This window comes from Mercenaria mercenaria, chromosome 2 (assembly GCF_021730395.1).
Source record: "Mercenaria mercenaria strain notata chromosome 2, MADL_Memer_1, whole genome shotgun sequence".
Lineage (NCBI taxonomy): Eukaryota > Metazoa > Mollusca > Bivalvia > Venerida > Veneridae > Mercenaria > Mercenaria mercenaria.
In genome coordinates, this window is record NC_069362.1 from 36,740,534 (window position 1) to 36,812,622 (window position 72,089).

Here is a 72,089-nt window from a genome sequence, read left to right on the forward strand (position 1 = left end):
ATGGATTTTCAAATAACTTGGCATGAATGTGTACCACAGTAAGACGACGTGTCGCGCGCAAGACCCAGGTCCGTAGCTCAAAGGTCAAGGTCACACTTAGACATTAAAGGATAGTGCATTGATGGGCGTGTCCGGTCCATATCTTTGTCATCGATGGATGGATTTTCAAATAACTTGGCATGAATGTGAACCACAGTAAGACGACGTGTCGCGCGCAAGACCCAGGTCCGTAGCTCAAAGGTCAAGGTCACACTTAGACATTAAAGGATAGTGCATTGATGGGTGTGTCCGGTCCATATCTTTGTCATCGATGGATGGATTTTCAAATAACTTGGCATGAATGTGTACCACAGTAAGACGACGTGTCGCGCGCAAGACCCAGGTCCGTAGCTCAAAGGTCAAGGTCACACTTAGACGTTAAAGGTCATTTTTCATGATAGTGCATTGATGGGCGTGTCCGGTCCATATCTTTGTCATTCATGCATGGATTTTAAAATAACTACGCATGAATGTGTGACACAGTTAGACGAGGTGTCGCGCGCAAGACCCAGCTCCGTAGGTCAAAGGTCCTAAACTCTAACATTGGCCATAACTATTCATTCAAAGTGCCATCGGGGGCATGTGTCATCCTATGGAGACAGCTCTTGTTAAAAAATTACTTAAATTGTGTAGAAAGTTTAAAACATCTCAGTTTAAGTTAGTGGTCCTGTGATCAAATTACATACTTGTACTGAATTACAGTATTGTATAGTCTTTGATTATCTTAACTTAAAAGTAGTGGACCTGTAATAACAATGATAATTTCCATATGATTACATTTTCTCCATTGTGATTTCAACATTTTCTGGTTGTTTCAGAAATTATTCCTTGTGCGAGCAAAGAATGTCTAAATAATAGACAAGAATACATAAGCACAATTGTCATTACGCGTCTGCTGCTTTTGTATCACCTTATCTTGTTACCCCAAATTCATGTTTTCCTAATAAGTTTAAACGGTGACAGCTTTTGTAAGTAGAATGACATTCGCCATATTGTTGTGTCATATGCTATACAAATAGTTCTAACTACTGTTTACCTGTGCATGTAGGAGGAAGACGACAATACAGGTGCACCTCAAGATCAGCATTTTGATGGTTCCCTGGCCGGCAGTGTACAGACCAACCTGAAGACAGGAGCCACAGTGTCGTCTGCTGTCTCATCTACAGACCTACTCAACAAGATGAGAGTCCGAAATGAGGTTTTCTCCAAGTCTGCTGGAGGGGATGGTGGTGATGACAATGATGATGAAAATGTTGATGTGTTTGTGTCAGACCCTAGTTCTCTTGATCTCTTAAAACGTATTAGAGAATTTATTATGTTTGAATGTAAGAAATTTGGACAAGCATCAACAAAGGAATTGTTGGACGAGTTTGGTTCCAAACTTCCATCGGAACACTCTGCAAAGTTCCGTGCATTATTACGCAGCATCTGTGATCAGGAAAAAGTTGATGGAACCACTGTGTGGAAGTTACGAACAGACTTTAGATGAGAATAGGATCCAAAATAGTCATAATGTTTTAAGCACTTGCATTTGAATGTGGCTGGATAATTTGAGCAACATCAGTTAGTAGTGTGATATGACTCATTTTTGATGATTAATTGTACCTACCTAAACTTACTGAACGTTCTAGTCTAGATGATAATTTGTTATACTTTTATCTTGTTGCAGAACATTTTGTTTACTTATTTTAAAAAGCTTCAGTCCAGTTTTTTGCTTAGTTAAAGGGTAATTGTTAATTGACGTTATGTAAAGACTGAAGCATTTGATTTGATTTTTTTTACATTTCAGGAAGTTTGTATGACGATGTTTTATTATGCTTGTAATAATTACATGTATACTTTGGGTTTTTAACCTGTCTTCATATTCTTTTGTAATTTTCTAAGGTTGAAAACTGCAGGTGTTACTTCAGTTGTTGTGTTCTAAACCAGTCATACTTGCATTTTCTTTCATTCAAATCTTTCATTTAATCCTGTTTTTGTTGTTCCTTGTTTTGTTATAGGACTAATTAAAAAGAAATGGAAGTATATAAAGTTGGAATAGATAGTGAATAGAAACAAGCTTTCTAATAGATAAAATCTTTTCTATAAAATTGGCAATACTACTTTTATACATATTTTATACTGTTGAGTTGTTATGTATATCGTTTACTACAGTATTGTGTCTGTGTAGAACACATCAGCTGACAAAAAGGTTGATTGACACCATGTATTTATTTTATTGTTGTTAGAGTGTCAGATACAGTCTGTTCTGGGGATGATAAGCTCCAATTAAAATACTGACATCCAAAAAATAAAATCTACCCTGCTTTGTGCTCATTTGATTTACAGAGAGTGCTGCAAGTGGGAGTCCACAAAACAGATATTGAACAGAGTTCTGATCTGAACAAATAACTAATTATTCCATATAAGAGAGTGTGTTTAGAACGAAAATGGAGTCAGGTATTTATGTCAGCTTAACAGACTGTATCTGATCTATCCATTGTTGTACATCCTCATCCCACCATCATTTTAGCCTTTTTTTTCCTCCATCTAGCCTAAGCCTCCGACATCAAGCCCCATGATACTGTTCAAATAGAAGTAGTTTCAACCTTTTATATTTACATTCGCCCTATTCTTTTCCATTGAAAATCATGACGTTTATTTCGTATGAACAGCAAAAGAAAAGGCGCAAAATTAACGTCACCGCTGCTTAGTGATAACCGACCGGTTTTGATGACATCCTTGTGTAGTCGGGGAGACTGTTCCTTAGATGACGTTGCCGTTATTCCGTGTATTTTAACAGAATAGCCGGGAAGCAGATTTTAATGTTAAATGCCACAAAATATGTGCAATTTATCTTCTTTACAAATGGAAAGGAAATATAATGTAAATATAAGAAATAAAACTATTTTTTTCGGTGTTCATTGATTTGCAGATCCTATTTTGTCATTCATCATTTCATTTCTTAAATGTATTAATTAGTGCTATTATTGTGAATTTTATCATTCTCTGTATTGTAATTACATCACATGTGATATGCATCTGCATTTTATTAGAACATTTATGAAATGCTTAGCTATGAATGTCTTTTCTTTCAAAATGGTTAGTAATTTTATTTTTATGCACCAACATTTGAAAAATTTGTTAACTTCTATGGCAGAGAATCGAGAGTTCTTTTTAATGGGATTACTCGATATATGTACTATATTCATACTGTGATAATCACATTGCAAACATTTCATGATTGGACGTAAACTCCAAGAAAATTGAGTAATTGTACCAATCACTGTATTAAAAGTAAATTATGGAACTTGAAGGGAAATTCCTGATATATTTGAAAATAAAAGACATTTTCTTTTCTTTACAATTCAAAGCAGTTTTGAAATTCAGATCATTGTCAATGCAAATAATTGTCGTTATTCACGTTATTAGAATGGGACATTCATATATCAACTTCATGATATGTCTAAAAATTGCTATACTGGTGAACTATGATATGAGCCGTGCCATGAGAAAACCAACATAGTGGCTTTGCGACCAGCATGGATCCAGACCAGCCTGCGCATCCGTGCAGTCTGGTCAGGATCCATGCTGGTCGCAAAGCCACTATGTTGGTTTTCTCATGGCACGGCTCATATTTCAAATTCTAAGCCACAAACAAGTCTTGGGTATTTATATGCTCTTGTATCATAGATTGACACATTCTCAATTCCCATTGCATGCTCAAGCATTTTGACTATGGACTGTGAATAAAAAGTTTTTGAGTGCAGTATTGTACAAGAACAACCTTATAACGACAGTAAACAGAAGTGTGTTCATTGAAAGATTGTATGTACAAATTACTTTATTTCTCAGGAGATATTTTGTATCAAATTAAAAATATAAAATGGCAGTTCTCATTTTTATTTGTCTTAATAATATGTAGTGCCAGTATATGTAGTACCCATTTCAAGAGATGGACAGATTGAGCAAGGAGATTTGGTCCTGCCTTCCTTCCATCGTGCAGCTACCGGCACTATTTGAAGGTATAGGGCCAACTGAATGTTGAGCGTTTGTTTTTTCAGCTCATCAGTCACAAAGTGACAAGGTGAGCTTTTGTGATCGCGTGGCGTCCGTGCGTGCGTCCGCCTGTAAACTTTTGCTTGTGACCACTCTAGAGGTCATATTTTTCAAGGGATCTTTATGAAAGTTGGTCAGAATGTCCATCTCGATGATATCTAGGTCAAGTTCGAAACTGGGTTACTTGCGGTCAAAAACTAGGTTAGTAGGTATAAAAAAAGAAAAAACCTTGTGATCTCCCTAGAGGCCATATTTTTCAATGGATCTTCATGAAAATTGGTCAGAATGTTCAACTTGATGATATCTAGGTCAAGTGCGGTCTAAAACTAGGTCAGTAGGTCTAAAAATAGAAAATCCTTGTGACCTCCCTAGAGGCCATATTTTTCAATGGATCTTCATGAAAATTGGTCAGAATGTTCACCTTGATGGTTTCTAGATCAAATTTGAAACTGGGTCATGTGCATCCAAAACTAGGTCAGTAGGTCTAAAAATAGAAAAACCTTGTGACCTCTCTAAAGCCCATATTTTTCAATGGATCTTCATGAAAATTGGTCAGAATGTTCAACTTGATGATATCTAGGTCAAGTTTGAAAGTGGGTCAAGTGCGGTCAAAAACTAGGTCAGTAGGTCTAAAAATAGAAAAACCTTGTGACCTCTCTAGAGGCCATACTTTTCACGAGATCTTCATGAAAATTGGTGAGAATGTTCACCTTGATGATATCTAGGTCAATTTTGAAACTGGGTCACGTGCTTTCAAAAACTAGGTCATTATGTCAAATAATAGAAAAACCTTGTGACCTCTCTAGAGGCTATAATTTTCATGAGATCTTCATGAAAATTGGTGAGAATGTTCACCTTAAAGATATCTAGGTCAAATTTGAAACTTGGTCATGTGCCTTCAAAAACTAGGTCATTAGGTCAAATAATAGAAAAACCTTGCGACCTCTCTAGAGGCCATATTTTTCAATGGATCTTCATGAAAATTGGTCAGTATTTTTACCTTGATGATATCTAGGTCAAGTTCAAAACTGGGTCACATGAGCTCAAAAACTAGGTCACTATGTCAAATAATAGAAAAAACGGCATCATCCTCAGTTCAAAACTGGGTCATGTGGGGACAGGTGAGCGATTCAGGACCATGATGGTCCTCTTGTTTAATTCAAGAAGACTAGTCAGTCGTGTTTACTTTTACCTACCATGTGTATTTAATAGCGCTATTATAGCTTAGTTGTTCACATCTTTCACCAGTCAATCTGTACGAAAGTGACCTGGGTGGGCATTACATCTCGCATCGAGTATACACAAGCATTGGATGTACACTAGTAAACCTGTGTTAAACCTAACCCTAACCTTTAGTTAGTATATGGTACACACAATGTGCGTACATGCAAAAGGTGCGATTTGATGTTGGCAAAGTGACCTGCTACCTGAAGACCAGATATACCTGTTACTGGGGTTGTTTCTCTACAAATTAAATTCAACACCTTTCTGGATCTACCATAGGGCCTTCTAATGTGGAATTATGGGTACTCCTCTTCAATTACCGATTACTTGCTAAGAAATGCAGTCCATTTCCATAAAATCCTTTACGCTGGTCGTTTTGTCACTGATTCAACACATGAACTTGAATGAAATGGGACCTGGAACTGAGTTAGTATGAGTTCTGCAGCTATATAACTGAAATATTGCCCTGGGAAGTTTTACTGGAATAGATAAGCAACAACTAAATCAGTTTTATTCTTTTATTCATTAATAACAGAACAAGAGGGCCATGAAGGCCCTGTATCGCTCACCTGACCTATTGACCTAAAGATAGTTTCATTAAGATATGGTCATAAATATGGCCTCTAAAGTGTTAACCAACTTTTTCTTTGATTTGACCCAGTGACCTAGTTTTTGACCCCACATGACCCACATTCGAACTTGACCTAAAGATCATCAAGATTAACATTCCGACTAGGTTTCATGAAGATACAGTCATAAATGTGGCCTCTAGAGTGTTAACAAGCTTTAACTTTGATCTGACCTACTGACCTAGTTTTTGACCCCACCTGACCCAGATTTGATCTTGACCTATAGATCATCAAGATTAACTTTCTGACCAAGTTTCGTTAAGATAATTTGTTTGTTTTGGGTGTAACACCATTTTTCAACAGTATTTCAGTCATATAATGGCGGGCAGTTAACCTAACCTAGATGACGGACATAGGGCGATCACAAAAGTTCACCTTGAGCACTTTGTGCTCAAGTGAGCTAAAAATAAGTAACTAAAGGATGTACTTAAAGAGATCTTGCAATATATAAACTAGTTTATATGATACTCTATGATCATGTAAAATGAACATAGGTGTACAGTTGCGTTTAAAATGACCTTTCCTAGCAAAAGGGTTGTGCACATCTTGACTGTAAATTGTCCTAACATGTACATCAATAATATTACAGACTTTATGATTGTCGTTAACAGATGGATATTTTGATTCTGTACATTTGGAGGAATGCTTCTTCAACATTCATATATCAAAGGATGAAAGTAAAAAAAGTCTTACTGCATATTTATTAAAGACCCACCACAACTTGGTGATCTGCTTTTCTTCATGATGAACTTATTGAAAAATTTTCTGATAATACAGATATATTTCAGCTGTACCACAAAATACAAAATATAAGGCCCTTACTGAGTTACCATATTTTCATAGCTTTATCTGGTATCTTTTTATTCAACCAATTTCATTATAAAGCAAATATAGCTAAATAACTATCTTACACTGCAGAAACCAAGTGTTGGCTTAACTTAACTGAATACATAAAGTACTGTGCATTAAACACATCATCTTAGCTTTGTATATGTCACTGTCAATTTGAAACTGTAAAAACAAAATTGATACTTGTATTTGTCAGTGCTAATTAGCACCAAGGAAACACAAAAGAACACATTTAATATGTGGTTCGTCTTAAGGTATTGGACCCGTAATAGAGTACCTCCTTTTTGAAGAGTATTCAATTCCTACTAAAAACCTACTTTGACTGCAATTTTCAGGGGTGCGTAAGTTCAAGCCCCACTGGGACCAAATTTTTATCTTCTAATTTTCCTTTTTTTCTAGCAGTTTTTACTTTTTACAAGACTTATTATTGATGTTCTGTACAAAAGTGGAAACTTTTTAGCTCACCAGAGCCAAAGGCTAAGGGTGAGCTATTCTGATCACTCACCGTCTGGCGTCAATCGTCCGTTGTTACTTGGGCAATCTGTCTGAAACTTGCTGGGCCCCATAACCTCATAGTGGTGAACATGTATATGAAGTTTGTTTGAAAAAAATCTAAAACGAGGAATGAATTTTAAAAAAAAAATTATTTTTTTTTTGGGGGGGGGGTGTAGGGAGGGGTGTGATCAAGGTAAGGGGGTGAACAGTGTGGGTACACAACTTCACATGTTAACAATAAATGTTCATGGAAAAGAATGAAAGAAATTTAATGAAATTCTACCAAAATGGTAAGTCTGTTATGTACAAATATGTGGATTTTTATACAATTAAAGGGCAATAACTCTTAATTTACAAATAAATCCGAATGAAATTGTGTGTACACAACCACATTATGGTGATCTAAATTCTGTTTAAGTTTCATAGTTCTAGGTCAAATATAACAAAAGTTATGATGCAGAAATTGCCATATTTATAGTACCCTATACAGTTAACACTAGAAACTTCTAAGGGCCATAACTCTGGTGTTACTTGGGCAATCTGACTGAAACCTGACGGGCCGCAAGAACTCATAGTGGTGAACATGTATATGAAGTTTTAAATAAATATTCCCAACCATTTCCTACATATGGCTCCGGACGGACGGAAAGACGGACGGACAACGCCAAAAGTATATCCCTCCGACTTTTGTCGGGGGATAATAACAATGAAAAAATAGTTGCGGTTCTAGTTAGCTATTTTTGTGAACAAGAAAAGCAAATAATTGTGAAATTGTGAGTCATTCAGTATTGTGACTGCTGATGCAGCTACTCTGTTTGATAAGGTGCATGAGATGTTTGAGCAGCATGGTTTGCCCTGGGACAATCTCATATCAGTTTTGTTAAATTCTTGCAATACCATGACAGAGAAAAAGTCAGGCCTGGAAACAAGAATGAGGGAGAAGGCAAATCATCTCTTGGACATCGATGGTGCTAAGGACATCCACACAGATTTCCAGTGGTCAGATGACTTGCGAAAAGTTCTGGAAAAAATATGTGAGATAATCGGTGTGAAGTATACGATGCCACAATGCTTCTTAGGTCACTGTTAGGTTTCTGTCTGCACACACCTTGGCTGTAGACACGCAGAGACTGTTAGACGCTTATACAATATTTTACTTCTCGTTCATAAAAGACAAGAAGGAAGCTGAACAATACAAGTACATGTATATCTATCAAGAGGTAATCAGAAGAAAAGAAATATCTGACAAAAGTCTTGAGGAGCTTCAAAAACAGAAGGCCAGTCTGACAGTTAAGAAAATGACCAAAGACGGAATTGAGAGAAAAGGGAGGATCATTCACAAACTGTTCTATGAGAGGAAGACAACCAGAATTCTTCTTAGTGTATATGCTTCAGTATTGGAAGTGCTTAAAGAATATACACTTCTATTTCAAGCCAAGGAGCCCATGGTACACATATTACATGATGAACAAACAAGACTTGTAAGAGTTCCTTGGGTACTTTATTAAGCCAGAACTGCTTCCAGAAGCGGCAAAGAAGATTTCAAGTCTGGCAATCGACAACGGAAAGCTGTGGCTGCCTGTAACAGATATGTTTGTTGAATCTTCGGCAAGAAAAATCTTACTTAAGTCCAACAATAAAGATCCAGTTATCAAAGATGTAACAGAAAGACTTCAGAAAGCCTTTGTCAATAGCGGGAAGATGCTACAACAGAAAATGCCAATAAATAACAAGCTTCTGAAGACACTCTCTGCAATAGACCCATGTGCCAGAGTACATAGCTTAACCCTAAGCTATCTGTTGAAACTTCCAGCACTCATAACAAATGTGCTGTCAGAAGAAGAAGAAACAGAATATGAGAAGGAAGTCCATCGTTTCAACAGTGATCAAACAATTCCACAATTTGATGCTGAAAAGGAAAGAATTGACCACTGGTGGGCATCAGTAGAAAGGTATCCGAGGTTAAGGAAATTAGTACTTGCTGCCTTAACCTGTTTTCACAGCCCCTTGGTGGAAGGATGCTTTAATATCATGGGAGATGTGATGGATGCAAAGTCTAGAAGGCTAGGGGTGAATTCACTCAATTCACTGCAGATTGTAAAGTCACACTTATCCTCTAAAGGAAGTCTAAACTACTTTAATAGAAAAGATCAGTTATATGATCCTATAGTTCCAGGACTAGTCAGTCACATGATAAAGGCGAGTAAAGAAAACAAGATGGCCCTAGGTCGCTCACCTGAGAAACACACCATAATACACCATAACAGTGTAAACATAGACCTAGTGATTGCATGGAATAAATATTCTGACCAAGTATCATTAAATTTGGAGCAAACACAAGTATTTCTTTTATTTGACCTTGTGACCTAGTTTTTGACCCCAGATGACCCATATTCAAACTTGACCTAGATTTCATCAAGGAAATCATTCTGACCAAATTTCATAAAGATCAATTGAAAAATACAGCCTCTATTGCATACACAAGGTTTTTCTTTGATTTGACCTTGTGACCTAGTTTTTGACCACAGATGACCAATAACCAAACTGTACCTAGATTTTATCAAGGCAATAATTCTGCCCAAATTTCATAAAGATCAATTGAAATATACAGCCTCTATTGCATACACAAGGTTTTTCTTTGATTTGACCTAGTGACCTAATTTTTGACCCAAGATGACCCATATTCAAACTTGACCTAGATTTTATCAAGGCAATCATTCTGACTAAATTTCATGAAGATCAACTGAAAAATATAACCTCTATCGCATACACAAGGTTTTTCTTTGATTTTTACCTAATGACCTACTCTTGACCCCAGATGACCAATATTCGAAGCTGACCTAGATTTCATCAAGGCAATCATTCTGACCAAAATTCATGAAGATTAATTGAAAAATACAGCTTCCATCACATACACAATGTTTTTCTTTAATATGACCTAGTGACCTAGTTTTTGACCCTAGATGACCCATTTTCAAACTCGGCCTAGATTTCATCAAGGTTATCATTCTGTCCAAAATTCATGAAGATTACTTGAAAACTACAGCCTCTATCGCATACACAAAGTTTTTCTTTGATTTGACCTAGTGACCAAGTTTTTGACCCCAGATGACCCATTTTCGAACTCCGCCTAGATTTCATCAAGGTAATCATTCTGACCAAATTTCATGAAGATCTGTTGAAAAATACAGCCTCTATCGCATACACAAGCGAAATGCTGACGGACAGACAGACGACGGACATTGAGTGATCAGAAAAACTCACCTGAGCATTGCTCAGGTGAGCTAAAAAGAGAGTGCAAGTACTGAAAAGGTGTGAAATAGAGGAAAGACAACAAAGCCTAGAAATAAGAAAACAGAAAGTTGCCACAAAGAGGGCAGCAACAGAGATGGCTTCTAGAGCAGTAAAGAGAGCTAAAATGGATCATTTCCAAAGGTGTAAAAAAACAAAAACAGTAGAATATCTATAAACATCACTTCAAAATGTTGTATGTTTACATACTAGAAGTACTTCCATTTTGAAATTGCCATGAAATCAATTATTGAAAGCTCTGACAGTATTATGAATTTTTATAATACATGAAAAGTGTTTTGGTGTTAATGAAATGAAAAGGATGTGATCATCACTTTGAAACTTGTAAAAATATGAGGCTCTGAGTATCACTAGAATATTTTTGCTTTGTTCAGTTATTATTTGTTTTATTACACATGTATATCACATTTAAAGTGTTTATTGAAAATGCATACTCATGACAACCTTTTATACCGGTGTGCTCAGCTGTTTTCTGAAGGGAAGACTCGTAAGTTGTTTGTCATTGAAAGAACTGATAGGAACTTTCCGTGGTTTTGGATGATTTGTTTCAAGATATTTTTTAAGGTTTTAGTAAACAACAAAATTATTTTATGTAAATATTGTTGTATTCTATGATCACCTATCATAAGAATTCGGAAGGGGTTAGCTCCATACTGCATATAAGCAGGCAGTTGTTATGCATATTATTGTCTAATTTGGCATTTTTTATCACCAGTAAAGCCATCTAGCATAATCTAATTGACAAAAATATGACAGGAAAATGAAGCAAAGAGAGCTGATCTAGCCCCTTCCAGATTACCTAAAATCCATTTTCGTCACTGGGGCTTTGCCCCCCTGGTCCCCCCCAGAGGGGTGCTGCCCCTTCACCCTGTTGGGTGCCTGCGGCCCCCAGACCCCCGGATATTTCCTGAATGGTCAAAAAGGAGAATTCTCATGCCTGTATAAGTCTATATAAACCATGTGACCCCCCACCCCCCCACGCGGGGACATACTTGATCCTAGGGGGATAATTTGAACAATCTTGGTAGAGGACCACTAGATGATGCTACATACCAAATATCAAAGCCCTAGGTCATGTGGTTTTGTACAAGAAGATTTTCAAAGTTTTCCCTATATAAGTCTATATAAACCATGTGACCCCCGGGCGGGGCCATATTTGACCCTAAGGGGATAACGCTATGGAGGTTTACTAGGACATGCTGTCGAACACCTAAGATGTCCAGTTCAGTACCAGTGCTAGCTACCCTGCTGCCATTTACACATCGGACATTTAGAAAACAGTAAACAATCCTATTCTACCTAGTATACAACCTGAAATAACTTACATTTAAATTCTAAGACGCCAACAACGGAATAGGTTTTCTACTTTCGTTTTGAAACAAAATGGCCGATCATCACTGTTATTTTGCAAGTGTCTAGACAATTTGGCTTGTTTGAATTTAAATGTAAGTTATTTAAGCTGTTTACTTGGCAGAACAAGATTGTTTACTATTTTTATAATGTATGATGTGTAAATTGCAGCAAGATAGCCTCTACTGTTACTTAACTGGGCATTCTGGTTGTTCCACAGCGTGTCCTAGTAAACCGCCATAGCGTTCAGGTAACACAAGCACCTTTTACATATAAGAGTATAATACAGGAGAAATTTTTTTCATTTTTTTTTTTGGTTTCAGGATTAAAACAGTGGTTTTTAACTTTTTTTTGAGGGATGGGATGGGGGACATATATGGGCACCAAGACTGGTCCGGCACCTGTGTAGACGACACAATCACGCCAGACTATCCACCTACTCTAATTTTTCAATAGTATTTCAGTCATGTAACGGCGGGCAGTTAACCTAACCAGTGTTCCTGGATTCTGTACCAGTACAAACCTGTTCTCCGCAAGTAACTGCCAACTTCCCCACATGAATCAGAGGTGGAGGACAAATGATTTCAGACACAATGTCGTTTATCAAATAGTCACGGAGAACATACGCCCCGCCTGAGTAGCTCACCTTGAACAAAGTTCACATGAGCTAATACATATAAGATACTAGTCTTTACCTTTACATTTAATGGTAACAATGGTAGCCCTAACAGTACCCAAAAAGATCAAAATGCACAACAGACAAAACTGCAAGTCAGTAAACAGCAAAATGTTACGAAATAAAATCTTCTCAGAAAGCTTAAGCATATAATTCTGTTCAAATGCTACACCAGAAACTCAAATCTGTGCTAGTGAGCACACAATTGATGTTTGTTCTTTCTAGTGATAATGTTAAGAGATATTTCGGACAAACAAAACTTCTTGATTTATGATCACAAACTAATAACAGGGTGTACCCCCCACTGGCACATTTGTCACAAATAAGGGGCAATAATTCAAATGTTTGCAGTCTTAATGGGGTACAGCCTCAACAAACATTTTATGAAAAGGATTCATTATTCTAGGCCCTATACTTTTTGAGCTATGAGCATCACAAGCAAAAAATCCATTATTTTGGCTATTTCAAGGGCCATAACTCTGTAATAAGAGCTAAGATTCTCAAGAAGAATGCCAAGTGTGCAAGGTCACATGACGATAAAGACTCCAGCAAGGTTTCCTGAATTTACATCAAATACTTTTTGAGCTAGGTATATAATTAGGTGAAAAAGTGCATTTTTTTACTATTTCAGGGGCCATAACTCCAAAAATAGGGGCGGACCCGAATGAAAAATAGGAGGTGCACTAATTCATATCATGATTAAGACTCATGCAAGGTTTCATGAATCTATATCAAATACTTTTTGAGCTAGGCATGTCAGAAGATGAAAATGTGCATTTTTGACTACTTCAGGGGCCATAACTCTGAAAATTGGGGGCAGACCCAAATGAAAAATAGGAGGTGCGCAAGTTCATATCATGATTAAGACTCATGCAAGGTTTCATGAATCTATATCAAATACTTTTTTAGCTAGGCGTGTCACAAGGTGAAAATGTGTATTTTTGACTATTTCAGGGGCCGTAACTCTGAAAATAGGGGGTGGAGCCAGATGAAAAATAGGAGGTGCGCAAGTTCATATCATGATTAAGACTCATGCAAGGTTTCATGAATCTAAATCAAATACTTTTTGAGCTAGGAATGTCACAAGGTGAAAATGTGCATTTTTGACTATTTCAGGGGCCATAACTCTGAAAACAGAGGGCGGAGCCAGATGAAAAATAGGAGGTGCGCAAGTTCAAATCATGATTAAGACTCATGCAATGTTTCATGAATCTATATCAAACACTTTTGAGCTAGGCATGTCGTCAAAATGTGCATTTTTAATTATTTCAGGGGCCATAACTCTGAAAATAGGGGGTGGAGCCAGACGAAAAATAGGAGGTGCGCAAGTTCATATCATGATAAAGACTCATGCAAGGTTTCATCAATTTATATCAAATACTTTTCGAGCTAGGCGCGTCCCGAACTTTGGACGGACGGACAGATGGACAAGACCAAATCTATATGCCCCCACCACTCATAGCTTCAGTGATTGTTTACATATAAGTACATAAACATCTGATTATATTAGAAAATACCTCAAGAAATACATGAAAACTTATCTATTTCACAAACGGTTATGTATATTAAAGATAAAACATGACCACAATCAATCACTTGAACTTGACTGGCTCAAGTGATTAAAAATATAACAGAGATTCATCATATAACAAACAGAACATGCAAAAAATTCTTAGCAAAATACAACATAAAACTACAACAGTTATGTAACATCTTATAAATAAACCAGTATCACACTGATATCTTTCTATTGCTGAAATGTTGCAGAGTGTTATAAAGACTGTCTTATTTTCCTGACCACATTTTCACTTAGAAATATGCAACATTTGAGTAGAATAATAAGTATTCTATATTTGTGGAAGATTTTCCAGAGATAATTGTTCTATATTTTGTTGCTTATTTCCACAATGCAGCAAGTCCATTTTTGGTAAATTAGGAATGTCTCGAAGACCTCTGTATGATGGTGTATTTTTTGCCCTCTACAACTAATATAAACAGGTTAAATTTTAGTTAAACAAGGCTTAAAGTAGTGCAAAGTCAATGACACTCAAATCTTTAAACTTTGTTTCCAAAAACTATCAAAAAGCTAGTTACGGCATTGCGGAAATAAGCCAATGACTTGTGTGTTTAACAGCTATAAATCCTAGTCTTGTATGAATTCAAGCCTTTTACAGTTAGTGAAAGAGGAGGCAGAAATTACCAAATTCAGGTCTATAATGGACAATGTCTACTCATTTTAATTATGTACCTGTAATTGTTTTAAACTAAATGAAAGACTTTACAATATAATCTAAGCAATTAGACAATAAACTTCATCTCCTGAAATAAAAGCCTTCAAGACGAAATCTTGAAACACTGCACTCCACCATCTACTTTCTTTCTTCCAATCACCCAAACTGTCTCACATGCTTAAGAACAGATTTTATCATCAGCTAGGAAAGTATGACTACAACAAAATCATTTAAAGCACAAAATTTCATGACTTCGCACAACATGTAGCTTTTTTTTTGCGGTGATAAAAATTTGTGGATTTGTACTTTTGAATAGAAAACAAATGAGCCGCGCCATGGGAAAACCAACATAGTGGGTATGCGACCAGCAAGGATCCAGACCAGCCTGCGCATCCGCGCAGTCTGGTCAGGATCCATGCTGTTCGCTAACAGTTTCTCTAATTCCAATAGGCTTTGAAAGCGAACAGCATGGAGCCTGACCAGACTGCGCGGATGCGCAGGCTGGTCTGGATCCTTGCTGGTCGCATACCCACTATGTTGGTTTTCCCATGGCACGGCTCAAATAAGAATTTGTTCGTACACTGGGACTGGAAGTGTATCTGTACACTGGATTAAACTGGTTGACACAACCATGAATTCCTAATGTATAAATAATTTCACAATATATTCTTAATTCTGTTATTTATAACAAACTTGTTAAGTGAATTTTCACTTCATGACTCTCCCTAGCATGGTATTTATATATGTTTTACTGCAGACACTTGATTATTAAATGCATTAATGAGCATGCAACATACTATCTTCCTACCATACATCTATTACACTTTCTTCTCTTTAATGCTTCAGTCACCTTCTGAAGCCTGTATCCAACACAGTATTAACCCTTCCCATGCTAAATTTCTATAATGAACTTGTCCATCTTCCAATTTGGCCAGTACCATTAACTGTTAAAAGGGGTGCATACCAAAAATATACTGACTGAATAGCAAACAGTGCAAATCATGATCAGACTGCATGGATGTGCAGGCTGATCATGATCTACACTGGTCGCAAAGGCAGATCAATCATGTCCAACATGGTATTAATCCCTGGAAGCACTATGGTAAGTTCCAATGTATCACAATATTGCACATGTATGTTATAACTCATCGATGTGTTTATGTATTCTTTCCTCTAGATCCTTGTGGTATTTGTCAACCTGAAAGTCAAATAACATATTATATTTTACCAGATTTATATAATGCCCTTTTCATGATAAACACATTCAAAAGTGCTTTACATGCAAGGGCAGCCACTCATGGCACCAAAGTCATCCTCTACTAGAACAGACATGGAGTGATCTGACAAGAGGGACAGAGCATGAAAGCCCTGAAACAGGTAGAATGGTCTAGAAAAATCTTTTAAACAAGGCATGTCCAGCTAATATAGCCTATTTCTTTGTGAATAAGCAGTCTGGTTTATTAACCAGCCGGGTGTGTGAAAACGACACACGCAAAGCCATCTTTCCAGCTCTGGCCTCTTAAGTAAGGTGGTAGACACTCAAGCACCTCAAAAATTGGACCGACAATCAAGCGTGTTACCACCTGACCACAGAACCACCTATAAATTTTAACTATTGAATCTTAGACAGTCTTAACTGACAATTATCTTTTTTTGCTTATTTCTTTGGTTTTGAGTAACACCAACACAATTTAGGTAAAAAGGTCTCCTCCCACAACTAATAGTGTCGTGGACTGCGGGCTTTAACACGCGACGTCATGGCGCAACGTACCGTTGTGCCATGACGTTACTTCCGGCCACAACGTTGTTATGATTAACTTGAGTATACAGCAATAAAAGGATCTAACCTGAAACACAACGCTTAGTTCATCTCTTTCATATACGATCATATCACACACACATTTTGGTGCCGTGACCAAACAGAAATAGCAGAGATGATTCTACAGAAACTCCTAACACAGAGAAACGCTCAGAGGAACGTAGTGCAGCAATACTTAGAGAAAATCGAGGCGATCAAAGACGAAGTAAACTTCTCACCTATAAAGTACAATGCCGTTCTGGAGTCATTGGAGGTGAAGTTTCAACAGCTCAAGGTACTTGATGAGAAAATTTCAAATCAGACAGACATCGAGGAACTCAACGATGAGACGTTACAGACGGAGATGTATTCCTTGGATCTATACATGCAGTTACAGCTATTGAAAGACTTTGGTAAGCAGAGAGAAGAACAAACAACGATAACACAATCAACATCGACAGAGCAAGGACAGAACACAAATGCGGTAATGACAGACAGCCAAACTGTAAGTGAACTTTCTAGAGTTTCCCATCCGTCCCAGTTTCATAAACTTCCTAATCTGGCCCTTCCCACATTTGATGGTAGTATTCTACGCTGGCAGACCTTTTGGGACTCGTTTGATTCCACAGTCCATAGTAACCCCAACCTAACTGATGTACAACGTTTCAGCTATCTTAAGAACCAATTAGAAGGCGAGGCTGAACGTACTATAGAAGGATTTGCCTTGACCAACGATAATTATAGCAGAGCGGTCAGTCTGTTAAAGGAAAGGTTTGGTCAGGTACATAAGATCACCCATGCTACAATGCAGGCGTTACTTAGTTTACCAGCACCCGGTAATGCATTGCCTAGCCTACGAAACTTCCATGATAAACTAGAGGCATATATAAGAAGTTTAGAGTCACTTGGTGAATGTCAGGAATCATATGGAAATTTACTAGTCCCCATTGTTATAGATAAACTCCCCTCCGAGATAAGACGCAATATGACACGTAACCATGGTAACAATCGCTGGCAGTTATGTGAGCTTAGAGAGGCTATACGTACAGAGCTAGACATAATAGAAGCTGGTGATAATATATCTACAGGACAGCACGGGCTATATAGCTATAGTACAACAGCATCATTCTTGACCGAAACCCACGTTAAAACCCACAAACCAGGTAACAGACTAAATATTCGCCAAACCCCGGTCCGTACTCAAACAACCAAGAAGTGTGCATTTTGTGAAGGTGATCACGCCCATAATGACTGTACTCAATACACTGATTATACTGCTAGAATACAGATCGTTAAACAGAAACAACTATGTTTTAATTGTCTGAAGTCGCACCGTATTGTAAATTGTCGCGCTACAGGTAGATGTCGCAAATGCAACAAACGCCATCATACTAGTATATGTAACAATGGTGTAATCAGAAATCAACCACAGACCCGGTCTGAAATATCTTCTACATTAAGACCAGAAGCTGCTGTATTTCATTCTACGTCTAGAAATGTCAACGCAGGTGTTTTGCTAAAAACTGCGACAGCAACAGTAAGTTCCGGAAGTATAGACGCGGCTGCAAACATACTGCTAGACGAGGGTGCGCAAAGATCCTTTATAACAGAAGATCTAGCCAATCAGTTGAAATTAACACGTCAGCGTCCTGAAACAATTTCCCTTTCCACATTTGGTAACCATGACAACAGACTAATGCATCTTGATACAGCAACCGTGCATATTGTAACAGACGAGCGTGAATTGATACCAATCCATGTACTAATTGTCCCCAGCATAGCTACGCCCATGAGTAACAGAACCATACATCAAGTGTCTAAATACAGTTACCTGAGAGACCTAAAACTAGCCCATCACATAACCGGAGAAACGATATTCAATATATCTATACTGATTGGAGCAGATTACTACTGGACGATAGTAGAAGACCAGATTATAAGAGGAGAAGGACCGACAGCTGTGAAATCCAAGCTGGGATACTTGTTATCGGGACCAGTAGCAGACGATAGACATCGTAACGTGAACCAATCAGAACACGTGATGAATGTTAGTATAACCTCCCGTGCAGCAGACGAAATGTCATTAGAGCGATTCTGGAAATTAGAGAGTATGGGAATTCTACCAGAGGATGAAGACACGAAAGATACTAGCGTGTTACAACAGTACAAGGATACGTGCATTGATATCGAAGATGGACAGTATATAGCCAAACTACCGTGGAAGCAGGAACACCCTACCCTACCGACGAACTACAACGTCACTCTACGACGTACTGAGAACACCATACGTAGACTATCCAAAGAAGCCAAAATGCTGCAGTTCTACAGTAAAATAATCTCAGATCAAGAGAACCGCGGATTTATTGAAAAAGTTAGTGACGTCACAGAGACTCAAACCAGGGTTCATTACATACCGCATCATCCCGTACGTAAAGAATCAAGTACCACCCCAGTTCGGATAGTGTATGATTGCAGTTGCAAACAGACTAAAGACCATGCCAGCTTAAACGACTGTCTTGAATCCACACCGCCAGATCTTAACGATATCACATCCATTTTGCTCAGGTTTAGACTACACAGATATGCAGTGACAGCTGATATAGAGAAAGCCTTTTTACAAATAGGACTCCACAAAGATGACCGTGATGTAACTCGTTTCTTCTGGCTCAGCAATCCAAACGACCCAAACAGCCCTCTTGTGACCTATAGGTTCAAATCCGTTCTTTTCGGTGCCACGTGCTCGCCTTTCATACTGAGTGCCGTTATTAGTAAACACCTTGACAACAACACGAATGTGAAAGCTGCATCAACTATTGAACGTGATTTGTACGTTGACAATGTACTATCCAGTTTTAGAGATGAGGATGAGTTATTAAAGTTTTACCACGAATCCAGAAACCTTCTATCTAGTACCAAAATGAATCTACGATCATGGGCTTCCAACAGTCTAGAAATACAGAAGTTAGCAGCAGACGACAAAGTTGCTGAAGAAGACGAATCCAGCAAAGTGCTAGGAATGCTATGGAATACAAAATCAGACACGCTTACATTCGCACAGAGAGATATTCCAGTCTTAGACAGTGTAACAACACGAGATATATTGAAGTTTTCCTCTCGCATATACGACCCTCTTGGCTTACTTAGCCCGGTGACCGTTCGCGCAAAATTACTTATGCAAGATATTTGGAAACAGAAAGTAGACTGGGATGAACCATTATCAGATGAGTATCTACAGAAATGGAATACGCTAACAACAGATTTATGCTATTGTCACGAGACCCATCTCAGCAGACGATATTTACCATCCAGCGACACTATCCAACAGTCTTTTGAATTGCACGTGTTTGTGGATGCAAGCATTCAAGCATACGGAGCAGCAGTTTACATTAGCAACAACATACAATCAAGAATCGTGATATCGAAGAACAGAATTGCACCAGTGAAGCCATTGACCCTCCCGAAGCTTGAACTCATGGCTGCAGTTGTAGGCGCACGCATAGCTAAACATGCACAGGATTCATTACAAATAGAAAAAGTAACGTTTTGGTCCGACAGTCAGATTGTTTTGAGTTGGTTATCGAGCGATAAACCATTACAGCGATTTGTTAGAAATCGAGTCGATGAAATAAAGAGTTTGAGTGGCGACTTTCCTTGGCGATACTGCCGTACGAAAAATAATCCAGCCGACTTATTGACTAGAGGAATCACAGCACGAGACCTAAGTATGAGTACCCTGTGGGAATCCGGACCTACCTGGCTTACAGACAAACTTCAGTGGCCAACCTGGAACGATAGAAATTCTACATCTTTACAAAAGAACACACAAGAGCTGATATCGTACGACTTACATACCACTTCAGTACAGTATACTTCAGATAACATCATTTATACTACGGGAATTAGTCAGATAGTAGACATTAACCGATACAGCAAGCTGAATAGATTATTGAACGTGACAGCGTACGTGCTTAGATTCGCTTCAAATTGCCGTTCGCCATGTACAGACCGGAAACTAGGTAGTTTGACATCACACGAAGTGAACACGGCTAGGAATATTTGGATAAAAGATATTCAACAATCTACATTTACACAAGAAATAGTCTCTATGGAAACCGGATCAGCTCGTGCAACGCTAGTGAGACAACTTAGACTATACATTGATGAAAACGGTTTCATACGATGTCGTGGCAGAATTCACAATGCACCGGTAGATAAACAAACTAAGTTTCCGTACCTGTTACCAGACAAGCACAACTATACCAGACTACTCATTCAAGATACACACGAGAGATTACTACATTCCGGCGTATCATCTGTCGTTACCCTGTTACGCCAGCTATACTGGATACCTTCTATACGACGTAGCGTCCAGTCTGTATTGAAGAAATGTGTAGCTTGTAAGAAAGTCAACGGACGACCTTACATGTCCCCAGACGCCCCGCCCTTACATAAGATACGAGTTGAAGATGCAAAGCCATTCCGTGTAACTGGTATAGATTTTTCAGGACCGCTACACGTACGTGACCGTGACAGTAGAGAAATGAAGGCATACGTTTGTTTGTTTACTTGTGCTTCAACCAGAGCAGTACATCTTGAATTAGTTCCAGATATGACAACAGATACATTCATACATGCACTAAGGCGGTTTTGCTGCAGACGATCTGTTCCGGAAGTCATTATGTCCGATAACGCAACGACGTTCCACGCATCATCACGTTACGTACATGAACTATTTCAAGATGAGCGAGTACAGCATAACCTTACCACACGCGGCATAGAATGGAAATTCATTCCAAAGAGAGCTCCCTGGCACGGCGGATGGTGGGAGCGGTTGATCGGACTGACCAAGGAAACACTGAAGAAAGTACTTGGACGTTCATTTGTCACATACCAGACATTAAGTACAGTAGTTACTGAGATAGAAGCGATTCTTAACGACCGACCGCTAACATATGTCACATCCGATAGTTCAGACCCAGAGCCGTTAACACCGTCACACCTGATGTTTGGCAGACGATTTACCTCCCTTCCGTTTTCACACAACGATACAGACAATCTCGATCTGACCAGTGGTAACCTTAGCAACTACCAGTCTATTATTAAACAAGCTCGTATTCAACAGACGCTGGTCGAACACTTCTATCAACGTTGGCGCCGGGAGTACCTGACGGGCCTCAGGGAAAATCATCGGGCGACAGGGAATAACTCGCAGACGATTTCAGTTGGAGATGTTGTCCAAATACATGACGAGACACCGAGAACGCGCTGGAGACTAGCCGTGGTACAACAACTAATCCCTGGTAAAGACGGACTATTTCGCTCAGCTGTGGTCAAGACGTCCACAGGAGTAACTAACAGACCACTCGTGAAGCTGTTCCCATTAGAAGTGAGACAAGAAAACACATAAACTGACTTTCTATATATTTAGTGAAATACATCGTGTACAAACAGAGACACTTTCATAATTAAGTGATACATAATTAGTGATTGAGATTTAAAAGTGAAGAGTAATGTTTACTGATCAACATAGACTTAACTATTCTATGTGTGTAACTATTTCTATTTTTCAGAGACGTTATAAAATTATCAAAGAGAAACATTTCGACATTTCAGTTTACATGATTTTGAGATATTTTGTTCATATGTATGTATACAATTACTATAGTTTTACAGGTATCTTTTGTGGGCCCGGAGAATGTCGTGGACTGCGGGCTTTAACACGCGACGTCATGGCGCAACGTACCGTTGTGCCATGACGTTACTTCCGGCCACAACGTTGTTATGATTAACTTGAGTATACAGCAATAAAAGGATCTAACCTGAAACACAACGCTTAGTTCATCTCTTTCATATACGATCATATCACACACACAAATAGCAAAAGGAAGTCTGGTCTGAGACATAATTTCAGGTAAAATGGACCACCAACCTCATGGGGTTGAGCCAATCGAAGTGCCAGGCAAGTACAAGTCAGCAACCTTAACCGCTTGGCCCTTCAACATTAACTTAAACCTAATGACTACATTGCATCATTTTATTTATTTATTTGTGTTTTACGGTGCACCAACAGTGTAGTTTATATTGCGCCAAACAGGACTACAAATTTTGGTTCCATGTCTCATTTACATTGAAATAAAAACAGGTATGGAATCCAAATTTGCATACCAGCTGGAATCAGAGTTACCGCAAAACCAAGTGTTAAGACCCAATTAGTCGCCTCTTACAATCATGCAAGGGTAAGGCAGTGGTTCCAATTTTTTTCATACACAGATCGTCCCAGAACCACATGGGGCACAGGTCACTAACATTTTAATGTTAAAGAGATCTCCATAAAATTCTCTATATTACAATTACTTAAAATATGTACTGAAGAAAGACAAAGAAATACCAAAATAGAAGCCAATGCCCGCCCATTGACCCATAACTGTGTCCTAGTTGTTTGAAATAGAGTCCGTCTCATTGAGTTAAATATTCATACCAAATATAAATAAGACTCCTCAATGCAAGTCAAAGTTATGGGTCGGACAAGATCTGACATGACCTTTGACCTCCAACTGTGACCTTGATCTTTGAGATAGGAACCTGGGTTTTGCACATGCCACTCTGTCTCACCGAGGTTAACATTCATGTCAAATATAAACAAGATTGTTCCATGCATGTCAAAGTTATGGCTCAGACAAACAAATTTGGACAGACGCACAAATTGACGGACGGACGCACATACACAGAACAGCCATTTGGACAAGTACGTCTTTGCTTCCACAAAATGAATAACAATTTACTCACTTTTCTTTATTTAGTTTCTACTCATTTATTTTGGTTCATGATGCAAGCTTATTTCAACTACCCCGGAGACCACTTCCTGGAAAAGCCAGTACTGGTCACAAGATGTGGTCGTGACCCCAGTGGAGCTTGAACCTACATGTATGACCCCCCGGGTTGAACAGCTGACACTTCTTTATTTATAGGGTGTTATCTAGTAACACTGTCTCATTTCATTTCTGCCTGGCCAGCTTACCTTTTTATTAATTTGGTTTGCTTTTTGTCGTAACTCTTCATGTTCTTTTTCATCTACTTGTACCCCAGAATTTTGCTTTTGCTCAGATTTCTCCAGCTGACTTTGAATATACTCTGCTTTCCTTATTCGATTTTCAAAATGTGTTAATTCTTTCTGAAAGTGCAAAGAGGATACTGTCATCTGCTATTTCTTAAAATATGTAAACCTGAGCCATGGTAAAGTAACAACAAACAATAGAATAAAATGATGAAATTTCTAAGTCTGGAGCACTGTTTACTGGGTTTAATGTCACACCAAAACAATCATAGGTCATATGGCAACTTTCCAGCTTTTGGTGGTGGAGGCAGACCAAACATGGCCCTCTGGGTATCATTTCAGCTTAGTTAGGCATCTTGGTAGAACTGACCTTCTATAAGCTAGCTGGATGACTTCCACACATGAAAGAATTCTACACCTTTACAAGATTTCGAACCCACAGCAAAGAAAACAAATGACTGTAAGCCAGCCACTCTAACCATTTGGCCCTGAAGGCCCCCAGAAACGACTTATTCGACCAAATGGTAACTGGAAAAAATTCAGTTTAAAATGTTGATCAAGCATGTGTTCTTGTTCCTGCATGGAAAAAAACCCCCACACAACCGACAGATTTGTCAAGGCAGTCAAAAATTGTCAAAACATTAAAGATAGCTTGAGCTAAATTCTGAACAACACTGCATATGAGTTTGTTTCAAACTGCAATCATTAAACCTGTGGCAGGTGTATTCATGTTGGAGATCTTTTAAGTCCCATATTCTTGCTGGAAAACCTAAAGAACTAGATACTTTCCAGAGTACTTGTAACGACCAGATACTTGAAGCAGTACATTTGAATACTATATTCTTTCAGGAGATCTGGCAATAATCTGATTACTGCTAAGTCTTGTGAGTACCAGATCCTTTCTTGACATCTTGTAATAATCAGATTCCTAGTAGAAGGTTAATATTTCTGGGTATCTGTTAAGTTTAAGATTCTCGGTTTAACTAGTGTACAAGATTTTACATATGGTGCTTCTTTTTGCACCACAAGTCAAACAAACAAATTTCTACTAACCCTGACAGACTCCAGTTCAGCTTCATTCATACCAGCTTTCAGTGCCAAGGCCCATAGTTTGTATACTCTAGGATCTTCAAACACTCCTGCAGAGTTATCTCTATCAGTGACTTGATTCTCAAGTCTCTTGAGACCTTCACGGAACTGTTTATGTTTATCCTTCATGTCTTTCTTTTTCTGTGCCAGCTCACTCCACAGTTTCTCTTGCTCATCAAGATTTTCTAAGGAATTATCTACCTGATCTGAAATAGTCACCTTGCATTTTTAGTCACAATGAACCATACTCGGGTTCTTATTTGGTTTATTTAATTACAAGAATAATTTTGTAGTAGAAAAGATTATTTTGAAAGGTCAAATATCAACACAGTTTTTTATATCTTAAGACTATTACCAGTGCCTTTGGCTTAGAAACTTAAAAGGATGTTTTGTTCACTGTTAAAATGACTAATCCCATCAATGAAAAGGTAGGAAAAAAGGTATAAACTTATTCATATGTAACTTTCATGATATTTAGATGCATACCTTCTAAAACTTCATAATCCAGCTTCAGGGAGTTATATTCATCCAGTTTCAGCTGATGATGTCCCAGCTCTTCTTTCAGAAGCTGAATCTCAGTATCTACAACAGAAATAAGTCGGCCTTCTTGACATTTCTTATATTTACCCATCATCATTGTGACAATCATGCATCATGGTGACTCTTATAGTTGAATTCTGCCTAAAGATTATCTTTAGGTCATTAATAAGGTGCAAAAGCACTATTCCTTATAGAATTTTTACCATCAGACCATCGTCTTGTTGCGTTTAATGCCTTTTTAGCATTTAAGTTTCTAAAATGGACTAGTAATAATAATAATAACTCAATTTAGGCAGCACCATTTACTGGAAATTTACTAACCCAACAGCCAACAGTGCAGACCAAGATGTGCAGGTTCATTTTGGTCTGCACTGGTCGCAAAGGCAGAATCACTTGCTGCCAGCAGGCTAAAGGTTTAAAATATATTTCAGTTGTATACTGGGGATAATATGAAGTTCTGTCAGTGAACCTAACCCAGAGTTCCATGTTTTAAAAGTATTTGCCTTGTCTTTACAAGTAAGTGAAAATGTCAACACTTGAATCAGATGGTTTAATAACTTTTAACCAAAGCTGCAACTTCATAGAGACCACACACCTCCCTCTGAATTCAAACCTATGACTTTCTGATAGTCACTCTAAGCACCCAAATTCTCAACTAGAACATTTCTGTAGGACATAGGGTGTGCCCTCACTGGTACATTAATTTTGTCAAAAATAAGGGGCAATAATTCAAATGTTTGCAGTCTTAAGGGGGTATAGCCTCAACAAACATTTCATACAAAGGTTTCATTATTCTAGACCATTTACTTTTTGAGCTATGAGAACCACAAACAAAAAATTCACTATTTTGGCTATTTCAAGACCATAACTCTGTAATAAGCACTAAGATTCTCAAGAAGAATGCCAATGGTGCAAGGTCACATCATGATCAGGATTTATGCAGAAGTTTCATGAAAATTGTTTCTTTGGCACTTTTTGTTTTAAAGGCTTTTAACACTGTCAGTTTGTTTTCATCTAAACTCATAAACAAACCAAATATATATACAGTTTGATTCAATATATTTTATGGCAGAGCCAGTAATTATCATAATAATATACCTGTAAATCCTTCCTTTCTTGCATTTTTCAGAATTTTCACGAGTCTATCGTCTTTTATCTGGTAGTGTTTATCCCTTGAACGTTTTTCGTTCATTCCTTCACTGTACCTCTCATTGGGAAAATACTCACTTAGGCCATACTTCTTGATGATTTCTACAATGATTTTTAAATAAATCTAACAAAAAGTAAATTAATCTAGAGTACATAGTACATCTTTCTAATTTCCCTAAGTCAATCAATCATTGAGTATGATTGTGGATAAGAAATGATTTAAGTCATTAGAACACTATTATTCAGTTTTTTCCCTATTTAAGTCTATGGTAAAACTTGGGACTTCCGGGGCGGGGCCTCTTTTAACCCCAGGGTTACAATTTGAACAATCTTGGTAGAGGATAACAAGGCAATACTACTTACCAAATATCAAAGGCCCAGGTCTTGTGGTTTCAGACAGGAAGATTTTTTTAGTTTTTTCCTAAATAAATCTATGCAAAACTTGTGACCCCCGGTGTGGGGCCTCTTTTCACCGCAGGGGCATAATTTGAACAAGCTTCATAGAGGACCATTAGATGGTATCACATGCCAAAGATAAAGGCTCTAAGCCTTCTGGTTTTGGACAAAAAGATTTTTAAAGTTTTTCCTTTCGGTTGCCCTGTCAACTAGAGTTCTGCATGGAATTCAATTCTTTGAATGATTTTGAAAGGGAACCACCCAAGGATCATTTCTGTGAAGTTTGGTGTAATTCTGCCCAGTAGTTTTCAAGAAGATTTTTTTTTAGAAAATGTTGGACGATGCACGAAGCACCATGGACATTGAGCGGTCACAAAAGCTCACCATGAGCCTTTGGCTCAGGTGAGCTAAAAAACATTACTCGCAAAGGAAGTTATAGTACATCTATTTAGCTCAGCTGCAACTTCTTGATTTGTTAAGTTTACACATTTAAAGTTACATATCTATGTTGTACACTTTATGCACCAACTCAAATATATGTTTTTAAAGGTAACAAATGTTCCAGGTTTCCCTTATGCAACATACATATTTATGTTTTTCGAACAGAAGAGAATTCCAAACTGTCTTCCAGTACAGAACTAGACATCATTTGTTCTCATTTTTGTCATTCTTTAAGATCAGTACTCTTATCAGTTAACAACATTAATGACTTCAGCTTTGACTAATTACCTACCTACTAATCCCTGTCTAACATCCGCCTCAAACAGACCAAATTTGTCTTTCCCATCAAACTTTTGTTTCTTTAGTTCTTTTTCTCGTTTATCCTGGATAACAAGGTCAGCATACAGATCTGTCAATCTCTTCCCCTTCAAAACCTGCAATCATAAAAAAAACAAGAGCTGTCACAGGAGACAGCGTGCTCGACTATTTCGATGCTGGATAGTGAAACTGGGCACATCTGAGGCAACTAGAGCTGTCACTGGAGTGTTTAATGACTCCAATTGTGGATGAAGATATTGCACAATAGCCAGAGTCTATGTCAAAAATATCAACTTAAAGTAATAAGAGAGGTAAAGATAAAATGTATCAAAACACTATATAAGTATATCCTAAGCAAAAAGGGGCATAATTCATTAAATACTGGTGCCAGAGTTATGCAGCTTGTGTCATATAGTGTGGGTGATGATGCTGAACAACTATTTTAAGTTTGAATCAAATCCATTCAGTAATAACAGTGATAGAGTGAAAGTGCATCAAAACTTTAACCTAAAATTCTAAGTAAAAAGGGAAATAATTCATGAAAAATTGGTCCCAGAGTTATGCACCTTGTCTCATATGATAAGGGCAATGATGTTGAACAACTATTTTAAGTTTGAATCAGATCCATTCAGTAATAACAGAGATGGAGCGAAAGTGCATAAAACTTTAACCTGAAATTCTAAGTAAAAAGGGGAAAAATTCATGAAAAATTGCGCCAGAGTTATGCAGCTTGTGTCATATGATGTGGGTGATGATGCTGAACAACTATTTTAAGTTTGAATCAAATCCATTCAGTAATAACAGAGGTAGAGTGAAAGTGCACCAAAACTTTAACCTAAAATTCTAAGTAAAATGGGGGAATAATTCATGAAAAAATGGTGCCAGAGTTATGCACCTTGTGTCATATGATGTGGGTGATGATGCTGAACAACTATTTTAAGTTTGAATCAAATCCATTCAGTAACAACAGAGATAGAGTGAAAGTGCATCAAAACTTTAACCTGAAAATCTAAGTGAAAAGGGGGGATAATTCATGAAATATTGGTGCAAGAGTTATGGCCCTTATGTCAGATGATGTGGATGATGATGAGGAATAAGTATTTCAAGTTTGAATGAAATCCATCAAGTAATTACAGAGATAAGTTGAAAAAAGAGAAAGTGCACCAAAACTTTAACCTAAAATTCTAAGTAAAAAGGGAAATAATTCATGAAAAATTGGTCCCAGAGTTATGCACCTTGTCTCATATGATAAGGGCAATGATGTTGAACAACTATTTTAAGTTTGAATCAGATCCATTCAGTAATAACAGAGATGGAGCGAAAGTGCATAAAACTTTAACCTGAAATTCTAAGTAAAAAGGGGAAAAATTCATGAAAAATTGCGCCAGAGTTATGCAGCTTGTGTCATATGATGTGGGTGATGATGCTGAACAACTATTTTAAGTTTGAATCAAATCCATTCAGTAATAACAGAGGTAGAGTGAAAGTGCACCAAAACTTTAACCTAAAATTCTAAGTAAAATGGGGGAATAATTCATGAAAAAATGGTGCCAGAGTTATGCACCTTGTGTCATATGATGTGGGTGATGATGCTGAACAACTATTTTAAGTTTGAATCAAATCCATTCAGTAACAACAGAGATAGAGTGAAAGTGCATCAAAACTTTAACCTGAAAATCTAAGTGAAAAGGGGGGATAATTCATGAAATATTGGTGCAAGAGTTATGGCCCTTATGTCAGATGATGTGGATGATGATGAGGAATAAGTATTTCAAGTTTGAATGAAATCCATCAAGTAATTACAGAGATAAGTTGAAAAAAGAGAAAGTGCACCAAAACTTTAACCAAGGTGGGGACGCGGAAAGACGCTGACGCCGACGCCGACGCTGGGGCGAGTAGGATAGCTCTCCTTATACTTTGTATAGTCGAGCTAACAAGGAGCTGCATTCAATAAACACTTGATGTCCCTGGTCGCATCCTTGTCGATACAAAGCAACCGGAGTTCAAAACGAGGTCAAGGTCAAACTGAGGCCAGGTGATGTTTAAAGATGAGGAATAGCCACATGTTACATCTGTATTAGTATCAATTCATTCTTGTAAGCGGTATTGATGCTAGACGAAACAGTCCCATTTGGTTATCCAAGAGATGGCCCATATAAAGCAACCCAAGTCCAAAATGAGGTCAAGGTCAAACTGAGGTCAGGTGATGTCTGAAGATGAGGAATGGTGACAGGTTACATCTGTATAAGTGTCAATTCATTCTTGTAAGAGGTACTGATGCTGGACGAAACAGTCCCATTTGGTTAACCAAGAGATGGCCCATATAAAGCAACCTAAGTTCAAATTGAGGTCAAGGTCAAGGTCAAACTGTAGTCAGGTGATGTCTTAAGATGAGAAATGGTTACAGGTTACATCTGCATTAGTATCAAGTCATTCTAGTAAGGGGTACTGATGCTAGACGAAAAGGTCCCAGCTGTCTCTGTAGGGTCCACTGTATCCCTCTTGGTCTATCCTGCTGTAAAGTTGCTGTGGTTCTGGTTTCTGTAGCAGGGTTGGTTTTTACGTGGCAGGGGTGCTGGCCCTGGGCACAACCCTCCTCCTTTTTACACCTATTTACCCAGTCTTAAAAAAAGGAATTTACCCAGTCTTAAAAAACACAATGCAGCTAATTTCGTGGCCAATTAACTTTCAATTTCAATTTTTGGAAATGAGAATTTTTTCATCAACGATGGGGGAAAATGGACACTTTTTGGCATTGGGACCAGTACCGTTTATCCGTAACGCTCATATAAGGAAAACACAAGGGCCATGAAAGGCCCTGTATCGCTCAACTGACCTACTGACCTAAAGATCACCAAGATAAACATTCTGACCAAGTTTCATTAAGGTATGGTCATAAATGTGGCCTCTAAAGTGTTAAATAGCTTTTCCTTTGATTTGACCTGGTGACCCTGTTACTGACCCCAGATGACCCAATATCAAACTTGTCCCAGGGGTTCCACTAGACCTGAAAACCCAAGAGTCCCAGGACCCTTGGGTCTAAGTTTTGAAGGGTCCTTTTCCAAAATACAAGAGTCCTGTCCCAACACGTCGATACAATTGACTATATTTTCTTATATAGTAATACTATGTAATAAATAGCTAATAAAACAATAAAACCAAGAACATGTTACAGCATAATAACAGTGTCTGTTTCAGGTCATATAATCTCATATTGTAAATTAATATTTATCAAAATTCATATTAATTTGATGAGGGTTTTCTTCAATATCTTTATTTTTTAGCAGAAAAGTGCTAAAACACTCTGTAAAAATGTATCCAAAACGTACTATTCGGATACTGGTACACTTTCGGAATGTCATCTGAAATGTTGTTTTTGCGCAGTTAACTTGGTCCACTAAGGTAAACCAGAGATAGTTCTTCAAATAATGATGCTACTTTTCATTAAAAATTGCATTGAAAGTCAGTTTTTTTTAGTGAATTTTGGAAAAATTGCGTATGTCAGCGGGTGTAATTAGATCGTGAACAGACATTCTAAATTTTTTTTGCTTTCCAAATTCATTAAAATTTGTGGATTTTCTTGTTGAAATTAAGGTACGATCACTAAACAATGGTCTAATTTAAAGTTTGCATGAAGAAATCTTGCAGGCTCGGTAATCAGATAATTTAATAATTAGCGCCTTTTTGACAGTACACAATCAATAGGCTTTATCAATTAACACTTCACTGATTCTCATTACCTATGTGCACTCGCTGTGACGTAACTTGCTGATAAAGAAAAATCAGCCAGGCATGTCCACAGGATAAAGGGCGGGATTTAGCAGAAGATCAAAGGCAGGAGGGCATGACCGCGAGTGTTTATTTTGAATACACGTGTTTATCGTGGACATAGTTTTACTGTAGGAAATGAATGACAAGAGGAAGGATTATCAAAGCAAAATGCCTCCGGGTCCCGAGTGACGCACAGGCAATTATCATGCCAGGTCCTTTGAGCATCTTTTGAAAATCTCCCGGGTTCGGACCCGAGGTCCCGGGTCAAATGGAACCCGTGTCCACGACTTTATTGAGGGTTCCTTCGATTTGACCCAGTGACCTTGTTTTTGATCAGATATGATCCAGGTTATAACTTGACCTAAAGATCAACAAGATTAACATTTTGACTAAGTTTCGTGAAGATACAGTCATAAATGTTGCCTCTAGAGTGTTAACAAGCTTTCCTCTGATTTGACCTAGTGACCTAATTTCTGACCCCACCTAACCCAGATTTGAACTTGACTTATAGATCATCAAGATTAACATTATGACCAAGTTTCATTAAGTTATGGTCAAAAATGTGGCTTCTACAGTGTAAACTAACTTTTCCTTTGGTTTGACCTGGTGACCTAGTTTTTGATCCTACATGACCCAGATTCAAACTGGACCTTGAGATCATCAAGATTAACATTCTGACCATGTTTCATGAAGATAAAGACATAAATCTGGCCTCTACAGTGTTAACAAGCTTTTCAAGCTTCTCTAGAGTGTTAACAAGCTTTTCTTTTGATCTGACCTGGTGACCTGATTTTTGACCCCAGATGACCCAATATCGAACTTGTCCAAGATTTTATTAAATGTAACATTCTGAGCAAGTTTCATTAAGATTGGGCCAAAAATGTGGCCTCTACAGTGTTAACAAGCTTTTCAAGCTTCTCTAGAGTGTTAACAAGCTTTTCTTTTGATTTGACCTGGTGAACTAGTTTTTGACCCCTGATCACCCAATATCAAACTTGTCCAAGATTTTATTGAGTGTAACATTCTGACCAAGTTTCATTTAGTTTGGGCTAAAATTGTGACCTCTAGAGCGTTAACAGCCAAATTGCTGAAGACGGACGGACGACGATGGACACAGGGCAATCACTAAAGCTCACCTTTGAGCACTTTGTGCTCAGGTGAGCTAAAAACCTGGAGAATAAATTATCTTTTATTTTTATTGCATTAAGAGTAAATTGAAACTTTAAAAACATGTTCAACTTGTAACAAAACATATTTAATGATCGAAACATATGCTCAGTGTATTTTAAAAGAATAGAAATATTTACTGACATCTGGTAGGGGCAGAGAGTAGTCACAATAATTTGATGTTCAGATTGTTTTATATTTGTGACTTGGCAATGTAAACGTCAAAACTTTGGACGAAAATAGTGGAAGATAAATCACATTATACAGTCGTGTGAAGTTATTGGTTTTGATATCGCTTGCACATATTGGCGTACCGTACACGGTAAACATTAATTCGTAATTTTGGATATCCATTCAATGACAAATTGAACACCCTTTCGATACATTAAGTTTTATCTGAATTTATGGCCAATTTGTGAAATTATCGGCATTTAAACCTGTATCATGTAACAGGTCAAGGAAAGTACAATTTTTATAGATAATCTATATAAATACAGACAGTCTATAAAAATATAGATTACTTCCATCTATAAATATACAGAAATGCAGGGATTTTTTTACTGTTTAGAAATTGGGCCAACGCAGCATATCAGATCAAGCCCAAACTTCTTACGACAGTAGCCATGAGTAGAATGACAACATATATGCATGTAATACCACTCGACTTATCGCAACTTATTATTTGCACATGAAAATCATTGTTTTGTAAATGTATCTGTAAATTTATAAATGGAAATAATCTTTTTATAGACTGTTTGTATTTATATAGATTATCTATAAAAATTGTACTTTCCTTGACCTGATGTGAAGTGTCAGCAGCAATGAAATTTTCATCGGAAGTTGCTTCAACTATTTTAGTCTTTCCAAGTGTTTGACATGAGTGGGGATATTGCCCAGAAGAAAAAATTATCTTAATATTTTATAGGATCACTTCAAATTAGTTCGACTAGCGCAGAGAGGCAAGGGGTGGGTTGACCTCAAGGTGTACAATTTGCAAAACAGCTGATAATGGTCTAGTAAATGCTAAATAACTAAGTACAGTCTGTTCTTGCGCGTCACATAATTACTATGTACTATCTACAGTATCAAGGGCGTAGGAGCTGGGGCTCGTAAATTTTTGAAAAGGCTAGAAAATATAATTGAAAATAAATACAGCGGTCTTCCACTTATCATGAAGTGCATCGGCGACTGATATGTACACAGAATCTTGTCATATCACTGACACCTTGCTAGATCACCTTGGTGACGAGGTATTGCACAAAATCGATAATCTGCAACGACCAAGGTTTCTGTATTTTCACGCCCCGCAGACTCGGATTATAGGCAATACATTAATTTAATTAATGAAAGTTAATCGTTTTTAATTGCTTACTGCCAAAACTGCAATAAATGTTGTGTCTCAAATTCTGCCGACAAAGGAAAGTATCTCGAGTAAAACACAAACGCAAATCGGGATCTTTAGATGTCTTTACATAAAATATATGAAATTAAAAATATTTTTGACACTTAAACATATTGTTTAAAAAAAAGGGACCAATCATAATGATTAAATTCAACGCATAAAATGTAGAAAAATCCTCATAGATTTTACAGATCTAGTAAAATTAATAAGTATTACAGCTTCTACGTAAAAATATAAAAGGCCAATCAGCCTCGCAATTTTGCATTTCCAAATCGACCATTTGGTCAAAAGAACCCTCAGTGGTTCAAAGAAAACAGTGAACTGCGTTTTACCTTTATAATGCCATTTAATGACTAAAATGCTATAAGGATTGGATTACCCCTTTAGGTCTTGTGCTCGATCCCCTACTTAGACATTACTGGTTTTACCCTGGCAATACATTGTCCGTATCTAACATCGTACCGCCATTACAGTGTTTAAACATAGTAAACTGTGAATAGGGGTGAAAACTCGAAAAAAAAACGAATTGTTCAACATATACTGAGCAGTCCAAGAAGTCGCCAGATTGCATCATTTACTCTAGCTATATCCCCACACAACCTATTTTCAAACACAACCTATTTTCAACCGCCTAGGACTTTGTATGATAAAAATCATTACAAGCCAAATTTATCAGTTGTGACTATTTCACTGTTTACAGCAGAGACAGAACATGTTAGGAACCTATTCGCCTTCAGTTTTGGTACTTAGAAAATTATATAAATTCCATTTATGTAGCAGTACTATGTTTTCATGAGGTTTTTCTTATTACTAAAAAACCTGCATCTTTCCTTGTCTACTACCTATTCTTGCTTAAGCCAATGTCAGTATTTATATATCTTTTGCATTAAATGTTTATTGCTTAACACATGCTTTCTGCCAGAATTGTGAAGCATATTATTATTAAATTATTTTGACAATGCAATCATGATGCCTGTCCTTGCAACATTTTTTCCATTTTCTAAGCAATTTGAAATATTTAAAGTGTCAAAAGCTTAGCGATTATATAATACATTGTCATATGTGACAGCTATCAACACCCTGGTTCTCTTGAGTAACTGAGCACATGATATAGTTCTTTAGATAATGCACTAACTTTGGGCTGCCATTTACTTTACCCTACCCCCTGTAATTTAGGTGCCAATTTAGGCAAGTGTACCTACAGTATATTGATCTGCCATGTTGGTTTTAGTGTTTGTTGCCAGACTTGAATTTTGGGTGTATTATGTTTGCCATGTTGTAATGAAACTACAGTAAAAGTTTAGTGCTGTTTCATTTTGCTGGAAGGAAAATACCACATGTGGTCGAATTTAGGTTGTAAATTTTCAGCACGACTTCCTACTGATGGCTTTAAAAATCATCCTGCCAGGGATTCGATCAGTAAGAAACTTGAAACTTAAATGGTATGTTTTATAGCACTTATGCTGATAGAAAGTGTTAGACAATAAACCAAAGATTTGGACTTGCATTTGTACAAAACTGCACAGAAAACTTGTTAAGCGGTTGAAAACTGGTTGTGCCGGGAAATGCAAAATTTTACCGGGGCCACCTCGGACCAAGTTCATACGAGGGGGACACCCCCTCCGACACCCACCCACTCCGCCGCCCCAATGCTCAAATCGTCCCTACGCCCCTGAGTATTATCAAACTCGGGGTCAAGTCGAAGAGGACCGTTTACCTTCCTAGACGAAAAAGGTAACAGACGAACATATGCAACCTTTTGTACCAAAGCGGTGTAAAATTACCTGCCGAGCTTTATTCCAAACAACATTGACTTTGCCTATTTTAAATGGACTCTCATCAGTTGTATCAACTAATAAATATACGCAACAATGCAATAGTATGTATGTAAATACTAAACAATGTTTTCCCATCTTTCCAATTTCATTTATCACGTGACAATAAACGCACGGTGTTGCTGTGTTTCATTTGAAATCTGCCTAGAAGAGTAGAACATTGATACAGAAATAGACTTGTAGTTGTTCATGTAGTAGACTCTTCCACGCGTTAAATACTACATATTATTATTATTTATTTTAGGATATAGTACACAATACATATAAGACAAACAACTAATTAAATTAAGTATCACAGACAAACGTTACAATTATTAAGAATCTCCATTAAAACAAGATATTATAAAAATTAAAACATGTCAGACAGTTTGCATATAAAACTTAATATCAAAGCATATTTTTACTTATGATCAAGAGGGAGACGACTATTGAAGGTTATGAAAAATAAAAAATGGATACAACTTAAAAAAAAAAACAAACAAAAAAAACCAAAAAAAAAAACTGAGGTCCTTTGACAAGATTTTGGTTTAAAACGGGAGTAAAAGTAAGCTCAATATGCATATGTCACAGGGCTAAATATATTAGCAATCCCGGCGTAGGTTCTACTCTCTTTATTATTCCGTTACATAAAAAGCCTAAAACATATAATAACATGAAATTAACAATCATGGTAAAATAAAGATAAAATAATACAAAATTGCACAAACATTAATTCACGCGTCGGGTCAAGAAATACAAAATACAATATTAATGAACAAGAGATCTAAATATTTCTTACCACAGCGTCTGGTGAATTAACTGAGGATTATCAGATAAATTCAAAATAATTTGAATTCTACTTTAATGTTTTCCCATCTTACTCGTAAGAGAAGAAAGACTGCACTGAGGGCCGAAGGATTTTGGCGGTGAAAAGTGCAAAGAGGATAAAAAGAACAGACCAATGTATATCTTTCTCTCATTCTATCTCTCATTCAATCATGTAAGACAAACAAGACGATTGGACAAACATGACAAGTGTTCACAAAACTGCACGGACAAACACATGGATGAATTGCCTCGGAAACTTCCGTTAATATCCGTGATATTACGTACATTACCGAGAAGCCCCGATTCAATTAAATAGCAGACGATACAACATAATAAAAACCTGACGGACACTATCGGAAATTTGGCGCATGCGCGAGGGTTAAGTATCATTTTCCCGCTCTGGAAAAGACTTAATGCACGGCGCAAGTTACTATTAAAGATGAAACAGTCTATAAAAATTACGACCCGTGACACATACTTATTAAAATGACTAGACAATAAAATAATATTACATTATTAATACTGATCAACAAAGATAATATCACATTCAGTAATACAGAAATGGATCTTCAAACTCTATCTTGTGCATTTATTGTAAGTAAGATTTAATAGATATTTTAAAATGTTGAATACTTTTCAAGGATTTAATACTTTCAGGAAGTGACTTCCATTCTTTAATTCTATTTAAGTAAAAAGTTTATTTAATTAAAGAGTTACAATGAGCTAAAACAAAGTTATAACCACTAGAACGAAGATTAGCCTCATTACAAGAAGTTAAATTTTCTCTAAGATAAACAGGACTATTCCTGTAGTAAATCTTATGCATATGGTTCAACCTCAATTGTCTAACTCTGTCTCCAACGTTCAAATAGTTAACATCGTGAAACGCTTTAAAAGTAATGGGAGATCTAGAGCTAAACCCCTTAAGGAACCTAATAACTTTGTTTTGTGTTATCTGTAGCTTTCTTCTCAGGTTCTTATAAAGAATTTCAAACCAAGATGAGGAAGAATAGTCAAAATGGCATTGTATAAGAGCAGAGCATAATAATTTCTTAGTGTTAAAATCTAAGCAATTACTGTACCTTTATAAAAATTTTAGTTTACCATTAACTTTTGATATTATATTATTAACCATTGTATCCCCAGACAGGAAATTATCAATGTGGAGACCTAGACTCTTCCACGCGTTAGATACTACATATTAACGACTGTTACAACCCAAGAACTATGACGCACCAGGTATAAAATTAGTGAAAGATAGCAATCGCTGATTGGCTGAGTGTATATATCGATGTAAACGTCACGCAGAGCTCCCTTTTATTTTAGATCTCTTTTTTTGTCGGCTGCTAGATGGAATTTACAAAAAAAAACATTAGATATTTCTTTAAAAAATTAAAAAATAAATAAAAATAAAGAAAGTAACACACAATTCAGTATCCTTAAACCCAAAAAGTTGAATGTGTTAGAAAAAATAAATGATGGAGATACATAAGTAATTTGACCACTGGATATGGAAAGTCATTAATTTATGAAGTTTTGCGGCAGAAGATTTCAATTAGTTATACCTAATTACATTTCTATTACCAATACTAGATACCTGCGTACAAAGAGAATGATTTATAGTAAGTTACCAGTAGATCTAGATTTCTATACCTATTCTACAACATGGACAATATAGCTGACTGGAAGCGCTTATTGCAATGTGTATTGTTTAAACCTTCATAGTTGTAGGTTTAACTTTTTGTGTTATGTGATTGAACAATCCTTTCAGAATTAATAAGACAATGTACTATATGCATTCAATACCAAGGTTTAACCTGAGCTACACATTTCTCTTTGGGAAAGCCTGGCTATTTTTAGATTAGCATTCGCGCGGTGGATTATGGTATTCGTACAGAAATCTGTACGTTTTTAATCGGCTTGTAACTGACTCTGTATTCGATAAGACAGATCAGTGTAACAGACTATGTGGAGACCTAGATACTTAGCCAACTTTGTGCCCTTATCACATGACTTTAACACAAAATAGAGAATTCTTCATGTTTACGTAACATTGTCTTCGGCCCAAAAAGCATACACTCAGTCTTCCCCAGATGCAAAGATAGCTTGTTATCAACCAGCCAATCAGAACATTTTTCTAAGACAGTACCAAGTTTATGTGAGATGAAGTCAGGATCTTTATGAGTAAAAAGGATTGTACTGACGTCAGCATAAAGTTTAAGTTTACAATCATTATCAATGCTGGTGACCATGTCATTCACATAGCAAAGAAATAGCAGAGGTCCTAAAATACTTCATTGGGGCACGCCACAGGTGACAGTATTAGGTCTAGAATGAGTTTTACCTATATTGACAATTTGACTTCTTAAGGACAAATATGACCTAAAACATGGAACAGATTTCACGCCCATAAGCCCAAGTTTACCGCAAAGCATCTCGTGAACTACTGTGTCGAATGCCTTCTGAAGATCAAGCATGACCATGCCCGTAAACAAACCTTTAGAGGTATTTGTTTTGATAAAATCTAAAAGATATATTAAACATGTATCTGTGGAGTGTGATGTTCATATAATAAATTGTTCTTAGCTAAAAAAGATTCTAGTTGAACATAGGCAGCCTTCTTTAGGATCTTCAATACTACACTTAAAATACTGACTGGTCTATAGTTACTTCTAAAGTACTATTCTTCTTGTGTAATGGTTTAACCCTAGCAAATTTCATCTCATCAGGGACCGTACTGTCAGAAACGGACCAGTTAACAATAAAAGTAATGGGAATTTTTAGAAAATTAGCCCCATCTTTTAAAAAATCTAGCAGGGATACCATCTAATCCTGTGCTTTTATTGGCATTAAGTTTATATAACTCCTTCAATACAAATTCTTCCGTAACATGATGTAAATGTAATTCTTTATTTTCAGAATTTCTATTCTTATAAAACTGTTTCAAGTTTTGTGACTGCAAGTCATACAATAATTTTCCGGCTGGTAGTTTATCTACAAGTTTTGATGCAATATTTGTAAAACAAGAGCTGTCACTAATGGTGACAAATGCCCCCGCAGCACCTTGACCTTTGACCCGGTGATCCCAAAGTCAGTAGAGATGGTGTACTCAATAAGTACTATCAGCATTTGAAATTTGAAGGTCCTGGGTATAGTGGTTCGCATGTAAAGTGCCTTCATGCAAAAAGTTAACGTTGGCCCCTGTGACTTTGACCTTTAACCTGATGACCACAAAGTCAGTAGGGTTGGTGTACTCATAAAGTACTATCAGCACGTAAAGTTTGAAGGTCCTGGGTGCAGTGGTTCGCGAGTAAAGTGCCTTCATGCAAAAAGTTAATGTTGGCCCCTGTTACCTTGACCTTTGATCTGGTGACCCCAACGTCAGTAAGAATAGTGTACTCAATAAGTACTATCAGCTTGTGAAATTTGAAAGTCCTGGATGCAGTGGTTCGCGAGTATAGTGCCTTCATGCAAAAAGTCAACGTTGGCCCCTGTGACCTTGACCTTTGACCTGGTGACCCCAAAGTCAGTAGAGATGGTGTACTTAATAAGTACTATTAGCACGTGAAGTTGAAGGTCCTGGGTGAAGTGGATCGCGAGTAAAGTGCCTTCATGCAAAAAGTAAACGTTGGCCCCTGTGACCTTGACCTTTAACCTGGTAACCCCAAAGTCAGTAGGGATGGTGAACTCAATAAGTACTATCAGCATGTGAAGTTTGAAGGTCCTGGGTGCAGTGGTTCGCGAGTAAAGTGCCTTTATGCAAAAAGTTAACGTTGTGACGAACGAACGAATGAACTAACTAACTAACTCTAACGGACGGACAGTTGAAAACTAATATGCCTCCCTTCGGGGGCATAAAAATCATTAAAATAACTAGCAACTGTGAAAAAGTCATGGCAATTTTTACTGTCAATAGATAAAACAGTGTTAGAACTATACCTTTTTTTCCATTCTTATAACCTAAAGACTTAAGGTTTTGCCATAATTTTTTAGAGTTATGCTTGTTTTCCTCAACCTTACTGGAGAAGTACTCCGACTTAGCAATATTAACCTCTCTCTGCACTTTGTCACGGAGCTTACAGTAAAGTCTCTGTCCTCTTGTTTGCCAAATTTACGAAACTGAAACAAAGCATGATTTCTATCTTTCATATGATCTAATATCTCGGAGGTTATTCAAGGTTCAGTTTGATTTTTTAATCTGATCTCTTTTATAGGTGCCACTGTATCTATAACACTCATAAAATATTTTTAAAACACAACCAGGCAGAATTAATATCTTTTGCATAGAAACATGTACTCCAATCAGCATTTGTCAATTTACTAATAAAAATTTCTTTAGAGTAATTTTTCAAAGACCTCACTTTAACATTGTGATGGCTATTACATGGAACCTTAAAATTAACAGTTTTTCTAATGTAAAAAATAAGAAAATGATCACTAAGCCCTAGAGTAATAACACCTTTCTGTGAAATTTTCTCATTGTTATTACACATAATATGATCTAGAAGACTTACAGAAGAATTACAAATTCTAGTCGGTTCAGTAATAATTTGCTGTAAATTAAATTAAACACTTTTAAAATACTCAAATAGTTTTTATATAAAACACTGCAAAAAACATATGTTAAAGTCACCCAAAAGAATAGTTTCACATTCAGAACGTAGCTGTGCTAAAGTCAACTTTAAAGTTTCAAGGAAATCCGACTGTTTTGGTGGTCTGTAAATGGTACCGGCTATTACTGGTTTGTTTCTCGATAAGAGAATTTCTACAAAAATAGATTCAAAGTTGTCATTAAGAAGGTCACTTCTAGTGTTGTAAGCGAGACCGTCTCTTATGTAAACAGAAACTCCTCCTCCATTCCTATTGCGGTCCCTCCGATCGACCGAATAATTTGGGATATGAATTTAACCATTATTAACAGAAGAATCTAACCAAGTCTCAGTCAGTGATATTACTGCTGCTTTGGATTTTTTGGCAATGATTTTGAGTTCCGATAACTTTGGAAGTACTTAGTGATCTAACATTTAAGTGTAGAAAGTGTAGACCCTTCTTGGAGAAGCACTGGAAATGGTCTTCAACTTTTTGTGAAAAACTAATATCAAATGTCGAATTACATTGTGAGAAGTGTTCATCATAATCTGAATCATCTGAAACATCCTGTTGGAAAGGTAGTTTTCCAAACGAGCAATTTAATTATACTAATAAAATCAAACTCCATGTTATTTTGGCTATAAAGTTCATATTGCTCTACTGAAATATTTGGGGAACATTTAACGTGTGTCCACTGTTTACAATAGTCACAGTTACCAGCTTTACTAGAGGAAATAGCTCCTTTGTAACAAATAGTACACGGATACTTGAAATGTCTCCCTTTTCAGTTAACAAATTGTCCTGATGAATTATTTTCACATGTTTTTCTTTTGGCAGAATGCCCTGGATGTGGTTGCACATCACCACATTGTAATAAAATAGATAAAAATACAGTTCGTTTGTTAATTCTCTTGAAAAATGCCTTAAAACACAATTGTTCCTTTGGTACGAAACCATTTGAGTACGAATAACAGGTCAATATTTCACAAAGGCTAAACTTATCAAATCGCTGAGAGTTCCGAATAATGATGTTCTCTGAAGGATAAAAGTATCCTTGTTGATGCGTCGGTATTGTAAAACAGATAAATGTCAATTCTGAGTACGTTAAAAACAATAAAATCAATAAAATCAGTGACACAAAGATCCCGCTTTGAGCCGCCATCCTGACCGGACTTTTAAATTTCAGTCAAAGATATCTCTGCATTAGCCCTATACTGGTTTTCAGAGAAAGACTTACACAGAGAAAACATCGCTGGCCCAACGTTGGCCCATGAGAAGTAATAATATAATAATTATATATTTTACAGGTCACTTGTTTTATCACAAGCCCCTACAGGTAGGTGTAATGCAGTATTTTATTGATAATTAAATACTTTTCTGCACCAATTCGTAATCTGATACTTTGGACTAACTAAACTTAATACTTATCTGCAGCCGTAATGATATTTTGAACTCTTCTACCTGAAGAATCTAATTTGTGGAATAAAAATTAAAGAAAAAACTGCTATATCAAATATCTAATTTTATACAATCATAAAATATTTAAAATAAATCTGTTGAATATTCCAGAACATGAACTCTCGTTAACCCGAACTATGTAAGAAATCCAAGAAAAAGTGGTTAATTTTTCCCTCTAGGCGGGATTTCTAGCTGCATAGGCATGTGAAGTAAAGGAGACTGTCATACATGTTAAAAAAACCTCGGACTTCTAGCTATAAACTGTAAGAAGAAGTCCATTAATATTTTTTGATAAAGTTGTTTAATCTTAAAGAGAATTTCTTTTTATAGCCTGTATGCATGTAGTATCTATGTGACTTGAACATATGTCTTAAACTGGCGGATGGCACTAGTGTTAAATATCTAATTCTGTAAATAAAATAACTCATATTCTCGTTAATTTTAACATATTTTTCTCGGTTAAATACAGAAAAAATAAATTTCATACAGTTTATGTCCAGAGGTTTATGTGCATCTGTATAGTTATTGTTATCAATATGACGCAGATGGTTTACAGGAAAAAAGAAGAAAAGATAGAACGCTGCAACTTCAGTGAGAAAAGAAAACAATCAGACAGAACTTGGATATATAATGAGTTAAAATCCAGGCAGTAATTCATTTAATAGGATTAAATCAGTGACTGAAAAAAAAGAAAAATAGATTTATAAATGGCTGGAATAAATATTTGACATGATGTAGTGATGAAATATTCGGTTATATTTCTTAATCAGGAAACTTGCAAACAAACTTTAAATAAATGTTAGATTTCTTTTTGTTAAATGTTAAACAAAATCACAATTACTAGTATTTGAAAATAAAATGTGTACTAAAAATTTTTAGTTTTAGTCTATTCTTTCAAATTCGTAATCGTTGGGAATGCGTTGGCATGCTTCTTTCAGCCCAAGTAGGACCAACCATGATAGACGAAAAATCTGTTGTTGGCCCAATGGAGGGCCAACGATAAGTGTAGGATACCATTCGTTGGGCCAATGGTGTACCAACCGTTGGGCCAACGTTGCGCCAGTTAGCAAAATGGCGTTGGACCAACGTTGGACAACTTCGTTGGGCCAACAAAGAGTCCGCAGTTGGCCCTGTAAGCATATTATGCTACTTGAATGAACTCTAGTAAAATTCCATTACATCACGCTCTGCTGCTCTGGTCAGCATTTTCTAGACATTGTTGATTTTGTCGCCTATATGCTTCAGTCCATCTATTAAAGTTCCAGTGAAAACACACGTGGTCTTAGCTTCTTTATCCCCACATTTGCGGTACATGGACCCTACAGAACTATATTATTATTATAATATCCACAACACTAAAATATTACATGGTGTCAGAATAAAAACGGATTATTTATCAAAGCTATTGGATTAAGTGTTCTTATCACATTTGTGAAAATGGAAGGCATACCGTCTCCACAGATTAACTGGATCGAACAGTTCAAACTTGCCAGTTGAATGGAAGAAATTTGAAACGCAAGACAAACTTATCTTCAACGGTCCACTCAGTGAAAAAACGGAGGGACAAAAAGTAAACTACTTACTTATATGGGTAGGGGACAGAGGAAGAGAAGTGCACCAAACATGGAGGGACATTAGCGCTGAGGATGAGAAGAAACTAGACACATATTATACGCGTTTCAGGAATTATGTGCAGCCGAAGTTGAATCCAATTTTCTCGCGCTATAAGTTTTACAATGAGTCCAAGGGCTCAGACAACTTTGACACATTCCTAACTAGATTGATGATTAGGGTAAGGGACTGTCAAGAAATGATACGTGACAGAATTGTGTTCGGTACAAACAGTTCTAAAGCCAGGGAGAAATTAATTAACGAAGGTGACAAGTTAACACTAGACAAAACGATCCAAATTATGCAAAACATGGAGTACTGTCAGGAACAATTACGAACAATTGGTAAAGAAAATGTGGATGCCATCAAACAAAAACGCCCAAATCACCGCCATCAACAACAACAACAACGACAGGTTGATCGACGGAGAGCGAAAAGTGCCAAAGAAGGAAACTGTATGAATTGCAGACGAAAGAAAAACACACAGAATCACCCATGTCCAGCGAAAAATGCAACTGTCACAAATGTGGAAAACTGAACCATTTTGCAAGTGTGTGTAGAAAGCAGAAGTGTTCATAATGTTAGTTCAGCAAACGGATTTAAATCTAGTGAGTCGGATACTGAGGATAATAGGGAATTTTTCATTGATCCGGCAAATTTTTCCTCACTTACTGAACGTGCATTTGTACAAGTAAATGTTGGCCCCTTCCACACTCCTATCAAATTTAAACTAGACACCGGTAGTGCAGTACATCATTCCCTTAAATTCCTTTCAAAAAAAAACAAAGAAAAATATCAAACAGGGAAAGCCACGCACCAAAAGCGCAGGCTCCTCAAAACAAACCCCCCAGCACGCAAACGCGTGCACCACACCCCCCCCCCACACACACACACACAAAGCTTATACATCAGGACAAAACGAACAACACACACACAGACTCAAAGCCAACACATAAGGACAAGACGAACAATAAGCATACACACACGCGCGCACACAAAGTCAACACACAAGGACAAAACGAACAAACAAAGGAACACAGTGGGGCACCGCCTTGGAACGGTCAGTGGCAAAAACACCACTGGGGAGCTTAAACCGGTTTATGGTGCGCACCCAACCTCACTCTTACCCCCACCATGTTCCAAAGACATGGGACAGTGTAAATAAAAGTAATCCCCTCCAGGTGAATCTCTAACACACGTAATGGAAACAAAAAGGCATGGCATGTAAAACACAAACATGCTCGTGTATAAATATATAAAAAGCAAACCTTAAGAACCAAAAACGTATGTACTCAATAGACTTAATATTAAGCACCCTCTTGAGGCCCCTGATAGTTATTTGACCTCTTATACAGGGAATAGGTTACATGTCTGCGGTATGCTTAACTTGCACATGAGTTACAAAGATAATAGCTGTCAAATTGCTATGTAGTAGATAGCAGCACTGTTCCCCTCCTGAGTTTACAAACATCAATTATCCATAACCTGATTCATATAACATGTTCAGTAGATGCTTCTGTGCCACTTGATAAACAGAAGGTTATGTCAAAGTATGGGGATTTATTTCAATGTGTAGGGGTCATCCCGGGTGAAAGCAAATTGCTCATTAGGCCAGACGCAATTCCTGTAATAAACCTGCCCCGTAGAATTTCCGAAGCATTAAGAGATAAGTTAAAGGCCGAACTCCAGCGTATGGAGAAAGAAGGCATCATCACAAAAGTAACGGGACCTACAGATTTCATTAAATCCCTTGTGATCGTTGAGAAAAAAGTCAGGGAAACTGAGGTTATGCCTAAATCCCAAAAACCTCAATGACGCCATAAGGAGACCCCATTACCCTATGCGCACTATTGATGATGTGACATCGCGTTTAACCGACGCAAAATACTTCTCCATACTTTACATCACACACGCACACTGGAGCGTCAAACTTGACGAAAAGTCATCCTTCTTGACAACATTTAGCACGGTAGTTGGCAGATACCGTTTGCTAAGACTGCCTTGCGGCATCTCTGCATCAAGTGATATCTTCATGCAGAAAATTTACGAAAATTTTGAGGGAACTGAAGGCCTTACAGCCATTGTTGACGAAATTTTGATCTATGGAAAGTCTCGCAAGGAACATGACGCAAACTTGCGCAAAGCCCTTGAAATTTAAGCAAAATTAGTGGGTATTAAATTCAACCCAGACAAATGTGTCATAGGTGACACTGAAGTGCCATTCTTTGGACATCTGATCATATCGACTGGACTGAAACCAGATCCTTCAAAACGCGAGGCAATAGTAAACCTCGAAGCACCCAAGACAAAGCAAGAATTAGAGAATGTCCTTGGCATGGCTAATTACTTGCAGAAATTCGCGCCTAACTTAGCCGAGGTTACCAGTCCCATTAGAGTTTTGCTAAAAAAAGACGTAGAATTCATGTGGGACGTACCACAGTCGCAGTCATTCGACAAAATGAAGGAAATCATAGCAAACAGTCCTTTGCTGGCTTACTTTGATTCCAAAAAGCCAGTGACACTTAAGTGTGACAGTTCCAAATATGGCTGTGGAGCCGCCATTTTTCAAGACGGCCGACCGGTGGCATTTGCCTCCAAGACATTGACTGAGTCCGAATCCCGCTATGCAAACACAGAACGAGAAATGAATGCAATAGTATTTGCATGTACCCGGTTTCATCAATATGTGTATGGCAGAACTGTGACTGTACACAGTGACAATAAGCCCCTGAGTGCAGTCATGCAGAAAAATATGTGTGTATGTCCTCCTAGATTACAAAGGATGCGATTTGCACTGAGCAAGTATGACCTAGACGTCAAGTTTGTACGAAATAAAGAAATATCTGTAAGTGACCTGTTTTCAAGACAGCCTCTTAAAGAGAAATTTGAGAATGAATGTTTTGACCTACATATACACACTGTACTCAAAGGTTTACACATTACTGACCGCAGACTTGAGTCATTGAAACATGACACAAAGAATGATGCAAACATGAACCTACTGAAGCAGACGATTACTGACGGATGGCCAATCTCCCGCGCAGAATGTAATCCTGCTATTGTGGAATTTATCACCACAGAGATGAACTCTCTATAAGAGACGACCTGATATTCAGAGATCAAACAATAGTAATTTCTGTCCCTTCAAGACAGCAGCTGATAGAATTTGTTCATCAAGGTCAAATGAGTGTGAGAAAAACCCTACGAAGAGCCAAAGACGCACTGTTCTGGCCTGGCATGGCAAAACAAATCACTGACTTTGTTTCTCAATGTGCCGTATGTCAAAAACACAGGTATTCAAATGCAAAGGAGCCTTTGATGTCACATGACGTACCAGACAGACCGTGGCAAAATATTGGCGCTGACTTATTCTCCTTTGACAACAAAGACTTACTGTAAACTATTGTAGTAGATACTTTGAAGTAGACGCTCTCCCAAATACTCAGAGTGTCACTGTAATAAGAAAACTGAAAGTTCATATGGCCAGATACGGCATTTGTGACAAACTTGTGACTGACAATTTATGGACCACAATTCTCTGAAGAAGTCTTCTCGGACTTTGCCAAAAAATGGTGGTTTTCACACGCCACATCAAGCCCCATGCATCCTATTGGTAACGGTCTTGCTGGGAAAACAGTATACATTGTTAAAAGAATATTAAAAAGCACAGGAAAGTCACAGGGATCCCTATCTGTCCATTTAAGAGTATAGAAACACACCCATTGAAGTTTGGTTTTCCCCAAGTCAACTGATAATAGGTAGAAGAACAAAATTTATTCTGCCTATCACCAATACCCAACTTAAGCCCAAAAGCATTGACCCAAAAATCGTGAAAGACAAAATGCAAGATATCAAACAAAAACAAAAAATCTTGCTATCATATAAAACAACCCAAAAACTTTCCCCTCTAAAACTAAATGAGTATGTTCGACTTCAGGTAAACAACCACTGGGAACCAGCAAAAAGTTATAGAAATACACAATAACCCTTCTTACACAGTACAAACAAAGTCAGGTGGTACTTATCGCAGAAACAGGGTCAAACTGAATAAAACTAAGGAAATTTTCCCAGAAATTCAAGAATTTGCGCCTAAAATTCTGGAAGACTCCCCCACAAACAACCCTTTATTGTCATTTTGTGCCCCAATGATAAGAATTTTCTAGGACCAGACAATCATGACCAAGTTATGACCACCGATGTCAATGATATGCCCCGCCAAAATTATCCCTATATTACACGTTCAGGCAGAGAGGTAAAACGGAAGAATAAATCATTGTTTGGAGTTCAGATGCGAAGGAATTATATTACGAGGGCGCAGCCCATGTGATATAATAATATGCATCTGAAAGACAAACAATGATTTATTCAAGAGCAAATCACCAAATGAGATATATTATTTCGATTCTAACACGTTACCAAGGATTTTTAAGTACATCCTTGATGACATTCATTAAATATTTGCCCGTTTTCAATCGGTTTCTTTTCCAGTGCGCCGCTATATATGACGTTAAACGCCATACAAGATACAAGATACAAGAAACTTTATTTAACGTCGGATACTATATATAACAAAAACATTAGCTTAAAGCTATTTCCCGACAAACATATGTAAAAATAATATAACTATTAAAAAAGGCTGTAAAAGAAAAGTACATGGTTAAAGCATAGCATAAAAAAAAGATAAGCATATTATATTGGTACATGCAAGTAAAAATACAAGTCTATGGGCATAAAATAAGGAATTAGTAGTTGACAGTCGGGTATGTGACAAGTGTGAGACAGAAAACCTAATTCCCCAAGTAAAGTACTTATCCCAACCTACCGAAAGAAAGATGTAGAGAGGGAAAAGGGGCCTGAGAGGGTCATACACAGTGCCACACCCGCCTCTGTCATCTACAATGTTATCACAATAAAAACAGATTGGCATCATGCATGAAAGAGAGAGAAAAAAAGATATATATAAAAAAATATATATTAAGAATATACTAAATTATGACTTATATTACTATTTAAATGTAAGTACTTAGTTAAAATGAAAAACTATTGTTAAGATAATGAGTAAATGGATAGATGAAGTAGTGATAAAAAGTTTAAGATATGCTTCGCCTGGTTTTGCCAGCTGTATGGCCAGTCCACACGCGCTGAGACTCCACCAGGCGACAGCACAAAAAAGAATAAAAACCAAAAAACATGGAAACAGACAAACAAATTAAACTGATAAATGCAAAAAAAAGTCTTTAGCTGAGGACGAAACTAAGAAGCACACAAATAAATAAAGCAACACAACAAGCCAAACAGCAAAGAAAAGTATAAAAGCAACTATAAGCACATGGCACATTTACATTTGGGACCAGTCCAGGTGCGGATCAGCCTGACAAATTCCTTGTATTCCTGTGCAGTCCTTATATCATTTGGCAGACTGTTCCACACCCGAACGGCCTCAAACCTAAAAGAGTTCTTGCCATACCTGACTGTTTTTACTGTTGGTATTTCTAATGTGTTTTCATATCTGAAATTATAAGAAGAAGATTTTACATTTACTAAGGATCTAATATATAGGAGAGATCGCCATGACGTCACGCATAAATACCTGTTTATCTGGTGGTGGGTAAAACAAATGTTTTTACATCGTTTGTGTATGGCATCTGAATTTTTAATTTTTAATAACTTTTCCGCTCATTTATAGATTTTAAAAATTCAAAAAGTTTTGAAATGGTTACGATTTTCATATTTTCCCATTTAAATATCTTTTTAAAATGAATAACCGTTTAAAATGACATACGATTTTAATAGCGGCGTAGCGATCCTCCAAACTTTTTGAAAAAACACTGTAAGTTAAGCGTTCATAATTAATCCATTTAATTTCGAAATTATAATCAAAAGTAATCAATAATTTGCTTGTTTTATACACTTTCCATTGATCAAAAAATTATTGATATTATTTGTGTTTTAAGAAAGTTTAAGCCGTTAGAAAAACATCACTGTTTACAAAAAACATGGACGCTCGGCGTCTGCCCACACGGTCTTTGTCTTATCAGTTCTAAAAATAGAAAATACAATGGATTTGTTTACAAACACGATCTCTCCTATTCTGGTGAGATGTTGTTTAACATTTTATAAGTTTCAATAGCAATTGTTCTTAATCTGCTTAGGTGAAGAGTAGTTAGTTTAACTTTGTTTAATAAGGTTTCATAAGATGATTCATAGTCATTATAAACAATTCTTAAGCCACGATACTGTAATTTTTCAAGCTTTTCAGTATTTGATTTACTACAGAAATGCCACACGAGCGGACAGTAGTTGAAGTTGGATCGGATGAAGGGTTTAAAAATGACCAATCTTGTTTGAAAATTAAAACAAACAAACAAACATGGTGTAATAATTGTGACATCAGAACAGTGATTTGTTGTATAATAATTTTCTGCCTTTTTTTGTCTAATAGCAAAATGAATCGGATCGTGTTAGAATAATGGTTTTACCAAAGAGGCAGACAATATTTTAAAGCTCTTTGGTTTTACTAAATACATAATATGATTATAGAAATTGTTAAAAATGATAATGTAAATAATAAATAAATAATAATATTAATAAAGTACATGATCACAAGGATACGAAATCACTGGGGTTATATACACACATGCAGTCTGGAATATAGAGAATCTAACTGCATTCGTTGGAATATAACTGCATTCGTAAAAAGTTATTCCAGAATGGGAAGCTTTACATTGAACTAAACAAACAAATTTAAAGCGTTTAGACAACCAGGACTCTCCCGCGGAATATAGGTTCTCGGCTTTTAACCTTAAAACTTTGTGAAAATAAAACAGGAACCAGGTTTTTGGGTTTTCCCCATATTGTAAATATTTCCAATTTCACTTCAAACAAAATCTTGAAACAATGGACGAGCGTCACAATTCTTACAAAGACATGCTTCTTGATGTCTCACAAAAGATCAATGAAGACGACTTAAAGCGAATGAAATTCAAATGTGATCAGATAATCAAAAAACGACAAAATGAGAAAATTGCCCAAGCTACAGAACTGTTTACAGCCTTGGAAGAGAGAGGATATCTCAGTGAAACTAACTTAAACTATTTGAAAGACCTGCTTAAAACTTGCTGTGGTGGGAAAATTGATGGTATTCGAGTACTTGAAAACTATGAGAGAATATACATTCCAGGTTTTGTTCCTTCTGTACCACAGAACCAGGCACCACCAGGACTGCCAGGTCAAGCTCACGCTCAGTTTATACCAGGTTTTCCCCAGCCACCAGGTCAACAAATTGTGTATGTAGTACAGAATGGTAACGCACCACCTGGAACACACAACACTAGCCAGCACAGTCAGTATCATTATCGACATTATGGATAAATACCGTTTTCCGGTATTTCCGTAAATAGGGTCAGTGGGGTTGGCGAGATTAACCGATATAAAGACTGTGTACAATATTAGCGATTATTTTTGCCAGAAGATAAGGATTTAGGAAAGTTCTTACTCTTCCACAATGGAAATAATATTCTACAACCTCGGCAACATTTTTTTCCCCAAAAATAATCTGTTTACCTTGAAAAATGCGAATAATTTCACACATTCGGTATCGAGCCACGTCAGCGGCAATGTAGAATAAAAGATGAAATTTCAAAAATAAAGTAAACTTTGAGGATATTTTTGCTACATCTTAATAACAACAATGTTTAATGATAATCTGCAAAACTTTTTTATTCATTTTCTTTGTTTAAAACTTGAAGAAAAGGATAATCTAAACACTACTGCCATGTAGCATAATGGCCGATACCCCGCTCACCGTAAAACCGGGAACAGGCGTTTATTGGTGGTTAATACCGGAAAACGGGATTTATCCTATAATGTCGATATCGAGAAAATCCGAGAGATCTTAATTATTGTTTTATAACAGGCCCGGTACCTACCATTATCTTTTAGACTTCAACTGTGTAAATGACCGGCACGGATGACACACATTTTGTATTACACCGGCCAATGTTCTATTATTTGACATCTGGTAATTGTCGTCTGCTGCTACGAGGCATTTGATTGGAACGCTTCCGCCAATAACCAATCATTCTTACTTATGCCATCTTGTGCATGGTTGGTCAATTGCCATACGGAAAATTGCAAAGTTTTGCTTTGTAATGAGTTGCCTAGATATTATACAAATGTAGCTGTGACCAAATAATGAAATGATTGTTAGGTATATTTATGTGCATAAATAGGAAAACTGGGTTCCTTCTCTCGCTGCACACTTTCTGCCTAATATGTAGGATACATGTACTTTTGTTAATTAATTTGTAAAATTAGTGGGATAAGACACAGGTTAAAATATTACACCCGGCTTAGGAAGGCGGTGCTGTTACAGTTTAAAGACACTAACGGACCTCCAGATTGTGGCTAAATAAGATATTTTCTTAGAATTGAAGTTTGGTCATATTAATTTATGAATATTAGATTCTAAACTATCTTGAAAATGTCAAGTCATGAAAAAAACCATATAACAGATAACATGCCCTAGCCAGAAATCAAACCTGGGCGACCACCGCAGTAAACATTTCCTGTATTCTAGACCAATACACCATGAAGAAATATTTAGGGTGAGACCTGATCAATGCAGCAAATGGACACATTGAACTGCTCAAGGGTAGAGAGTTCGGCAACATCAAAATTAATAGGGAGATAATTCCAGTGATGTACTGTTCTGGGGAAGAAAAAATACTTTAAGTAGTTTAATCTGTAGTTGCTGTAAATAACTTGTAACTAAGGGGATGGAAGTGACATGTGGGTCTAAGTGGGAACTTAGTAGTCTTCTTTAGGGATGGCAACCGCAACTAGTTCATGATAGATTTTATACATAAGTGAAATTCTATTAGCAATACGTCAGAGATCTAGTTGACAAAGGTTGAGGGATTAAAGCATATCTGTAACACTGGAGGTTTGACAGTAGTCAGGCTTAATCCAACATGCTGCCTGTCTCTGGTTGACATCCTCTGTCAGGTCTATTTTTGAAAATATTTTCTGCTCCTCTTTAAAATACATTTCTATAAAAAAAATATTGCTTTAAAAGATATCATTTAGTTTATCAGTTTGTATTTAATATAAAATATGCAAGAAAAAATATCTGAAAGTTGTTGTTGATGGACTTTTCTATCCACTCCTACAACCAGTGAAAGATTATTGTTTTTTGAGTGCAGTATATGTTTTTAACTCATTTTTGATTTCTCATCAAACACAATTTTTTGTATGGTCACATGATACAACCAACTAACTTTCATGAAAGGAGTTGCCTATGGGCAAGATATTCCCAACCACACCAATTCATGTATCAGTGAATCATCACTAAATGTATATCTTTTTCAAGATCTTATTTTTTTCTTCTTTTTCAGGGCAAAGATATGAAGGACCTGGTAAGATTCTCCTACATGTATATTCTGCAAGCATTTATTTGGAATCAGGAAAGAATTGTTTCAGTTGATGATGCTTTAACCCTTACACTGCTAAATGTCTGTCATAAACTTGTATATCTTTCAATTTGGACAGTACTATTAACTGTTAAAAGGGGTGCTTACCAAAAAGGTACTGACTGAATGGCGAACAGTGCAGATCACGGATAGTATGTGCAGGCTGATCATGATCTGCACTTGTTGCAAAGGCAGAATCAATCGTGTTCATGAAATATAAGTCATATTAAATTATACAGTTGGACCTGTCTGAAAAGACCACACTTGGAAATTGAAAAAATATGTCTTCGTTTACAGGTGGTCTCTTGACACAGGTAAATTTACACAGTTATTTTAAGGTTAAGTGAAACAAGAAGGCAGTAACTCTCATGTTCACAGGTTTGTCTGTATTAGGAGTAGAATAGAAAGTGCAGGTAAATTCCTTCTATTTTCATTAATATTTTACTGTTTGTCACAAACAGCAAACAGCTTTTCTCCGTATTTACATTTACTGTTTGTCACCAACAGCAAACAGTTTTTCTCCGTATTTACATTTACTGTTTGTCACCAACAGCAAACAGATTTTCTCCGTATTTACATTTACTGTTTGTCACCAACAGCAAACAGTTTTCTCCGTATTTACATTTACTGTTTGTCACCAACAGCAAACAGCTTTTCTCCGTATTTACTGTTTGTCACCAACAGCAAACAGCTTTTCTCCGTATTTACTGTTTGTCACCAAAAACAGCTTTTCTCCATATTTACTGTTTGTCATCAACAGCAAACAGCTTTTCTCCATATTTACTGTTTGTCACCAACAGCAAACAGATTTTCTCCGTATTTACATTTACTGTTTGTCACCAACAGCAAACAGATTTTCTCCATATTTAACAAACAAAATGTTTTATAAATGTATATTGCATTAAGGCAAAAGTAAATGATAAGTGTTGTCACCAGCATGTTTGTATCGGGATGTGTTATAAAATCATATCACTAAGTTTCTGCTTTTTTAAAAAAAACCCCAGCAAATGAAGGTATGTTACTAACATTGTTAGCTAACTTTACATGTCAAGTGGTTGTTTATTAACAGTATAAACTCATATACAGTTGAACCTGCCTTTAAGTGATCACCTGTATTAAGCAACCACTTGCCATAAGCAGCCAGTCAACTGACTATAATCTCAACATGTCTTAAGCAGTGACCTGCCTGAAGAAGTCAGACTGTGCCACTCCCTAGGCTGACATCTTGACCCTTATCATGCTGGGCATGACTGATTCTGCCTTTGCGACCAGTGTAGATTATGATCAGCCTGCACATCTGTGTAGTCTGATCAAGAGCTGTACTATTCGTCATTCAGTCGGTATCTTTTTAATGGTACTGTCAAAATTGAAAGATGGACAAGTCCATTTTAGAAGTTAAATAGCAGTGTAAGGGTTACTGTGAAATCATTATTATTCGTGGGGGATTAATTTCTTGGATTTTGTGGTTCAACATTAAATCCCAACAAACAAATTATGCCCAGGAGAATGTAAACTGTACTCAGTGTTGCAAAAAAAGACACAATAGCATTCTGGTCTGTCGTTGTGTGCATGCAGCAGTACTGACATGCAGCTTTCATATAGTTTATGGAGGCTCCATCAACGATATATATAGGTATGCATTGGAACAAAATCGACTATCTTATTCGGTTTGTTTATGACATGCTCGTCAAAGTAAAAGTAGGTATTTAGGCCTAAAAAAATTCTTTGTTTCCGGTAACATGCTAAAAAAAATTAGTGTAGGTAGGTCGGATTTTTTTTTTTTTTTTTGAATCTTTTTTTAAGGGAGACTTCTCGGAAATTATTTTTGTGTCAAAAAATGAATACAAATAAGGGGGTTATGCTTTTAAAGCATCAGTAAGATGTTTTCTAACGTCACTGGCCATGATTAAATCATAAAAAGTACAGTTTTGCAACTTTTTGTCAAACTTCAAGGCCATAAAAAACATTTAGAGTCGGGCCAAAAATTTAGGGTAGGTCGGGATACCGGAGACAAACAATTTTTTTTTTACGCCTTAGTACTAAAAATAAAAGTTTGATGTAGCGTCATGTGTCAAGCACTATGCTGCGGCTGTTGTTTAATTTTTTTCGGCCCCGCTCTGCAGTGTTAGATTATATTTACTGACATGTAGTAAACCGCTACTACTTTGGGACTATTAAATTTTATAAATTAATTGCTAGATTTGCGTCCGATGCATTATTACCTTATTCCATTTAACGTTTCTCGGCAGAAAATACCACATGCAAACGTTTAACAGCTTGTAATTCTAGATCATGTAGATGCACACACGCAAAACTTTCAACGATGTGGAATCCTTGCCGCATCGTCTATTGTTACTAGGCAAACTAATATTATTAGCTATAATTCGACACATGTGGACTTTTTAGTAATTTTTTATGATTTAGTTATTTTTTCCATGTTATTCGAGAAACACTTTTTACACAAGCGAATGTTCCATAATGAAAAAAAAAAAGATTCTGAATGAAAATAGGTATTTATTTACACGACCGGTAAGTATCCTGAAACGAAACTGAAAGTAAACAAACGAATATGTCGATGTTGATCTTTGACACCGTTCACTAATATAATGCTGTCATTTGACCCAAGCCGAAACAGATGGAGGCTTTTGAATATTTTCCTGCTGGCCAAGATATGTTATTGTCAAAAGTTTGGTATATCATAACGACAATATATAAGTTATTTTTTAACCGATCTGACATCACGTGATGAATCATGGTCACGTGAATGTTGTGGTGGCAGTGATCAATGAGCGGAGCGGCAAGGGAGATCACTGCGTTGGAGTTTGGCACACACGCATTCATTTTGCAGAAAAACATTTCAAATTGGATGGAAGTCTAGAGCAATCAGTTTATAATAGTTTATGTAAGGAATAATTACTATGATCATACTATAGTACTACTGAATTAAAACGACAGCCATGTACGGAACTTTTTGAACTTTTTTTCATGATTCTAAGCCTTTATATTATATCAGTTATGTGCAGAAACACATTTTTAGCAACATAAAATCAGTAAATCTATAATAGTTCCGTTTTTTTTAAATTTGCAATACAATAACTAGTTCTTGTTTGAAACACGATCAAATGATCAATGTGATAAACTTTATATTTGTTTCGATTATGAATGCTAATTGCAAGACTGTATCCCAAGTGCTATGGATTTGACACTTTTTATTTTGCACTGACTTTTCTAATTGAATATTTCACAGTTTTATTAAGTTTTGCAAATTAGGGGTCGTATAGTTACAGATAATGCAGTTGTTATTGGCACCTGATCACTCGCTAATCTCCCGCAGCATAGATTGCAATTTGGTAGCGTGGTTTCGCAGTTTGACACATTATCATGTAGGTTTCACATGTAAGGAGCAAAGTGACATAATAGATCTATTCCTGTGGAAATTATGAAGTTTTTTTGTTTTTTTTTTTACAAAAATTGAAAATCCATGAATTTACGTCCCCACGAAACAGCAATTTTGGCCAAAACCACAAAATTTCCATGCCGACGAAATTATATGATTTCACAGTAATACAGGTTTCACTTTACAGTCCTTTACACAGTATAACCTGTAATATATGTATTAATAAATTATCATGTGACTTCAGTAACAAAGAATTACAACTAATTGATTGCATTGTTGTTTTATTAATTGATGATCATTCAGTATCACTGAAATTTGTCAATATTGGACTATCTTTTTAAATTTACAATGTAACATGATTGTGTAATATAATATTTTACTTCAGATTTGAGTAAGGAAATTAGTTTTCTGTGTAAGAGTCTTGGACGAGACTGGAAATTTTTTATCCGATCACTTGGATTGCCTGAGGACGAAATTGAGATGATATCCTGTGATTATAGAACAGTACGCGAGAGGATACACCAGTGTTTGTTGGCATGGCAACACCAAGAACAACAATGCGCCAGTCGAGATAAACTGATAGTAGCTCTTAGACACTCATCTGTTCAGAGAAATGACTTGGCATCAAAATTAGAGGAAGGGAGGTATTAACATGAATGGCATTCATATGTACGTTTGATATCGTCAACATGTACATTGGAACTTGTTTATAAACTGGTCTTTTTGCATATTACTAAACTAGGATTCTAAAGAAACTGGATGAATTCATTGCTTTTAGTTTCCAACAATTTACAAGCAATAAACTTGACATACCTTTATCAATTGAAAAAAAGAAATAGCTGCTAGCTTCCACTGTATCATTTGTCTTCAGTGTACTCAAGTATGTAAGCGTTGTTATTATTAATAACTTGTGAAAAGTAATTCCGGTATGTTTTAAAAGATGGTTTTAAAGGATTTTGTAGCGTATTCTTTATTAAAAAGAGCTTTATTTTCATACAGAAATTACACAATCTGATACAAACTGACTAAGAAATTGTCCTCATTTTTTGCTCACCTGAATTTTGTTCAGGGTGAGCTATTACTATAGCCAGATGATCAGATGTCCATCATCCCTCGTCAGTTATCCTGCATCATCACTTTTACTTAAACATCTTCTCCTCTGAAAGTACTTGTCAGAATTACATCAAACATGGCAAGTAGCATCCTGGTAACCGTATGGACCTCTGTCAGCTTTGTTCAACTGGTTCAACTTGGCCCTTTTCAGGGGCTGCCAGAGCTAGAGAAAAGAAAAACCTGTAGCATAATTATGAGGCACTCTCCCAATTTTTTCACATTAAGGGCAATGAACCCGTTTTAGGGGCTACTATAGCTGAAAATAGAAAAAAGAAAATTATAATAAACAACATGGCTATTCATCAAATTTGGTCTGAATTTACGCATCATTATAAGATCTTCTTCAGATTTTGCCCAAATGGGTTGCTTGAACTCTTTTAGCGGCCACTAGAGCTAAATATAGAAATACATTTAAACAACTTCTCCTCTTGAACCACTGGGTGGATCTTGATAAAACTTGGTATGTAGCGTCATTAGAAGGGCTTCTCCCAGTTTTATTTAAATGTGGGCACTTGCAACCTTTAAAGGGCTTTTAGAGCTAAAAATAGAAGTAGGTTAAAAGCAAATGTTCTAATGAAATGCATGATTGATTTTCATCAAACTTGGTCTTAAGTAATTTTATAAAGGCCTCTGTTAAATATCTTCAACTGGGGGCACTTGGCCTCTTTTAACTGCTACTAGAACTGAAATAGTAATATATTGAAATGACTTTTTCCCTTTCACCTGCTTGGTGGATCTTCATTAGACTTGATCCATAGCATCCTTGCAAGGTCCTTTTTTAAGTTTATTCAGATGGGGGATCTTGACCTTTTTATCCTTAGATAATAAATACACGTGCTCATTCATGATTCAGTGTGTTATACATATATTCAAGGTCTAGTCATGGTCAGGTGAGCAACTTAGGGCCACTACGGACCTCTTCATGCAAGTAGCCCCAATATTGACTCTACAATGAAATCTTCACTAATGTTTGAATTGTCAATTTATGTTGCAAATTAAAACCTAAACAATCCAACGAAAGCACTATAGCTGTTTGTTCAAATGTGACCAAAAAAATATAGCTATAATTTTCATCCCAGAACAGATACTGTTGAATACTACAAAAAAGCTTTGTTAAGTGAAAGGATAAATCAGGTTTAGATGACGAGATATAATAACTTTTTTTATCTCCACTCTTGTTATTTTTGTCAAATGTAGGTGTATTGGCACAGTATTAAATAATCATTGTATGAAAATAATGTGTACCCAAGATAACAACAAAACATAAATTCATTTGGTTTGATATTAACAATACGGGAACCCTGAAATTAAGGTATCTGATCCACAAATAGGTAAATGTTGATGCCTAGTGACCCAATGTTTTTTTTTATCATTTCAAAGAGTTGTGTCTGCTGAACAAGAATTAGTAAATAAAATGACTATAGATAATAATTATACACATATCACTACAGACTTGTTAATATAATTTTTGACTGTGAAGTGATAAATCTTACACTGTAATAAGTGGATTTCTGTTGAAGTATCATTGAAGACTATAATTATAGTGTAAACTAGAAAAAAAATATATATACAGTAGAAACTCCGTAAACCGGACCCTGTCCGGACCAAGTCAAAAGTCCGGTTTTCAGAGGATTCCGGTTTTCAGAAGATTTTGCACAAACTTCTTATAGGATTTATATATGTATGTTCTTATTTATTCTATCTGACTGTATCATGTTCAATGTCTTTTAAGTTTTTTCTTTTCCCAAATCTGCATTGTATGTTTCTGTTATGTATCAAAACTAAATTATTTCTTTACAGAAAAACATCACTTAAAATGATACTTTATAATGAAAAGAATGTTTTGTTTATTGTGGCGATATAAATAGTCTAGCTCCTATATATCAGGGAAAATACATCATGTGAATATATTTATAGTTAATAATTAATACTAATACCAATAATAATTAATGAGAATAAGAATCTTTTTCATATTCCCATCACCCCTCCCCCCAAAAAATATAACTTAATGAAAAATCACCTGTTCATCAGTAGATCAGTTAACTTCTCTCTACTAGATTAAAATGTTTTGCACTTTATAAGCTCATCTTTCATAGTGAATACACAAAATACAAACACACAAATAAATGACTTTCACACCTACTGAGGTAACATGTGCTTATTAGTTGTTTAACAAAAATTGTCACCTGCTTGAGATTGTTTTTAAAATCAATTCAAAGTGACAATACACATAAGTTTTGACACTTACTGTCCGGTTTTCAGAGGATTTTTTATGAATAATATTCCTTTGTGGCCATGAAAAACCGTCCGGTTTTCAGAATTCAGAGTTTCCGGTATTCAGAGTGCTTTTTTAATTGAACTTATAAGAGAAAAACTTGGGACTTTGAAAATCATCTGATTCATAGGATTCCGGTTTTTGGAGGGTCCGGTTTTCAGAGTTTCTACTGTATAACATAATTTTGCAATGTAATCTATATTTTCTTTTCCAGTAGACAATACACTTCCAAATGATACCAAAATTATATGACCTTACCAGCCATCAATATTTGATCTATTTTAATAGCACTGTTACCGGTATTAAGAACTTGCTTATTTGTGGATCAGATACCTTAAGTCACAAAATGAGTGCAGCTTGGTTGCAACAAATTGCATTATCTGCAGGATTAAACTGATTTGAGACGCAACCTTTCACTCCTCAAGAGACTATGAGCACGCCCTATGTCTGACAGAAAATCCACATGCCTACATTAGTTGGGTATCGGTTTCAGGGGTGATATCAGGAGATTTATGGGGCAAAACTTTATTCCATGGAAGAACAAGTATATATTTTTTATGCAAAGCAAATAATCTTTTTGGTGCATAATCTTCCTATCAAATAAAATGATTCATTTTGCTCATTTGGCTGTAATCATTTGTGACGACATGCACCTGATTTGAAATTTACACCTTAGTATAGAAAACATATAAGGATGTTGTTACTAAACTGAGTTGAAAACTTTGTATGTGATTGTATGAATTTAATACATCATTACATACATGTACATTCTGAGTGTACTGTTGTCACTAGAGATTTGCTAAATATGTGATCTTTAATTTTAGGATTACCTTTTTGTAATTTATACAAAATCTGATTGTTATTACAGTTATCACCAAACCTCACAAAAAAATCATAATTATTAGTTAGCTCATGGTCTTTCCTCACATATAATATTATCTCCCTTGACCCAGTAAAAGCCGATTTACCTCCTATTATTATTATATTAAAGCTAGAATCACTGAACCTCTCATAATTATAAATAAGCACATGACCTTTTCTCACGTACATGAAGTATTATCCCCCTTGACTTAGTAAGACAGAGTTTTTCCCCTTGAATGGTAAGAAAAATTAAAAATGCTTATAATTAAAAAAGTATTTTAGCTAGAATCGCCATACCTCATAATTATTAATTACCACATGAACTTTGCTCACTTATAGTATTATCCCCTTTATTTACTAGTAAATGCAGACTTCACCCTTGATTTTGTAAAATATAGGGACATTTTACTGTATCTAAGTAACCTTTTGATGAATCTCCATGAAACTTTACATAAATATAGATTACTGTTAGGTGGTGGTGCACACACACTTTAGTGAGGATAACTTCTGTTACCAGAGTTGTTGCCCTTTTATTGTTTTTCAGTCCACTTTTCCCACTTACAAAGTAATCCATTGATGGGTCTGCATGAAAATTAACACAAATATAGGACACTATAGGACATCTCTTCAGATATTGCCCTTTAATTGTTCTGAAATTTATAAATTCCCAAAAAACAATGATGGATTTTCATGAAACTTAAAACAAATTGTAGATAACTATAGAGCAGTGTTTTCCCTTGATATTGTAAAAAATAGGAATTTGCAAACCATGGTACAGTTCTATCACATATAACTTGTGTATATCTGGAAATTAAATATTGTTCAAAATAAAGTCCCTATATTCACAAAAACAACCTATTCAGTGGGGGATATGAATTCACTGAATTTTTAGCTCACCTGAGCACAAAGTGCTCATAGGTGAGCTTTTGTGATCGCTCCATATCCGTTGTCGTCCATCCGTCCTTCGTCTGTCCGTCCGTCGTTGTCAACAATTTGACTGTTAACACTCTAGAGGTCACAATTTTGACCCAATCTTAATGAAACTTGGTCAGAATGTTACTCTCAATTAAATCTTGGATGAATTCGATATTGGGTCATCTGGGGTAAAAAACTAGATCACTAGGTCAAATCAAAGGTAAAGCTTGTTAATACTCTAGAGGTCACAATTTTGGCCCAACCTTAATGAAACTTGGTCAGAATATTACCCTCAATAACATTTTGGACGAGTTTGATATTGGATCATCTGAGTTAAAAAACTAGGTCACCAGGTCAAAGCAAAGGAAAAGCTTGTTAACACTCTAGAGGGCACAATTTTGGCCCAATTTTTATGAAACTTGGTCAGAATAATACCCTCAATAAAATCTTGGACGAGTTCGATATTGGGTCATCTGGGGTCAAAAACTAGGTCACCAGGTCAAATCAAAGGAAAAGTTTGTTAACACTGTAGAGGCCACAATTATGACTGTATCTTCATGAAATCTGGTCAGAATGTTAATCTTGATGATTACAAGGTTCATTTTGAATATGGATCATGTAAGGTCAAAAACTAGGTCACCAGATCAAATCAAAGGAAAAGCTAGTTAACACTGTAGAGGCCACGTGTATGACCTTTTCTTAATGAAACTAAGTCAGAATGTTAATATTGATGATCTATATTTCATGTTCAGATCTAGATCAGGTGGGGTCAAAAACTAGGTCACTAGGTCAAATCAAAGGAAAAGCTTGTTAACACTCTAGAGGCCACATTTATGGCTGTACCTTCATGAAACTAAGTCAGAATGTTAATCTTGATGATCTTTAGGTCATGTTCGAATCTGGGTTATGTGGGGTCAAAAATCTTGGTCAGCGGGTCAAATCAAAGGAAAAGCTTGTGTACAGTCTAGAGGCCACATTTATGACTGCATCTTCATGAAACTTAGTCAGAATGTTATCTTGATGATGTTTAGGTCAAGATCGAATCTGGGTCTTGTGGGTTAAAAAACTAGGTCACTAGGTCAGATCAAAGGAAAAGCTTGTTAACACTCTAGAGGCCACATTTATGGCTGTATCTTCATGAAACTAAGTCAGAATGTTAATCTTGATGATCTTTAGGTTAAGTTCAAATCTGGGTCATGTGGGATCAAAAATCTTGGTCACCGGGTCAAATCAAGGGAAAAGCTTGTGTACAGTCTAGAGGCCACATTTATGACTGTATCTTCATGAAACTTAGTCAGAATGTTATCTTGATGATCTTTAGGTCAGGATTCAATCTGGGTCATGTGGGTTAAAAAACTAGGTCACCAGGTCATATTGAAGGAAAAGCTAGTTAATACTTTAGAGGCCACATTTATGACCATATCTTAATGAAACTTGGTCAGAATGTTAATCTAGACGATGTCAAGGTCCAGTTTGAATCTAGGACATGTAGGATCAAAAACTAGGTCACCAGGTCAAATCAAAGGAAAAGCTAGTTAACACTGTAGAGGCCACATGTATGACCATATCTCAATGTAACTTAGTCAGAATGTTAATCTTGATGATCTATAGTTCATGTTCAAATCTAGGTCTGGGAGGTTTAACACTAAGTCACCAGGTCAAATCAAAGGAAAAGCTTGTTAACACCCTAGAGGTCACAATTTTGGCCCAATCTTAATGAAACTTGGTCAGAATGTTACCCTCAATAAAATCTTGGACGAGTTTGATATTGGGTCATCTGCTAAAAGGTCAAAACTGTCAGGTCAGGAGCATAACTAACTAACCATGTAAGGTATTAACTTCAAACTTGGCGTGTAGGTAGGTGACCAGGGTGGTAGGTTAAATGTGAAGGTCACAGCAAGGTCAAATCTGCCCTTCATATTTCGTGAACAGAGGATAACTTTAAAAAATAGTAAAGGTATTGACTTGAAACTTGGAATATCAGCAGGTGGTGATGAGACGATGTACAGACTGCATCATTCTACATTACAACCTCTCTCCCCAACCACCCCAAAAAATAGAAAATCATTAAGATTCTTGCCCTATAGTATCCTGTCACTCTCATATAAACACACACACACACCCTGCTTCCCCTCACACCTTCCCCCACAATTTTTTAAACAATTTTGCCTTCTTTAAATTTTGTTTCTGCCCTCCTCTGATATAACCTTTGGGCATTACTGGCCCACTTGATGGAGCTCTTTGCTATAATTATGTAGGTATGATGTAAAAGCAAACAGAAAAACTATGCTGGCTGACCAGGTGTATATTATGACAATTTGGCACTCTTGTTGCACACTGTGCTGTGTTATGTTTAAAGTAGAATATTAAATCTGAGGTTACATCCATTGATACATAAGTAAATGTTACAAAAAGTACTCGTGTATTTCTGTGTACAACTAGTATATTAATAGCGGTAGGTCAAAGGTCAAGGTCACAGCAAGGTCAAATCTGCCCATCATATTTTGTGAACAGAGCATAGCTTAAAACAATATTAAAGGTATTGCTAGTTACACTTCATTGTTTCATCGATTAGATAGAATGGATGCCTCAATATTTATTTTAACCTGGCCAAGGTGCTGTGTTTTTTACAAAAGTAAATTCAAGACTTGTATAGGTTTGAATCTTTGATATGAAGTAGCAGTATAGTTACCTTGTTAAAGGCTTAGGGCCTGTTACTGTAATTTACATGCCAGGCTGGGTTGACATCAGAGTCAAGAAATACAATTTGCAGTTTCCTTTTAAAGGCTTGTTACTTTTATTGTCTCAGTATTCTTACACTAGGATCAGAACTTAACAAAAGTATTTTACCTCGTCTTCGAAAACAAATTGAAATTTGATTGTAGTTATGGTCAGGGATAGACGTAACAAGGACATTTAATTATTAATTTCACACATTGTTGAAAACAAGTTCACATTTTATCACTTGTTTATGCATTACTCTTAACTTATACCATATATAAGGTATGAAAATTTAGAAATAAATCTATATCATTATTTTCTATATTTGAAAAAGAATAAAGTGTATCAATATAAAGACTGCATTTTTTCAATTTTCAAAAGTTTACATGTGTCCTGCATTGGATTAACAGGAAATTATATAAAAACAGAAACTTCCATCTAAGTAAATATACCAAAGAACTCACAGAAGAGTCAAATATACTTTCTTTGGTTTTGATTTTGAGCAGAAACAAGAAGCTGCGTTTTCAAATGCAAAATCATACCCCCACGTGTATAACCAAAAATATTGTTTTCAGAGGATTTAAGTATAAAGTTGAAAATCATATGAAGGTCAATGTCATCTATAATTATGTAAGTCAGTTTGTAGGTCTGTCCATAAGGTTTGTTGAGTGTGAGTTTGAACTAAATTGGGTCATTTGTGTGGGCTGTAGGGCAAAACATGTTGTTTATTAAGGTTTTAAGTTTGAATGTAAAGGTCATTTGAGGGTTATAGTCATATATAGATCAGTTTGTAGGTCTTGCCACAAGTATTGTTGAGTGTGAGTATGAGCTAAATTTGGTCATTAATGTGCGCTGTATGGCAAAAAAATCATCTTTAAGTTAGAAGGTGAAGGTCATATCAAGTCAAGTCATATCATATAGGTCATTTTGTAGGTTTTGCCACAAGGATTGTTGTATTATGTGAGTATAAACTTAATTGGTTCATTACTTTGTGCAATAGTGAAACAGTAAAATCTGGTTCGGACGGACAGACTGTTCATTCGCTATATGCTTGTCGGGTGGGGGGGGGGGGGGGGGGGGGTGCATAAAAAGCAAAATAAGGCTTACCTGTAATCAGGAAGGATAATACAGAAGATGTTTTATCAGTAGTGACAAGATTTGTCTGCTGAATACTTGGGAAAACTTTTTTGACTAAATAAGCTTGTCATGCCAAATGAATTATCAAATATCACTGTCAAAGTTCATCAAAACATATATATCATACATAATAGGCTTTATTTCATAAATTTAGTATTGTATAGATTTAATGATCATACAAATTTTCACCATTGTGCATGAATTTTAGTTAAATTAGGCAAGTGGTTTACATATTTTTGAAATAATGTTCCCAAATAATTTTTGTTGTTGTTTAGCTCTGCGCACCATGTTTTACAACAGTTATTCTTTGATTCCATACCTCATGTTTTTATTTTTATGTAAATGAGATGTGAAACCAAAATTTGTAGTCCTGTTTGGCGCCATATAACCTATACTGTGTTGATGCACTGTAAAACCCAAATAAATAAATAAATAAATTACAACAGTTATTCAGTTACACAACTGAGGGTAGTTAACCCAACTGATGTTCCTGAACTCTCTATGCATATTTGCATTCTTTCTTATAATATTTCATTGATATATTTTTGTTGATATATTGTGTTACAATTTGTTAATTGCTAATTTGAATATTTTTAGATATCCTGATACATTTAAAATAAAATTTGCTGCTTTGTGTTATCTGTTGGAAGACCTAAATGTGGTAATACTGGTAAACAAACAGTTGTTGAGTTCTAATGCCATTAAGCCACCATTATTTGCATGGTGCCTAAGCCTGCTGGTTGCAAGTGATTCTGCCTTTGACCAAGATCCTGCATACTGTAATCAATGCGGGCTGATCGTGGTCTGCACTTTTCACTATTCGGTTAGTAAATTTTCAATGAACACCTCTTCAAATAATAAGGGTTCTGGCCATATTGAATGATAGACCAGTCCATGCAGGCTAAAGGTTAAAGGACTTCTTGTCATGAACCACTTGATAAGTCTTCATCAAATTCAGTCTGTGGCATCGTAAGTTTTCTTTTTCTCAAAAGAGGGCACAGGGGCCCTTTTGAGGGTTGCTAGAGCTGAAAATAGAAACAGATTTAAACAAGTTCTTCTCATGGACTACTTGATGGATCTTCATCAAGCATGGTTTGTAGAATTATTTTAAGGTCCTCCCCTAAGCTTGTTCAAAAGGGGACACTCAGCCACTTGAACTGAAAATAGAAATACCTTTAAATGACCTTCTCAAGAACTGTTTGATGGATCTTCATAAAACTTTGTCCATAGCATTCATTATAATGTCTGCTCCAAAATCTGTATGCTCCCCAAACGGAAGCAAATGTTCGCTGCTTCGTCCGTCATACAATTCTTGTTCGAAGTATTTCTCAGCAACCACTGGCTGAAAGTCAGCGAAACTTGATAGGAAGCTGTACTCCCATGAGGAGATTTGTTCAAGTCGTCTAGTTTCACTGAGTTATTGCCCTTTTATTATTCTACATGAATATACTAGAGCACTATTTCTTGTCTAGAGTATTCCTCAGCAACAACGTGCTGGAATTCATGCAGCTTAAAGACCTGCTCCAGTCCTCCTTTAAACTTAAATTGTCACTGAAAAAGCATGAAAATCCTGACTATGAACTATGAAATAAAGTGTGGCGAGTGGCCATTAACTGTTACCTGTTGTAATCATGGGTTGCATACACACAATAGAATATGAATAGCCGCGGAGCAGGGCTTTAACATATCTTCATGTTCCGGTCGAATTATTTTCCACTGTTATTGCCATTCGAATATACTATAGTACCATTACAAGGAAATTCATTGATGCAAGCATCAAAGACGCCGCCAAGTGTTGTGTCTGAAGTACATTTATTGCAATATGAGAAATCACCTAATCATTACTTTATTAGTCTGACTGGCTACAAGTTATCAACATTAGCACATAAAACATGTTTCCTTTGCCAAAAACAACCAAACATTTTGTCCAAGAAAAGAATGATATAACATAAATAATCTCTATATTGCCCCTATTCACAAAGCATGAATCTTTCTTATATACTTTTGAATATCATAGAATTCATTTTTTTTTCGGACGAACGATAAACTTGAAGTCCTCGTTGAACTGTAAGGTTACTAGGAGTATATGTCAGTGTCTAGTTCAAATCTAATATTACAAGAAATTTAGCAAGCATAATAACACACTGCCAAAGTGTAGAAAATATTTCAATGATTCAGAAAATGTTTTTTTTTCTTTTTCTTTTGTCAGGAATGGACAAATACAAAAACTATCTATTAAATTTAAAAAACAAAAAAGAAAAAAAAAGAAGATATAGTAAAACCAGAGCAACTGACTAGTCATGTAAGATCAATGAACAGATAAATTCAACAAGGAATTCTATTTTAAAGTCACTGATGCTTTGATAAGTTATGGTCCCATGGCTTTTGATATTTCGATCTAACCACATTTAAAGAAATATTAACTTGTCACTGACAAATTCAGCCAAATGCTCTTTAGCCTATTGCACACCTTAGTTGACAGTGTATATCTGTAAACAATGAGTAGATCTATATGACACATAGCAAAAAAAGAAAAAGAAAGAAAAAAGAAAAAAAAACAAAAAAAAAAACAAACAAATAGAAATAGGAATTTGCAAAAGTGTGCGCATTCTGAAATTACATCACTGTACCTATCAACAAAGAAAATAAGACAAAAAGGTTAAAAATAAGTTAACAGCGGCACTTCCTTCGTTCATTTCAACATATCTATGCTTATTGATTCCTTTATTTACTTTGTAAATACGTTTTTTTTCCAAGGAATTTTTATTCAGGTAAATTGTAATTTTCCATAATTTTTTATTTTTAATATTCTCTTCGAAGTTGTAAAATACACGAACGCTCCCTTGTACAGGCGATTCACGCGTTACAGTATGGTATATGTGCGATGTGTTCTATTTTTAGAAAATGAGATAGGTAAGTAGGTCATTTTAGATTTTAGATTTAGATTTTTAGATTTTATTCAAGAACTAGGCCCATATGGGCATCAGCCTTGTAAAGGCAACATTTACATGCAAATACATGTACATAAAACAAAACGTATACATGTAAAAAATACATAGCAGATACTGTATCTTACTGTAGGTATTTAACGGAAGATATATGCTTATCTGACGTAAATCAATAATTTCTGACTAGCAACAGATTCACTGAGTAACATACATAACTTTTTGTGTAAATAATGCCAACTTCAGGAGAAGGGTTTCATCACAACTTTGAAACAAACATTGAAAATTATTATCATTCGAAATCTGGTGATGAAATGGAATGTATTTCTGTCTATCCAGATTAAAAAAAGGACAATCAAAAATATAATGACACTCATCACCCAATGCTGCATTATTACACAAGTGACATGTCCTCTCATCATGGACAATATTAAGAAAAATACCCTTCTCAATAGGCAACTTATTATTACGGCACCTAAAATGGCATAAGGATAATGCAAGATTTGATGGTAACAATTTCAAATAGTCTTCAAATTTAAAGACTGTCTTGAATATTTTATAATGCTCACATTTTTCTGAGTTTTGAACCATTCTGGTCCAAGTTTGTATATACTGATCCTTCAATCTAAGCTTAATAATATTACGAAAATAAAGTGGTGAAGGAACTGACTGATTAATCCAATATTCTGCAAATCCAAGCTGTTCTAATGTATCCTTAACATATGAAATCCAAGGGCAACAATATACATCATGAATATGAAGCTTATACATTAACTTATACAGAATATGGCTGATTTTATCAGTTTTACTTTCAATAACCTTGCACCAGTAATTAAGTACTCTACTTTTGACAATAACATTAATGGGCAAAGCCCCTAGTTCACCAAATACCATAACATTTGGTGTGGATTTTTTAACTTTTAGTAACATCTTTAAAAATTTTAGTTGAAAAGTTTCAATTAAACTAATATCACTGCTACCCCACACCTCAGATCCATACAAAAATATAGGCATTATCATTGTTTCAAATAGATGTAACTGTAAATCAATACTTAGTTGAAGTTTTCTTGCTTTTCTCAACAGAGAATACATAGCTTTAGTAGCCTGATCTACTAAATGTTTTTTCGTCTCGTGGAAATTACCATTATAATTAAACTTTATGCCTAGATAACTAAAATTATCAACAATATCAAGTACTTCACCATTATAATGGAAAACTGGTTTTATTCTCACTTTACCTCGAGAAAAAACAACAACTTTAGTTTTACTAGAGTTAACAGTCAGTTTCCACATATCACAATATTCTGACATTGCATTTAAAGATGTTTGTAGCTCATTTGGTGTCTCAGCAAAAAGTACAGTGTCATCTGCATAGAGTAATAAAAATAATTTGAAAAACACTTCAGTAGTATCATCACTCAAAAACTCTTTAACATCATTTGATAGAGTTGTTAGTCCTTTGTAAAAATGTGACATAAAGGACACTAAATCATTCAGAAAAATAGAAAAAAGTATTGGTGATAAATTTTCTCCCTGTCGAACTCCAGATGCACTAATGAAAAAATTTGAGAGACCTTGATTGCTTTTAACACAAGATTTTGCTTGATCATAAATTGAGTATATAACTTTAAAAACTTTTCCATCAACATTATGTTGAAGTAACTTCCTCCATAAACAAACTCGACTAACAGAATCAAAAGCTTTCTTATAGTCTATAAAAAACACAATAAAGACGACAATTTTTACTTAAATAAAAATCAATTAATAATTTTAGTGAAAAAATATGGTCAACAGTGCCATAATGTTTTCGAAAACCTGCTTGTTCTTCACAAAGTAGTCCTGCTGATTCCAAGAAATTGTTTAACCTATTATTTAATACACTAGTAAATAACTTGCCCAGACAACTTAGGATGGTAATTCCACGATAATTATCTGGGTCATTGACATCACCTTTCTTTTTATAAATTGGAAATATTACTCCCTTACACCATGAATCTGGGATAATTGATGTATCAAAAATAAGATTAAACAATTTACAAATTACTGGCAACATTACCTCTTTGGAGTTTTTCAAGTACTCGTTTAAAATATTATCATAAACAGAACAGGCTTTGTTAAATTACTTAATTTGTTCATACATGTCAATATCTCTGCCTCAGTGATATTGGTGTTGAGTTCCACATTATAGTTAGTTACATTATCAAGATTAAAGTTCATGTCTGCATCATCACTGCCTTCATTTAACTTGCTAAAATGTTCATAAAATGTTTCTTTAGATATGTTAGAAATTGTCTCATTCCTATCATTAGAATATTTGTTTAAAAGTGACCAATATGCCTTTGGGTCAGACGATCTAAGATTTCTGAACTTCTTATTCATATTTTTGTGAAATTTATGAAATTTCATATTCAGTTCTTTTTTATATGCTTTACTATTTATTTTCAAATCTTGAAAAGCTGCAGCTGAATTACAACGTCGATAATTTTTCTTTGCATTTAGATACAAAGTCCTCTTATTACGACAGTCTGCATCAAACCATGGTTGTTGATTTTTCCTCCTGTCATTATCATTTTTACGACTTTTATTATTAATATTGACATTTTTTATCATATCACAATTTCTTGCTGCTGAAGAAAAAATATCAGAAATATCAGAGATAACATTATCAATAGAGGAAGCACACTCATTGTGATTCTCTGAAAGATAATCAAGTTTCTGGGAGATCTGATTAATGCTCTGCATATCAAAGGAATTTATATATTCTTGTTTTTTACCTGCTATCCAAATAGGTTTAGTTGTATATTCTGATGAATTATTGTCTCCATGAGTATCAGAATTTACTGTATTGTCATGAACTTGTGAGTCCTTACAAATTTTCATGGAAAAAGAAATTGCTTTATGAACATCAGACAGTAGTGGGTCAAAGCTGCATACTTGAAATGATTTTATTAGAGGAAATAACTCAGCTGACAACAAAACATAATCA

General features: G+C 36.1%; 3 protein-coding genes across 3 annotated transcripts in view; 2 read left to right on the plus strand and 1 right to left on the minus strand.

Annotated features, from left to right (window-relative positions):
• LOC123563732 (DNA excision repair protein ERCC-6-like) overlaps positions 1-3,910 on the plus strand; it is a 25,098-nt gene extending 21,188 nt beyond the window's left edge. The window contains exon 24 of the mRNA XM_045356698.2: positions 1,088-3,910. Coding sequence (XP_045212633.2) covers positions 1,088-1,528 — 441 coding nt within the window. The 3' untranslated portion in view covers positions 1,529-3,910. The remainder of the gene's footprint in view (positions 1-1,087) is intronic.
• Positions 3,911-5,805: 1,895 nt separating this feature from the next.
• LOC123563733 (alpha-2-macroglobulin receptor-associated protein-like) lies at positions 5,806-35,922 on the minus strand. Its single transcript, XM_045356699.2, has 7 exons — positions 35,753-35,922; positions 27,603-27,744; positions 26,423-26,575; positions 25,271-25,366; positions 24,749-24,990; positions 23,660-23,812; positions 5,806-16,041 (listed from the first exon to the last, which is right to left on the minus strand). The coding sequence occupies exons 1-7, from the start codon at positions 35,879-35,881 to the stop codon at positions 15,982-15,984; spliced, it is 975 nt and encodes a 324-aa protein (XP_045212634.2). The 5' UTR covers positions 35,882-35,922; the 3' UTR covers positions 5,806-15,981.
• A 15,160-nt stretch (positions 35,923-51,082) lies between these two features.
• On the plus strand, positions 51,083-57,939 carry LOC123563734 (uncharacterized). The gene is made up of 3 exons (XM_045356700.2): positions 51,083-51,611; positions 53,665-53,685; positions 57,522-57,939. The coding sequence occupies exons 1-3, from the start codon at positions 51,167-51,169 to the stop codon at positions 57,785-57,787; spliced, it is 732 nt and encodes a 243-aa protein (XP_045212635.2). The 5' UTR covers positions 51,083-51,166; the 3' UTR covers positions 57,788-57,939.
• The last annotated feature ends 14,150 nt before the right edge of the window (positions 57,940-72,089 follow it).

What these genes read in the sequence shown, in the direction of transcription:
- LOC123563733 (XM_045356699.2), bottom strand. Translation starts at nt 35,881, where the DNA reads ATGGGAAAACATTGTTTAGTATTTACATACATACTATTGCATTGTTGC. An exon ending in TGTTAGACAGGGATTAGTAG is followed by an intron (nt 26,576 to 27,602) that starts GTAGGTAATTAG and finishes AAATCATTGTAG; the next exon opens with AAATCATCAAGAAGTATGGC. An exon ending in GGATTATGAAGTTTTAGAAG is followed by an intron (nt 24,991 to 25,270) that starts GTATGCATCTAA and finishes TGACTATTTCAG; the next exon opens with ATCAGGTAGATAATTCCTTA.
- LOC123563734 (XM_045356700.2), top strand. Translation starts at nt 51,167, where the DNA reads ATGGACGAGCGTCACAATTCTTACAAAGACATGCTTCTTGATGTCTCA. An exon ending in ACACAACACTAGCCAGCACA is followed by an intron (nt 51,612 to 53,664) that starts GTCAGTATCATT and finishes CTTCTTTTTCAG; the next exon opens with GGCAAAGATATGAAGGACCT. An exon ending in GCAAAGATATGAAGGACCTG is followed by an intron (nt 53,686 to 57,521) that starts GTAAGATTCTCC and finishes ATTTTACTTCAG; the next exon opens with ATTTGAGTAAGGAAATTAGT.